This window comes from Ornithorhynchus anatinus, chromosome 10, assembly GCF_004115215.2.
Source record: "Ornithorhynchus anatinus isolate Pmale09 chromosome 10, mOrnAna1.pri.v4, whole genome shotgun sequence".
NCBI classification, from domain to species: domain Eukaryota; kingdom Metazoa; phylum Chordata; class Mammalia; order Monotremata; family Ornithorhynchidae; genus Ornithorhynchus; species Ornithorhynchus anatinus.
In genome coordinates, this window is record NC_041737.1 from 9124808 (window position 1) to 9195506 (window position 70699).

The 70699-nt window shown below is 49.6% G+C and overlaps 2 protein-coding genes across 4 annotated transcripts in view; one reads left to right on the forward strand and one right to left on the reverse strand.

Moving 5' to 3' along the window:
- The first annotated feature begins 12770 nt into the window (after positions 1-12770).
- PRKG2 (protein kinase cGMP-dependent 2) lies at positions 12771-55608 on the forward strand. Of its 3 annotated transcripts, XM_029072961.2 has the most exons (19): positions 12771-12809; positions 25022-25450; positions 29561-29727; positions 32385-32498; positions 33781-33886; positions 34367-34430; positions 38128-38205; positions 38502-38596; positions 40095-40163; positions 40594-40692; positions 42751-42904; positions 45185-45321; positions 46384-46473; positions 47045-47186; positions 50770-50933; positions 53373-53495; positions 53927-53989; positions 54416-54482; positions 55204-55608. In XM_029072961.2, exons 2-19 carry the CDS (start codon positions 25035-25037, stop codon positions 55297-55299), a joined length of 2244 nt encoding a protein of 747 aa, XP_028928794.1. In that variant the 5' UTR covers positions 12771-12809; positions 25022-25034; the 3' UTR covers positions 55300-55608. The 3 variants fall into 3 exon arrangements, with proteins under 3 accessions (XP_028928794.1, XP_028928795.1, XP_028928798.1); XM_029072962.2 differs by lacking the exon at positions 12771-12809 and having other exon boundaries at positions 25005-25450; XM_029072965.1 differs by lacking the exons at positions 12771-12809; positions 25022-25450; positions 29561-29727; ... (5 more) ...; positions 40095-40163; positions 40594-40692 and having other exon boundaries at positions 42796-42881.
- Positions 55609-61499: 5891 nt separating this feature from the next.
- The window catches only part of BMP3 (bone morphogenetic protein 3), a 13794-nt gene continuing 4594 nt past the window's right edge, over positions 61500-70699 (reverse strand). The window contains exons 2-3 of the mRNA XM_029073712.1: positions 66546-67777; positions 61500-61944 (exon numbers count right to left, since the gene is read on the reverse strand). Of these exons, the coding sequence (XP_028929545.1) occupies positions 61753-61944; positions 66546-67777 (1424 nt within the window). The 3' untranslated portion in view covers positions 61500-61752. The remainder of the gene's footprint in view (positions 61945-66545; positions 67778-70699) is intronic.

The window sequence follows — 70699 nt, forward strand, 5'->3', positions numbered from 1 at the left end:
CTGTAAAAACGATGATTAAGACTGCAAGCCCCATGTGGGACAGGACTGCATCTAACCCGATCTGCTGGTATGCACCCCGGTGCTTAGTACAGTATCTGCCACATAGTAAGTGCTTAAATTACCACATGGATCGTGTCCAACCTGATTAGTTTGTATCTACTCCAGTGCTTAGTACAGTGCCTGGCACATAGTAAATTCTTATCAAATACCATTAAAAAAAATTTGCAAAAAGCCCCCTTGCCTGGTGCTTGGGAATAGAGAGTAGAAGTAGAAGACATTCATTCATTCAACTCATTCAATCGTATTTATTGAGCGCTTACCGTGTGCAGAGCACAGACATGGAATTTATGATCTAATGAAGGAGGCAAGCCCACACAGAGAGTATTCAGGCCGTGGGAAAAAGAGAGAAAACAAAGATGTAGCTGTGGACAACAGAAAGCCGAAACACCTTGAATGAGGAAGTCAAACAGATCAACCGATATATCCTCCAGACTGTAAACTCATCTCTAGACTGCAGGCTCGTTAACCATATCTGCTAATTTGGTTGTCCTCTCCCAAGTGCTTAGTATAGTGCTCTGCACATAGCGCCCAATAAATACAATCGATTGATTGATATCTGTATTAACGACGGCTGATGGGATGCTATAACCAGGAGAAGGGACTGATCCGGGAATGCCTCCTGGAGGAAGTGAGCTTTCCCAGAGGCTTTGAAGACGGGAAGGATGAGGTTTAACAAATTTCGGGGTGGGGGGCGGGGGTGCTGGAAGCCCTATTTATTTTGTTAATGAGGTGTATATCTCCTTGATTCTATTTATCTTGATGATGTCTTGTTTTGTTTTGTTCTATTTTACTTTGCTATCTCCCCCATTTAGACTGTGAGCCTGTCATTGGGCAGGGATGGTCTCTATCTGTTGCCAAATTGTACATTCCAGGCGCTTAGTACAGTGCTCTGCACATAGTAAGTGCTCAATAAATACTATTGAATGAATGAATGAATGAATGAATGAATGAATGGAAGGAAAGGTGTGAGCGATGGAATGGAAGCATCCGCAGGTGTTAGCTTGGGAAACTTACAAACTGAGGTGTAGGGGATCTGGTTTTTGCTTCCCTCCCTGGGAGTTTCTAAAGAGGGAACAGTTAATAGTCCTCTGGAGAGGAATTTACTGGCCAGGAATGTTCTCTCCTCTTGACTCAGCTGAAGTCAAACAGGGTTCGATACCTTGTACTTTGGAGCTTGTTAAGCCAAGGCCTCCGCTTCTACTAGGTTGCAGGTCTGCTCTCTCAGGGAGAGGTCAGCAAGCCTGTCGATTGAGAATTGGGCTGCTTGTGTGTCGGGGCGAAAGCTCCCTGCCCTTTGCCTCGGATGATGGTAAGGAAATATGTCAGTGGATTGTACCCTGGCTTCACAGGGCCTGGAGTGGGAGAACCAGGACCCAATCAATCAATTAATCATATTTATTGAGTGCTTGCTGGATGCAGAGCACTGTACTATGTGCTTGGAGAATACAAAATAATAATACTAATGATAATAGTAATGTTGGTATTTGATAAGAGCTTACTATGTGCAGAGCACTGTTCTAAGCGCTGGGGGGTACAAGGTAATCAGGTTGTCCCACGTGAGGCTCACAGTCTTCATCCCCATTTTACAGATGAGGGAACTGAAGCACAGAGAAGTTAAGTGGGGTTGGCATTGAAGTGAGGCTGAGGGAGGGGTGGCCCTGGGGAGAGGGGGCTGGGAAGGCTGAGCCCTTCCTGGTGGCCTGGTCCCATTAAAGAAGTTTTCCTCAGATTGGACACTCAACACAACTTTTTTTAAAAAGAAAAGAAGCATTGAGAAGCAGCGTGGCTCAGTGGAAAGAGCGCGGGCTTTGGAGTCAGAGGTCATGGGTTCAAATCCCGGCTCGGCCACTTGTCAGCTGGGTGACTTTGGGCAAGTCACTTCACTTCTCGGTGCCTCAGTTACCTCATCTGTAAAATGGGGATTAAGACTGTGAGCCCCATGTGGGACAACCTGATTCCCCTGTGTCTACCCCAGCGCTTAGAACAGTGCTCGGCACATAGTAAGCGCTTAACAAATACAAACATTATTATTATTAAGTGACTTGCCCACAGTCACATAGCTAACAAGTGGCAGAGCAGGGATATAACAGAGCTGGTAGACACTTTTTTATGGTGTTCGTGGTGTTTAAACACCATAAAATATGATGCGCCAGGCAATTCTAAGTGCTGGGGTAGATTAATAATAATAATAATAATTATGGTACTTGAAAAACGCTTATTAGTGTCAAGCACTGTTCTAAGTGCTGGGGTGGATACAAGTTAATCAGGTTAGACACAGTCTCTGTCCCAAGTGAGGCTCACAGTCTCAATCCCCACTTTACAGATGAGGTAACTGAGGCCCAGAGAAGTGCAGTGACTTGCTAATGGTCACACAGCAGACAAGTGGCAGAGCCGGAGTTAGAACTCAGGTCCTTCTGACTTCCAGGAGGGTGCTCTGTCCAGTAGGCCACACTACTTCCCACTATGTTTCCTGCCCAGAACGAGCTTAGGGGGGAAGATGGATATTACCACCTTTGGACAACTGGCCTCTCAGAGGCAGGGAAAAAATGGTCTCCATCTCATTCCTTGTGTCATTGTTATCTCACTGACCCTTGTCCAGGATTTGAGGGGTCTGGACCCAGCTGGTCAGGACATTTTTCCTCCCTGCTTGACTGTGATCTCCCTGTGGGACAGGGACAGTGTCCAGCCAGTTGATCTTGAACCTACCCCAGCTCCTATACAGTGGTTGGCAGACAGTTAATGCTTAGCAAACACCATAATTGCTATTTATAATTAAAAGAAGGCCAGTGATGAGGGAAAAGGAGGGGAATGAAGAAGTGGGTAGAAAGAGAGATAGGAGAAAGAGAAAAAGCTTGGCCTAGTGAATAGAGCACGGACCTGGGAGTGAGAAGGACCCGGTTTCTAAATCTGGCCCCGTCAGTTGCCTGCTGTATGACCTTGTGCAAGTCACTTCACTTCTCTGTACCTCAGCTTCCTCACCTATAAAATGAGGATCAAGACATGGAGACTATGTCCAACTTGATTAGCTTGTATCTACCCCAGTGCTTAATACAGTCCCTGGCACCTAGTAAGCTCTCAAAAAATACCTTAAAAAAAAAAGAATTCACCCAGACGTGGGGCTTCCTTTGCTGAGGAGGTCGGGGCTAGAGGGCTAGTAGAGGCCTTGAGAGAGCAAGCCAGGGGCAGGCCTAGATTGGGCAGCAAATGCTGAGAGATTGATGGATGGACAAGACCAGGTGGAGGAGGATGGGCCAGGAACAGCCTGGGAGAGATTGGGCAGCTGTTTCCCAGATAACAGGCATCTACGGGCTCTTTGTGGGCTGGGGACGTGAAGCTTAGCTTTAAAGCAGTCAATCCTCTTGCCCCCTCCTACTCACCTCTCAACTCTCCGACTCCAAACCAGCCTGCACACTCTGCTCCTCTAAAGCTAACCTTCTCACTGTGCCCCCATCTCGCCTATCTCGCTGCCAGCCCCTCGCTCACGTCCTGCCTCTGGCCCGGAACGGCCTTCCTCCTCAAATCTGACAGAAATTACTCTCTCCCCCTTCAAAGCCTTATTGAAGGGACATCTCCTCCAAGAGACCTTCCTTGACTAAGCCCTCCTTTCTTCTTCTCCCACTCCCTTCTGGTGGCCCTGTCTTATTCCCTTTATTCATCCTCCTCCCAAACTCTCATCACTTAAGTACATATCTGTAATTTATTTATTTCAATTAATGTCTGTAAACTCGTTGTGGGCAGGGAATGTGTCTGTTATATTGTTCTATTGTAGTCTCCTATGTGCTTAATAGAGTGCTCTGCACACAGTAAGTTTTCAGTAAATATGATTGAATGAATGAATGAATGAATGCTTAGTGGTTGGGTGGGTCACTCTGACCAGGGCAGGGCTCTACCTACCAGCTTCTCTGTCCATGATGGAACTGGATTGACGGCTGCTCTTCCCGAGTCAGCCCGGTCTTCTGGGGAATTCTCCCGTCAGCTATTTTTCTCCTCTCCGGCTGGATCCATTCTTAGGTTTACAGTCATCTTTCCACTAACGGCCTTTCGGGATTGGGTTGGGTGAGGTAAATTTTACTCTGAGATTCCTCTCTCTACTACCCATCTCGTGTGCCCGTCTAATTTCCCTGAAAGGATCTGAGTTTATTCCTGTAACATGAATGATGTGCCAGCTGAAAGTGTTCGCACATATAGTTCCCTGCTCTCCCCAAGACACTCTGTCTCTTCACGACCAGAGAAAGGATTCCAGGAATCACTACTGGGTAGGGAGGCCCCTGGCTGGTATTACAAGGCTCCAGGCATTTAAAAATGCCATTCAGAAAAGCAAAGTTTTTATCTCTCCCTGGCCTAACAACTACAAGTAAATCTCAGATCTGCTAAGTCCAGAACCCATTTTCTCACCAGCAGGCAAGTCAGAATATTTGTCTTTTTTACACAAAAGTGTTTCCTCAGAGAGGAAAAGATCATTTCAGTGTTTAGATCATGCTCATTTCCCTTTAAACATGTTACAAGCAGCAGGAGTGAGATTCGGTTTGATCCATTTCTGGAATAGAGATGGCATCGAGGGGCCAATTGGGACATTTGTCGAGTGTTTACTCTGGGTCAAGCACTGTACTAAACACTGGGGTCGATACAGTGAAAGCAGAGCAGATACAATCCTGCCCTTGGGGCTTGCAGTCAAAGGAGGAGGAAGCATAGGTATTTTTAAAACAGTCCCCTTTTACCGATGAGAAAGTGGAGTCACAGGGAATTTAATGATTTGCCCAAGATGCCACAGCAGGCCAATGGTGGGCCTGGGATTAGAACCCAGTTCTCCTATCTCTCAGTCCTGTGTTCTTTCCACTAGGTCATACTGCTTCTCAATAATTAGTCAGTGGTATTTATTGAACACCTACTGAGTGCTAAGTACACTACTGAGCACTTGGGAGGGGTTAACAGAGACAAGACTCAGGTTCGCTGAACTCAGGGAGTTTACCATAGATTAATCTGACAATTTAACACAAGCAAAGGTGAAAGGCAAAAATCTGGTCCCTGGGATAGTCTTGGGTTCAGCCCACTTATCGTCTGGTGGACTTGGTTTACAAGGCCAGGATTATCTCTCTTTATTGCTGTACTGTACTTTCCCAAGTGCTTAGGACAGTGCTCTGCACACAGTAAGCACTCAATCAATACGATTGAATGAATGAATGACTTTCCTCTCTCCTAACCCTGCTCTCTAAGTCACCCCCTCTAACTTTTAGTAAGGTGAGGAGGCTTCAGAGTATAGACCAAGAGGAACCCCCTTGCCTAGAAAACAGGCAGCAGTGCCTGGAGCTAAATTTTACTTTCATCCCATTCAATTCATTCATTCAATGGTATTTATTGAGGGCTTACTGTGTACAGAGTCCTGTACTAAGTGCTTGGGAGAGGACAATAGAGCAATAAACTGACGTATTCCCTGCTCACAAAAAGCTTAAAGTGTAGAGGGGGAGACAGACATAAATTAAGGATATAATAACTAAATTACAAATATGTAAATACGTTGCAGCAATTATTAGCCAAGAGTTTAGTCCCTGCAAAGTCAGCCGCATAGCCCTGGGTAAGTCTCCAGGGAGGTTCTGACAGACAGTGATGACTCTCCCCAGCTCATTTCCTCCAAGAGGCCTTCTCTGACTCTTCTCCCACTCCTTCCTTCTGCATCGCCCTGACTTGCTCACTTTTTTCACCCCACTTCCAGCCCCACTGCACTTACGTACATCTTTTTCTTCATCTTCAAATGCTGTCGACCCAAAGCGATTCCATGGACACACCTTGTTCAGAGCATCCCATCTTCTGTCATAAATTCGTTCTGGTACGTGTATCCATAGAGTATTCTTGGCAAAGTACTTATGTACATATCTGTACTGTGTACATATCTCCCCCTCTAGACTGTAAGCTCATTGTGGGCAGAGGATGTGCCTCATACTGTATATAGCACTCTCCCAAGCACTTAGTACAGTACTCCGCACACAGTAAGCACTCAATAAATACAACTGACAGAAAGATCATTGAGAACCTGCCCTCTAACAATCTTTGAAAAGTGGTCATTTTGGCCTCAGTGAAATTCACAAGTACCACCTAATTGTGGTTAAGAAAGCACAGGAAAATAAAATAAATGGGAAAATACCCTGATTGTTCTCCCATTCCTGGTGGGGACCCAGAACTCCAACCTACAAATTTCTGTAGTTTCTGAGGCTCCTGCAGACACTGAGAGCTGGAGAGGTGCTGGGGCAAAAACCAAGGTGGTGGGATTGGAGGCCATCTCTGGGTAGGAAATTGGACTCTGCACATTTGCTAGAACATCTAAAAACAGTCAACTTTTGCTTCTGTTCCTCAGCTTTATAGCTCAGCTTTTTGCCTAGTACTTCCTGTCTTGCTGCTGGAACATTCTAGCTCATAAAAGTGAACCAAATTCTCCAGGATGGAATGAGGCAAGAGTTAATTTTAAAATAGTTTATAATTGTTCCTTTAAGTCTGCAGATCTTCCATTAGACTGGACTCCTCTAGGGCAGGGATTGTGATATTTTTACTTCTTTTGTCTGCTCCCTTAGTACCAAGTACAGTGCTCAGTACACAGTCTGCTCTCAGTACAGTGCTCAGCCTAAAGTAGTTAGCGAACTTTGCGCAGAGTAGGCTCCCAGTTCACTGTTGGTTCTCAATCAATATTTTAGGTGATCAGTTAATCGATGGCATTGTTTGATGGCGTTGACATCCTCTGCCCACAATGACCTTACAGTCTAGAGGGGAAGATATGTACATGTACAGATATGTACATGTAGAGAAGCAGCATGGCTCAGTGGAAAGAGCACGGGCTTTGGAGTCAGGGCTCATGAGTTCGAATCCCAGCTCTGCCACTTGTCGGCTGTGTGACTGTGGGCAAGTCACTTAACTTCTCTGTGCCTCAGTTCCCTCATCTGTAAAATGGGGATTAAGACTGTGAGCCCCACGTGGGACAACCTGATTCCCCTATGTCTACCCCAGTGCTTAGAACAGTGCTCGGCACATAGTAAGCGCTTAACAAATACCAACATTATTATTATTATTACATAAGTACTTTACCAAGAAAACTCTATGATACACATACCAGAACATACGGAACACTATACTAAGCAGTTGGGAAAATACAATATAACAGAGTTAGTGGCATGATCCCTGCCCACAGTAAGTTTGCAGTCTAAAGGGGAAGACAGACATTAATACAAATAAAAAAATAAATTACAGATATGTGCATAAATGCTATGGGACTATAGGAGGGATGAATAAGGGGCGCAAATCCAAGGGCAAAGGCAGACAAAAGGGAGAGGGAGAAGAGGAAAGGAGGGTTTAGTCAGGGAAGGCCCCTTGGAGATGTTTTTAATAAGACTCTGAAGTTGGGGAGAGTGAACATCTGTCAGATATGAAAAGGGAAGGAGTTCCAGGCCAGAGGCAGAATGTGGGCAAGGGGCCAGTGACGAGATAGAAGAGTTCAAGGTACAGTGAGTTGGTTGGCATTAGAGGAGTGAAGTGTGCAGGCCGGGTTGGAGTAGGAAATCAGGAGGTGAGGTAGGAGGGGGCAAGGTGATCTACTGCTTTAAAGCCCAAGGTAAGGAGTTATTCTTTGATGTGGAGGTGGATGGGCAACCCTTGGAAGTTCTTGAGGAGTGGGGAAACAGGGACTGAATGATTCTGTAGAAAAATGATCCCGGCAACAGAGTGAAGAAGCCCGGTGTGGGCAGGGAATGTGTCGGTTTATTGTTCTATTGTACTCACTCAAGTTCTTAGAACAGTGCTCTGCATACAGTAAGTGCTCCACAAATTCCATTGAATGAATGAAAGAGTGACTGAAGTGGGGAGAGGCAGGGAGGCTGAGCAAAAATCAAGGTGGGATAGGATTAGTGCTTGCAGTAATGGGGTAGCAGATTGGATGGAGAGGGAAGGGTGGATTTTAGCGATGTCGTGGAGGTTGAACTGACAGGATTTAGTGACAGACTGAATATGTGGTTTGAATGAGAGAGATGAGTCGAGGATAACGCCAAGGTTAAGGGGTTGTGGGACAGGGAGGATGGCGATGCTGTCTACAGTGACGGAAAAGTTGGCAGGGGCAGGGTTTGGGTAGGAATATGAGGAGTTTTGTTTTGGACATGTTAAGTTCGAGGTGTTGGAGAGACATCCACGTAGAGATGTTCTGAAAGCAGGAGGAAGTATGAGACTACAGAGAAGAAGAGGGATCAAGGTTGGAGACGTAGACTTGGGAATCATGGTAGCTGAAGCCAGGGGAGTGAATGAGTTCTCATCATGTATTGTACCAAGCTCTTGGTAGAGAATAATTGAATTGGTAGATGTGATGATAATGATGATGATGATGTTTGATGATGATCGTGATGACCCGAGAGAGAGGGAAATCTGAGAAGTAAGCAAAAGCTTGATCCAGAAAAGACACACTTTGGGGTGGTGTGAGGCATCCTACCCTTCTCGGGATTGCATCTGGAGAGCCTCCAGTGCTTTACCAATCTCGGCTATGGGAGGGAGAATCAACATAACAGAGTTGGTAGGTACGGTCCCTGCCCACAAAGAGCTTACCGTCTAGAGGTCTGTTTATTTATTTGTTTACTTGTTTACCCAGGCCTCCTGATAAGTCCTAACTAAAGCTGCAGCATAGTATTTATTGAGAGTTTACTGTGTGCAGGGCTGTACTAAGCGCTTGGGAAAGTACGCTATAACAATAAACAATCACCTTCATGCTCTGAGTTGTGGCAGGGTTAGGGCGTGCTATCTCTAGATGCAAAACAGAGGCTAAAGAAATACCATTACTATGATTATGTTTATGATTATTATGATTATTATGGACATTACAATTATTATGAGCTCGCCAGAAGAGTGTAAAGTGAGAAGAATACAGGACCTGGAGCAGAGCTCTGTGGGATACTCACGGTAAGAGGATGAGATGTATAAATTATTTATTTATATTCATGGTGTCTCTCCCTCTAGACTGTAAGCTCGTTATGAGCAGGAAATGCATCTGTTATCTTGTTATATTATACTTTCCCAAGAGCTTAGTAGAGTGCTCTGCACTGAGTAAGTGTTCAATAAATATGAATAGTTGATTCACCCCACCCTCAGCCCCACAGCACTTTGATCCATATCCATAATTTATGTATTTATTTTATTGTCTACCTCCCCCTCTACACTGTAAGTTTGTTGTGGGCAGGGATTGGGTCTGTTTATTGTTATAGTGTACTCTCCCAAGCGCTTAGTACAGTGCTGTGTACACTGTAAGTGCTCACTTGAATGAATGAATGAATGAATGAATGCACAGGGAATGTGTCTACCAATTCGGTTATATTGTACTTTCCCAAGTGCTTAATACAGTGGGCTTCGCACAGTGAGCACTCAATAAATACCATGGATTGATTGATTGAACAAGAAGCCAGAAGTAAACTGAGGTAATATGTCGGCTTATCCCAGGAAAATCCTACATACCTCAAAGAGCCAATCAATCAATCAATCAATCAATTGTACTTATTGAGGACTTACTGGGTGCAGAGCACTGTACTAAGTGCCTAGCACTGAACTAAGTGCTAAGAAAGAACTCATTTGCAATGCAGAATTCTGGTATGGAATTCTGTTACCTAGGTAACACTAAAAAACGATGGGGAACTTACCATGTGCTAAGCGCTGCAGTAGATCCAAGATAATTAGATCGACAAAGTCATGTCCCATACTGTCCTTGGTTACCCCGTTATAATTCCATGGGAGAAACCCATGGAGAATAAGCCTGAGAAGCAGCATGGTCTAGTGGTTAGGGCATGACCCTGGGAGTCAGAAGGCACTCTCCCGCTTGTCTGCCGTATGACCTTGGGCAAGTCACTTTACTTCTCCGTGCCTCAGTTCCCTCATCTGTGAAATGGGGATAAAGACTGTGAGCCCCAAGTGGGACAGGGTCCACGTTCAACATGATTACCTCGTATCTACCCCAGTGCTTAGAACAGTGCCTAGCACATAGTAAGCACTTAACAGATACCATAGGAAAAAAGAGATTGGTAGCTCGTTCAGACTTGGGATAACTGAGACTTGGCTGGATATGTCCTGGGACACAGAGGGATGAAGGTCCGGCTTGGGATTCTCTTCCAGGTCCCAGGAGAGACTGTGAAACCCTTGAGGGCAGGGATAGTGCCCAATGTATTGTAGTAATAATTAATAATAATAATCATGGTATTTGTTAAACGCTTATTATGTGCCAGGCACTGTTCTAAGCCATGGGCTAGATACGAGATAATCGGGTTGGTCACAGTCCCTGTCCTACATAGGGCTTAATCCCCATTTGACAGATGAGGGAACTGAAGCCCAGAGAAGCGAAGTGACTTGCCCAAGTGGTGGAGCCGGGATTAGAATCCATGACCTTCTGACACTAGATCGTGCTGCTATTCTCCCAAGAGCTTAATATAGAGCTCTGCACATGTAAGCGCTCCACAAATACCATTGATTGGTTGAGTAAATAGTTCCATAGAGCCCAGATCTCTAAGCTAAGGGCAAAAGACACCCTGAACGAGAGAAGGGGGATTCCCTTATCCAGAGGCAACTACAGCACAGATTGAGTGGATAAAGTACGTGCTTGGGAAGATCTGGGTTCTAATCCCGAATCTGCCACTTGTCTGCTTTGTGTGACCTTGAGGAAGTCACTTCACTTCTCCGTGCCTCAGTTCCCTCAACTGTAAAATGGGCGTTAAAACCGTGAGCCGTGTATGGGACAGGGACTGGGTCCAACCTGATTAACTTGTTTCTTGGATCTGTGACCTTTGGACATTTGACATTCACCCCACCCCCTTTACCGATCTTTATATATCACAGATCTTTAAATTATACAGAAACAGATATATAGATCTTTAAATGATATATTGTATCATATTAATGTCTGTCTCTCCCTCTAGACTGTAAGCTCGTTACGGACAGAGAACATGTCTGCTAATTCTGCTGTTTTGCACTCACCCAATTCTTAGTACAGTGTTCTGCACGTCTGCACATAGTAAGTGCTCAATAAATGCTATGGATTGATTGACCTATCCCAGAACTTAGTACAGTGTCTCCCATATAGTAAGCACTTAATAAAGATGATAAAAAGGCAGATCAAAAAAAGAAAATGTGAAGGGTGTCCAGCTAATGGTGGGAGAACTGCAGTTGGAAGATGTTGGGTGATGGGGCTGGGGAAGGGCAGAAAATGTGTCTGTAATATTGTACTCTCCCGAGCGCTCAGTACAGTGCTCTGCATGCAGTGAGCGCTCAAAAAATACGATCGAATGAATGAATGAATGCACGGCGGGAGCCGAACCGGATTCCGATAAAGCGGCAGCAGCAATCCCCGAGCCCGGGGAAACTTCGCAAACTCAGCGGAGGCCCTTGATGGAAAGAGCCTCCCACCAGGCAAGGTTGACCGATGAGCAGAGAGGTGACAGCCCGGTCAGGAAGGAAGGGGAGGACGGGCGGGCGGGGCCCAAGGCTGAATGCCGCCCGACGGAGGACGGAGGGTGGAGGTCCCGCTTGCATAGATGGCATCTGTGAGGAGCCACCAAGGTACAAGGGCGAGATTGTCATCGGGCTTGGGTGGAGGCGGCCAGGTGGGCTAAGTGTTTGCAGAAGCGTGGCCGCAGGGGAAAAAATAAACTGGATCGGGGGAGGTTCAGTTAACCCTAGCATACCATTCATTCATTCATTCAATAGTATTTATTGAGAGCTTACTATGTGCAGAGCGCTGTAATAAGCGCTTGGAATGTACAATTCGGCAACAGATAGAGAAAATAGAGACCAGACTGCACAAGGACAGAAATCGCTTTTCAAAGGCCATCTCCTCCTCCTTGGCAGATTGATGACCCCTTTGGGGGGCCAAGGGGACACCTCCTCCTATCTGTAATTTATTGATTTGAATGGATGTCTGTCTTCCCCCGGTCTAGATTCTAAGCTCCTCATGGGCAGGGAATGTGTCTGTTTATTGTTATATTGGACTCTCCCAAGCTCTTAGTACAGTGCTCCGCACACAGTAAGCGCTCCATCAATATGACTGAATGAAAGAATGGAGATGGGATTCAATGAGTCCTTAATGTGTGCAAAGCACTGTATTGAGCGTCTGGGAGAGTACAGTATCGGGACCAGTCGAAGCGGCCCAGGGCCCAGGAAGCAGCTCAGCACCGCAACCAACGTGGTCCATGCTGTGTCCCTGGGCCAGGCCGACCTCCGAAGAGGATAAGTTAGATGATAATAGTAATAATAATTATGGTATTTGTTAAGCGTTTATTTTGTGCCAAGCACTGTTCAAGGCCCTGGGGTAGATACAAGGTAATCAGGTTGGACCCGTCCCCGTCCCACATGGGGCTCACGGTCTTAATCCCCATTTTACAGATGAGGTAATCGAGGCACAGATACTTTTCCAAGGTCACACCGCAGACAAGTGGTGGAGGCTGAGTTTAAGACCCAGGTCCTTCTGACTCCCGGGCCTGGGCTCTACCCATTAGTGCCCCGGTCAGCCCGGAACATCTTCCAGGAACATTGCCCAGCCTGCCCGCCTCTAGTCTTCACCCACAAATCCTGGAGCCGGGGCAGGAACTAAAGCGGTCACCACATACAGGAAAGCTGGCAGTAACTAAGGTGCCCTGGGGTGACTCGCCCAGGGAAAGGAAACTGAAGTTTGGAAGTGCAAACCTTTCCTTTCTGCCCTCCCTGCCTTTCAGAAACTAACCAGGGTCCTGGAGCACTGGATTCAAGTTAAGGTAATTTGGCTTCACGCCCAGAAGTCCCAGACTCCCGTGTGTAGTTAGATGTGTATGGACTTACATGTGTGTGCATGTGTGTGGGTGTGCGTGTGGGGGTGAAAGTGAATGAGCATGGGAAAGTACGGACTGGCATATGTGTAGATGTGTAAGTGCGTAAGCGTGTGAATCCCGGCTCTGCCATTTGTCAGCTGTGTGACTGTGGGCAAGTCACTTCACTTCTCTGTGCCTCGGTTCCCTCATCTGTAAAATGGGGATTACGACTGTGAGCCTCAAGTGGGACAACCTGATGACCCTATATCTACCCCAGCGCTTAGAACAGTGCTCTGCACATAGTAAGCGCTTAACAAATACTAACATTATTATTATTAATGTTGGGGTGAGTGTGAAGGTAGTTTAGGCTTGATTGCACATGTGGGTTTGTGCACGGGGGAGCACGTATGAGTTTGTGCAGAGACGTGAGGGTTGACGTTCGGAGGTGGGAATAAGGGGGAACTTGAGGATGGGTGTGAGTTCAGGGTAGTGTGTGTGTGTGAGAGAGGAAGGGCCACATGTGTACGTAAATGTGATTGGGAGCGTATGTACAGATTAGTACCCTGCTGTGTGAGTTTGGGTCTGAAGTTATGTGTCCATGAGCGGGTGGTGCATATTGATTTGGGTTTGAATGTAGGGGTGTGTCTGAACAAGGGTAATGCATCTGGGTACATGTATGGGAGAGTGTGTGGGTGAGGGTTGATAAGTAGGGGTGTGTGTGTGTGTGTGTGTGTGTGTGTGTGTGTGTGTGTGTGTGTGTGTGTGTGTGTGTGTGTATGCGGGCCACTGTGTGAGCAGGTACGGGTATGGCTGTGAGTGCGGGTGTGACCATCTCCCTCCTCATCTCCCTCTTTCCTCCGTCCTCTGGTCCGGCGTCTCACCGGGCAGGACAGATCAGAGGCAGACGGACGCCACAGGTTGGGGGGCAGACCGGACGACAGATAAGGGACAGGCAGGGGAAAGAAGGGGGGACAGACCGGGGAAAGACCAGGGGACAGATGAGGGACGGGGGGGGACAGACCCAGGAAAGGTGGGAGACAGAGAGGGGACAGATGGGAGGATAGGTAGGGGGACAAACAGGGGGACAGAGAGGGGACAGACGGGGGACAGACAGGGGTTAGAGAGAGGACACCCCCGAGAAAGATGTGGGACAGAGAGGGGACAGACCGGGGGACAGATGAGGGGAAAGATGGGGGAAGAGTAGGGGACAGATGAGGGACAGACAGGGGAGAGACCCGAGAAAGATGGGGAGAGAGGAGACAGGAGGATAGGCAGGGGGACAGATACAGAGGGGACAGAGAGGAGGACAGATGAGGGTATAGACAGGGGGACAGACCGGAGGACAGAGAGGGAAAGGACAGGGGGACAGAGAGGGGAAAGACCAGGGGACAGATGAGGAACCGACAGGGAACGGACCCGGGAAAGACAGGGGGACGGAGAGGAGACAGATGGTAGGATAGGCAGGGGGAAAGACAGGGGGACAGAGAAAGGACAGACAGGGAGACAGATCGGGGGCCGGAGAGGGGACAGACCAGGGAGAGATGTGGAACAGAGAAGGGGGCAGATGGGAGAATAGGAAGAGGGACAGACAGGGGGAAAGACAGGGGGACAGATGGGGGGGACAGATCAGGGGACAGATGGGGGACAGAGAGGGGACAGATGGGGAGCAGACGGGGGACAGACAGGGGGACCGATGGGGGACAGATGAGGGGACAGGCCGGGGGTCAGAGAGGGGACATTCAGGGGGACAGATCAGGGAAAGACATGGGCGCAGATGGGGGGCAGATGGGGGGACAGACGGGGGACAGACGGGGGGACAGACAGGGGGACAGAGAGGGGACAGACAGGGGGACAGATCAGGGGATAGGCCGGGGGTCAGAGAGGGGACAGAGGGGCAGAGAGGGGACAGACGGGGGGCAGATGGGGGGACAGACAGGGGGACAGATCAGGGGATAGGCCGGGGGTCAGAGAGGGGACAGACAGAGGGGCAGAGAGGGGAACAGACGGGGGGGGGCAGACGGGGAGGACAGGTCAGGGGACAGAGAGCGGTGGGAGGGGGGAAAAGCAGGGCGGGGTCGGCGCCGGACAGATGGTGGACAGCGGGCCAGGCGGGGGGCGGGGCGGCGGGCCCAGGGGCCGCTCCGGCTGCGGCCACACAAACTTTTCTAGCGGAGGAGGAGGAGGAGGAGGAGGAGGAGGAGGAGGAGGAGGAAGACGAGAAGGAGGAAGAAGAAGAGGAGGAGGAGGAGGCGGCGGGGTAAGGGGCGGGAGGGGTGGGGGAATGCGGATGGAGGGCGGAGGGCCCGCACGCCGCTCGGCAGGACCGGCCGGAGGACCGCAGCCCCAATTTCAGAGGCCATCTCTGCCCCTGCATTCATTTGCTCTCCCTGCTTCTCATTTGATCGATGAGATTTCATTTCATTTAATTGCATTTATTTCCATCGACGCCGGCGATCTCACCGATGACCTCTGGAACTGCGTTGCTTTATATCGACGCCGGCGATCTCATCGATGACCTCTGTCATTTCATTCATCTATATCGAGGCCCGCAATTTTATCGATGACCTCTGTCATTTCATCGACTGAACGGCGAGGCCGCTCGTCTTCTCGATGATCTCTGTGATCTCATTTAGTTACATCGATCCCCGTAATTTTCTCGGTGATCTCCGTGATTTCATTTATTTACATCGATGCCGGTGATGATCGACGATCTCCGTAATTTCATTCGTTTAGATCGATACCGGCAATTTTATCGATGATGTCTGAAATTTCATCTGTTTACATCGATACCGGTAATTTGATATCCGTAATTTCATTCATTTACATCGATACCGGTAGTTTTATCGATGAGAGCTGAGATTTCCTCTATTTACATCGATACCGGTGATTTGATATCCGTAATTTCATTTTATTTACATCGATACCGGTAATTTTATCGATGATCCCTGTGATTTCATTTACTGACATCGATGCCGGTGATTTTCTCGATGATCTGTGATTTCATTTCTTTACATCGATGCCCGTAATTTTCTCGATGATCTCCGTGATTTCATTTATTTATATCGATGCCGGTAACTTTAGCGACCATCCCTGTGATTTCATTTATTTATATCGACGCCGGTAATTTGATCGACAATATCTGTAATTTCATCTATTCATATCGACACCGGCATTTTATCGGTAATGTCTGTAATTTCATTTAGTTACATCGATACCGGTAAATTTTTCCATGATCTCCTTAATTGAATTTATTTATATCGATACCGGTAATTTTAGCGATGATCTCTGTAATTTCATTTATTTACATCGATTCCGGTCATTTCAGCGATGATCTCTGTAGTTTAATTTATTTATATGATGCCTGTTTACTTGTATTGATGTCTGTCTTCCCCCTCCCGGACTATGAGCTCGTTGCGGGCAAGGATGGTCTCTGTTGCTGTAGTGTCCTTTCCCTAGTGCTTAGTACAGTGCTCTGCACACAGGGAGTGCTAAAGAAATATGATTGAATGAATGAATGAATGAATGAATGAATGAATGACTGGTGGGCTGAGGATGTGGGGGTGTGTGTGTGTGGTCAGTTCTGGGTCCTGGGGAGGTGGACAGTGGGGTCCTGGTGGACACCAGGGTGCAGGGATTCCCCAATCAGGTCCAGTTGGGCCATGGAGTGTCTAGAACACAGTCCTGGGAGTCAGAAAGTCCTGGGTTCCAATCCGGACTCCGCCACTTGTCGGCTGTGTGATCTTGGGCAAGTCACTTCACTTCCCTGGGCCTCAGTTACCTCATCTGGAAAATGGGGATCGAGACTGTGAGCCCCACGTGGGACAGGGACTGTGTCCAGTCTGATTTGCTTGTGTCCATCCCAGCGCTTAGTACAGTGCCTGGCACACGATAAGTGCCTGACAAATACCATCATGATGATTACTAATTATTATTGTTATGTGTGTGTGCCCTTAGTAGAAGCACGTGTGAAACAGGTGAAAAAAAAGCAGAATCGATAATGGAATATGTTTAAGGGGTGGCTGTCACGGTGACCCATCTTGGAGTTTTGGGAATTAATCTAGGAATTGATCAATCCTCTAGATAGTAAGCTCCTTGTGGGCCAGGCAACGTGTCTACCAAGTCCGGTGTACTGTCCTCTCCTAAGCTCTTTAGTACACTGCTCTGCACACATTAACCACTCCATTCAGTCATTCAATCTTGTTTATTGAGTGCTGACTGTGTGCAGAACACTGTACTGAACGCATGGGAGAGTACAGTACGGCAATAAAGACAATCCCAGCCCACAACAAGCTAATAGTCTAGAGGGGGAGAATAACACCATCGATGGATTGATCTGTAATTTATTATGATTATCTATATTAGTGTCTGTCACCCCCTTAGACTTTAAGCTCTTTGTGGGTAGGGAGCATATCCACCAGGTCTGTTATATGGTACTCTCCCAAGCGCTTAGGACAGTGCTCTGTACACAGTAAGTGCTTGATAAATATGTTTGATTGAGTGATTGGAAGGCTTCCCAGTGGAAGCAGGATTTCAGGAAAGCTTTGAAAATGGAGAAAGTTGTGGTCTGGTGAGTTTGAAGGAGGAAGGAGTTCCAGGAAGGGAGAATTGCACAAACAAGGGATCCGTAGGTGGGAGAGCCCAGAGTGGGGTCCAGAAAGAAGGTAATTTGGAGCAAGCTGGGGAGTGAAGAGAGTGGAAAGGGAAGAAAGAGGAGAAAGCTAGTGGAGACTCTTGGAGCCAATGTCCAGGGATTTTTCTTTGGTGTGAGAGAAAGTAGGTTTCCAGTGGAGGTTTTTAAGGGGTGGAGAGGCGGGTGCCGAATGTTGTATCATTATTGATCATTGTACTTGTTAATAAGAATAATGTTGGTATTTGTTAAGCGCTCACTACGTGCAGAGCACTGTTCTAAGCGCTGGGGTAGATACAGGGTAATCAGGTTGTCCCACATGAGGCTCACAGTCTTCATCCCCATTTTACAGATGAGGTAACTGAGGCCCAGAGAAGTGAAGTGACTTGCCCAAAGTCACACAGCTGACAAGTGGCAGAGCTGGGATTTGAACCCATGACCTCTGACTCCCAAGCCTGTCTTCTTTCCACTGAGCCATGCTGCTTCTTACTATGTGTCAAGCACTGTTCGGAGGGTTGAGGTAGACACAAACTAACCAGGTTGGACACAGTAAAGGAAACTGAGGCCCAGGGAAGTTAAGTGACTTGCCCAAGGTCTCACTGCAAGCAGTTGGCAAAGCTGGGATTAGAACCCAGGTCCTCTGACTCCCAGGCCCGTGCTCTTTCCACTAGGCTATGCTGGGCATTAGAGTCTAGTATTCATTCATTCATTCAATCGTATTTATTGAGCACATACTGTGTGCAGAGCACTGTACTAAGCGCTTGGAAAGTACAGTTCGGCAATAGATAGAGACAATCCCTACCCAACAAGGGGCAATGGTCCCTTCTTTTGGGTCTCAAGACTGGCAGCGCTTTTCTAGTTTTAAGAAACGGTTCACGGTCCCGTCTTCTTGAGTGTGTGCACTTTCAGATGCACTTTGAGTGTGTGCATCATCATCAATGGTATTTAGAGAGCGCTTACTGTGTGCAGAGCATTGTACTAAGCATTTAGGATAGGACAATACAACAGAGTTATATTCTGCCCTTAACTAGCTTACTGTCTATAGCTACAATCAATGTGGAGGAGCTTTTCTAGGAGTTATCAATCGATGGCTTTTGTTGAGTCCTTACCCTGTGCAAAGCATTGAATTTAGAGCTTGGGAGAGTACAAAAAGGTAGACCCGAAATTCCTGCCCTCAAGGAGCTTACAGTTCTGCAGAGCGCCATACTAAGCATTTGGGAGAGTCCAGTACAACAGAGTTGGTAGGCACGTTCCTAGAAGAACAGTTACCGGGTAATAATCTTAGGATCTTGATAAACTATTCAAGGCAATCAAACTTTTTAGTAGTTATCAGATTCCCGGTCTACTGATGGCATCAAATGTTTTGGAAAGAGCTACATGGAGTAGGGGATAGATCCCCGCCTGGGAGTCAGAAGGCCATGGGTTCTAATCCTGGATCCGCCACTTGTCTGCTGTGTGGTCTTGGGTAAGTCACTTCATTTCTCTGAACTTCACCTCACTTGAAAATGGGAATTAAGCCTATGAGCCCCTTGAGGGACGGACTGTGTCCAACCCGATTTGCTCGTATGCACCCCAGCACTTACTACAGTCCCTGGCACGTAGTAAGTGCTTAACAAATACCATAATTATTATTAATTATTATTAAATCTCTTTGTAGGGACGGATTTTGGTAGCATTGGGTACTTTTCTTTTGCACTAAGTAGCACTCGTGTCTGCTTCTCGCTCACTGTGGCCAGAAGCTAAATTGCAAACATACGATTCCAGACGTTTTCCCCTTGCCAAACCAAGAAGAGAAGCAGCATGTCCTGGTGGATAGAGCACAGGCCTTCAGAAGGACCTGGGTTCTAATCCTGACTTTGCCACTTGTCTGCTGTGTGACCTTGTGCGAATCACTTAACTTCTCTAGACTTCAGTTACCTCATCTGTAAAATGGGGATTAAGATCATGTGGGATGGGGCCTGTATCCAACCCGATTATCTTGTATCTACCCCTGTGCTTCCTACAGTTCCTGGGACGTAGTAAGTGGTTAACGAATACCATAAAAAAAAGAAGGAGCCTGGCTGGAATTCTTTGAAATGGTGACAGATTTCTCACTAGGATTCACTGGAATCATTTGATGACTACAACTCTAACTGAGGCATGGAGAAATGAAGTGACTAGCCCAAGGTCACACAGCAGACAAGTGGCAGAGCCGGGATTAGAACCCAGGTCTTTCTGACTCCCAGGCCCTTGCTCTAGCTACTACACCACACTGCTTCTTCAAGGAATGAGGCTCCAGTCTTTCCCTCACTGCAACCTATACTACAAACTGCTGCAGTTAGTCAGTAGTATTTACTGAGCGCTTTTTGTGTGCAGAGCACTGTACTAAGCACTTGGGAGAGTACAGTGTAATAATAAACAGATACATTCCCTGCCCACAACGAATCGGATCATCTTCTTGAAGCCCGGCACCGCCGACACCTCTCCTCTACTCAAATCCCTCCATGGCTTCCTGTGCTTCTTTGCGTCAATCGATCAATTGAGCGATTACTGTGTGCAGAGCGCTGTTATAAGAGCTTGGGAGAGTACAATAGAACAGAATTGGTAGGCAGTTTCCCTGCCCACAACGAGTTTACAGTCTAGAGGGAGAGACAGCCAGCAGTATAAATGTGCAAATTACGGATATGTATAGAAAAGAAGCAGTGTGGTCTAGTGGATAGAGCACGGGCCTGGGAATCATAAAGACTTGGGTCCCCTAGACTCTAAGCTCACTGTGGGCAGGGAATGTGTCTGTTCTACTGTTCTGTTGTAATAATAATAATTATGGTATTTATTAAGTGCTTACTATGTGCCAGGCACTGTACTGAGCTCTGGGTTGGATACAAGCAAATCCAGTCCCTGTCCCGCATAGAGCTCACAGTCTTAACCCCCATTTTACAGAAGAGGTAACTGAGACCAAGAGAAGTGAAGTGACTTGCCCCAGACCGAGCAACAGACAAGTGGCTCTATCTGTTGCTGAACTGTACATTCCAAGCGCTTAGTACAGTGTTCTGCACATAGTAAGCGCTCAATAAATACTATTGAATGAATGAATGAAGTGGAACCGGGCTTAGAACCCATGGCCTTCCGACTCCCAGGCCCGTGCTCTCTCCACTAGACCGTGCTACCTCTCCCAAGCGCTTAGTAGAGTGCTCTGCACAGAGTAAGCGCTCAATAAATATGACCGACTGACTGATCCCGGCCTCTGCAAGACCAAATCAGTCCTGGAAGGGGTTTCGGCCAGGGGCAGGGGAGGTGGTTTCGGCGGGAACAGAATGACCACCCAAGTGGTTCTTGGGCCGAGGCTGGAAGCGACAGACCGCACCGGGCTCTCTGCCCTGGGTCGGGGCAATTCTTAGACTGTGGCTTCCCGCAGCCGCTCCAGACGTACAATTACCTAGGGACAGCCCGAAGTCAAAGGAAAAAATCACAGGCTCTGACCTGAGGAGGAAAAGGAAAATGTCTGCATTGATTCCCGATTGGATGGATCAGGGCTCTGTGGGAGAACTCGGGCGATTTCACCATTCATTCTGTAAATTCTGTAAAGTCACTTTGCTTCTCCGTGCCTCAGTTCCCTCACCTATAAAATGGGGATGAAGACTGTGAACCCCAAGTGGGACAGGGACCGTGCTCAACCTGCTTTGCTTAAATTCACCGCAGCGCTTAGTACAGTACCTGGCACCTAATAAGCGCTTAACAAATAACCACAATTATTATTCAGTCATTCATTCGAATTTATTGAGTGCTAATAATAATAATGTTGGTATTTGTTAAGCGCTTACTATGTGCCGAGCACTGTTCTAAGCGCTGGGGTAGACACAGGGGAATCAGGTTGTCCCACGTGGGGCTCACAGTCTTAATGTGCAGAGCACTGTACTAAGCACTTGGGAGAGTACAATAAAACAATAAAGAGACACGTTTCCTGCCTACAATGAGCTTATAGTCTGGATTTGGAGAGACAGACATTAATAGCAGTAAGTAAATTACAGATATGGACTGTATCTGTGGGGCTGGGAGGAGGGAAGAACATCCAGGTGACTTTTATAGAGTTTACATTGTGAGCAGACTCTGCTTTATCACCCCCACTCAATTCTCCTACCCCACTCATTCGTGCAGTCATATTTATTGAGTGCTTACTGTGTGCAGTTCACTGTACTTAGTGCTTAGGAGAGTCCAATACAACAATAAGCAGTGATATTCCCTGCCCCCAATAAGCACCTTCACCCACCTGGCCCCAAGCCTCTCTTTGGTGGGTAAGGTCCTTTAAGTTACTAACATCAATATTCATTATATTAATGATAATTAATATAAATGATATTAATGGATACTATATTATGAAGTGCTGATTGGGTGCCAAGCACTATAATAATAATAATGTTGGCATTTGTTAAGTGCTTACTATGTGCAGAGCACTGTTCTAAGTGCTGGGGTAGATACAGGGTAATCAGGTTGTCCCATGTGAGGCTCACAGTTAAACCCCATTTTACAGATGAGGTAACTGAGGCACAGAGAAGTTAAGTGACTTGCCCACAGTCACACAGCTGACCAGTGGCAGAGCCGGGAGTCGAACCCATGCCCTCTGACTCCGAAGCCCAACCTCTTTCCACTGAGCCACGCTGCTGGGTTAGACACAAGATCAACAGTTCAGACACAGTCCCTGTCCCACATGAGGCTCACAGTCTAAGTAAGATTTTACATATTTTATAGATAAGATAATCAAGGCACAGAAAAATTAAGTGACTGTCCAAGGTTCCTCAGCAGGTAGGTGGCAGAGCCAGGATTAGAACCCAGCTCCTCTGACTCCCAGGCCTGTGCACTTTCCACTAGGCCACATAGCTGCCCTACGTTAAATGCAGCTACCCCACTGTTGGCTCTCTGTTGTCCTTCTCTGTTTGCGCGTTGATTTGGAGTCGGTTCGGGTTAGGGTAGGGGTAAGAATTAAGATGGCAGGAATGGATTCAGGAGGAGTCACGGGAGTAGCTCATTTTCTTATACTTACCCCAGTGCTTAGAGCAGTGTTTGACACCTAGTAAGAGCTTAACAAGTACCATAAAAAAGTATATATTTATTATGATAACTCAGGCCTGCCCAGTGCCTCTGTCCTGCCACTGTGGCCTGCCTGCTTGGGAGATGGAATCCTGGCTAGAATCCTATCTAGTATCTGAGACTGATGGGAAAAAATAATAATAATAGTGATAATAATTATGGTATTTGTACAGTGCTTACTATGTGCTTAACACTGTTTTAAGTGCTGGGGTGGATACAAGCAAATTGGTTTGGACACAGTCTCTGTCCCACATGGGGCTAACAATCTTTATCCCCACTTTTCAGGTGAGGTAACTGAGGCACAGAAAAGTGAAGTGACTTGACAAGGCCTCACAGCAGAGCAGCGGCAGAGACAGAATTAGAACCCACATCCTTCTGACTGCCAGGCCCGGGCGCTGACCACTAAGCCATGCTGGGAAAAGCCCGGACACAAGGACAGTTCAGGTTTGGGAAGGTAGAGGGGACGGAGGCTCCCGGCTGGGTTTAACCTGAGGAAACCCTGACCTCCGGGGGCCCAGCTTTCTGGGAGACGAGGAGGAGCCGGCGGAGGCGAAGGCGTCTCTGACCTTATCCACAATGCAATGAGTCGAACTCGTTCTTACCGAGGTTGCGGCTGCCCAGGGCCAAACCAGCGTTTGCTGAAAAACCCCAAACAAACAACACAGGAGGCTGAACAGGGCCACTTTGTTCCAGCCAACGAGAGGGGCTGGAGTTCTGGGTTCTGGTTTATATGGAAAAGTGGAATCTCTTCCACTCCGAAATATGGATGTAGAAAGAGTCAGACAGGAGACCACCCCACTGGCCCTCCCTGCTGGGTCACCTAAGCACTTGGGTCTGTTCCCCTGAAGCCCTATGATACCCCACCCCTAGCCTCACGGCACGTATGTACGGCTCCTTATACTCTGTGGCTTTCCCTATTTGTAACTTAATTTAATGTCTGCCTCCCCCTCTAAACGGTGAGCTCCCTGTGGTCAGGGACTGCTCTGACCACAATTCAATTCTACTGCATGTGCTCTTCCAAGAGCCTAGTATATTGCCCAGCAGACAATAAATGCTTAATTAATAACCACGGATTGATTGATTACTTCCAACTGACACTCTTTACCATTGGTTTTAAAGCAATCAATCTGCTCTCCCCCACTACCTTGCCTCATCGATTTCCTATTACAGCCCAGCCGGCACGCTTGGATCCTCTAATTCCAGTTTACTCACTGTGCCCCGATCTCACCTATCTCGCCGTCCACCCCTTTCCCTCATCCTCCCTCTAGCTTGGAACTCCATCCTCCTCCATTTATGCCAGACCACCGTTTCCTCCATCTTCAAAGCCTTATTAAGGTCACAACTCCTCCAGTCGCTTCACTTCTCCGTGCCTCAGTTCCCTCATCTGTAAATAGGGGATTAAGACTGTGAGCCCCTTGTGGGACGGGCGATGGGTCGGACTTCGTGAGCTTGTATCTACCCTTGAGCTTAGTACAGAGGCTGGCATTTAATAAGTGCTTAACAAATACCAAAAGAAAAAAAAAGTCGGGTCCAGGAGATTTTCCATTTTTCATTGTTTCCATGGTGGCAGTTCCTCCCTCGAAACTCAGGGCTTAGATGGTGTCTTCTGACTGGCTGATTTGGAGGGTTCAAAGACCCTCTTACAGGGTGGGAGGTGGGTGAGGGTCACCGCGAAGATGCCCTGCCATCAGAGTAGGCTTCCCTCTTTGACTGGGATGAGAGTGGATGTGGATCAGTGGGTCTGTTTGGGGGTCTGGAGTGCAGGGTATCTCTGTCAAGTTGTCCCACCGACCCATTTACACTGGGCATCTCTGCCAGACTGCTCGCTGGTCTCCTTGCGTAGGGTTGGCAGTGTGTGTGAAAGGCCCCGCCAGAGGCCTGGGCCACCCTGCTGGGTTCGAAGGGACAAAGCAGCACATACTCCATTTCCCCTTCCCTGAGGGCCAGTGAAAATCTATGTGTGCCAGTGCTGGGAATGGGCCCCCTGGGAGGGTGGAAAAGCCTGGGGGGAAATCGATCCGGGGTGGGGGTGGGGAAGTGGGAGGAAATGGTTTTGGGAATCAGTCCCTCGGAGCGTGAAAAATGCCCTGCGAATCGAACCCTGGCAGCGTGGAAAAGGTCACAAGAATCGACACCCGGCAGCGTGAAAAAGGCCCTGAGACTTGATCCCAGGGAGAAGGGAAAAGGCCCCGAGAACTGACACCTGAGGACATGGAAAGGACTCCAAAAAATCGACCACCAAGAGAGTGGGAAGACTTTAAAATAGATTAATTCATTCATTCAAATGTATTTATTACGCACTGACTGTGTGCAGAACACCGTACTAAGTGCTTGGGTGAGGACAATATAACGCAGGCACATTCTCTGCCCACGGCGAGCTCACAGTCTAGAGGAGGAGGCAGACATGAATAGAAATAAATGACAAAAGTGGACGTAAATGCCGATTCCCCCACCAGCTCCCCCCAGTCCATCTCGTCTCGTCCCGCAGGTGACCGGGCGACATGGGAAACGGGTCGATGAAGCTGAAGGTGGGAAAGCACGCGTCCGGCGCCGCGTCCGGCCGACCCGAAGGCCCGCGGCGGCGAGTGTCCGAGCTGGAGCGGGCGCTGCAGGCGCAGGGCGAGGTGCTGCGGGAGCGGGAGCGCCAGGTGCGGGAGCTGCAGGAGCAGCTGGCCCACCAGACCCGGGCCGTGGCCCGCCTCACCGAGCAGCTCCACGCCAAGTGCGTCCGGTTGAACCGGCTGCAGGCCGTGGCCCCCGCCCCCGGCCCGGGACCCCCCGGCCACGCCGCCGCCGCGTGCAAGAGCCGCCGGGGGGCCAGGGAGGGGGTGTCCGCCGAGCCCACCGCCGCGACCTCTGACCCGGGCCGGCCGGCCGAGTTTTCCTTCGAGAAGGCAAGGGTCAGGAAGGCCTCCAGGTAAGCGCGCCTCGCTCCGACTCTCGGGCTTCCCGGCCTCTTCTGCTTCCCCTCTCCACCCCAGTCTCCGGTCATGGCCCCTGCCCCCTTGCTCCCCACCCACCTGCATTGCCCCGGGCCTGCCTTCCCCCACCCTCCTGTCCCTTCTTTTCTTATGGCATTTGCTAAACGCGTACTAAGCAGCCTGGCCTTAATGGACAGAGCATGGGCCTGGGACTCAGAAGGACCTGGGTTCCAATCCCAGTCCCGCCACTTGTCTGCTGTGTGACCTTGGGTAAATCATTTCACTTCTCTGAGCCTCTGTTCCCTCTTCTGTAAAATGGGGATGAAGACTGTGAGGCCCCTATGGGACAGGGACTATTTCCAGTGGAAAGAGCCCGGGCTTGGGAGTCAGAGGTCATGGTTCTAATCCTGGCTCCACCGCTTGTCAGGTGTGTGACTTTGGGCAAGTCATTTAACTTCTCTGGGCCTCAGTTACCTCATCTGTCAAATGGGGATGAAGACTGTGAGCCCCACAACCTGATCACTTTGTATCCCCCCAGTGTTTTGCACATAGTAAGCGCTTAACATATACCAACATTATTAACTACCTTAGCACTTAGTACAGTGCCTGGCAAGTAGTAGGTGCTTAACAAATACCATTATTATTATTATTACTACGTGCCAGGCACTGTGCTAAACACTGGGGTAGATACAAGCTAATCAGCCCACATGGGGCTCACATTTTTTTAATCCCCATTTTACAGATGAGGTCACTGAGGCACTGAGGAAGTGAAAGTGACATGCCCAAGGTCACACAGCAGACAAGTGCAAGAGCGTGCAGAAGCAGGGTTGGCTTAGTGGAAAAAGCCCAGGCCTGGGAGTCAAAGGATGTGAGTCCTAATCCCGACTCCTCCACTTGTCTGCTGTGTGACCTTGGGCAAGCCACATAACTTCTCTATGCCTCAGTTACCTCATCTGCAAAATGGGGATTAAAAGTGTGAGCCCCACATGGGACAACCTGATGACCTTATATCTACCCCAGTGCTTACAACAGTGCTTGGTGCATTGTAAGCGCTTAATGAGTACCATAATTATTAAGTGGTGGAGCCAGTATTAGAACCCAGGTCCTTTCATTCAGTTGTATTTATTGAGCACATACTGTGTGCAGAGCACTGTGCTAAGTGCTTGGGAGAGTACAATATAACAGTAGACAGATACAATCACTGTGTAAAACGAGCTTACGGTCTACAGGAGGAGATGGACATTAACACAGTCCTGGATTCTGTTCTCTAGGTCACACTGCTTCTCATTTGCTTTCCCCCCACCCCACCTGCCTCCCTTTATTGCCTGCCAAAAAAGGAAAAGCGCTGAGGCTCATTATCTTCGGTCGAGGTCTCAGGGGCCCCCTGGGCAACCGTGAGCTTCCACTCCGCTTCAGCGGGGCTCATGTGCCAGCTCCAGCTCTGCGGCCGACACAGGCCGGCTGCTTGTCACCGGGGCCCTGAGCTCACTGCAGGCGGCTTCCCCTCTGACCGTCACGCAGGGCGAGTGCCCACCAGAGCCCGGGTCCTCCAGCTGGGCTCGTCTCGCGGCCTGAGGGATGGGAGAGGGGCCGGGGGTCCGGGCTGTGACCCAGAACCGAAGCAGCAGGCCTGCCAAGCGGCAGCCGGGCGGGCAGGTCGTATGGCATGATGGGGAGCTGGAAGCGGGACCGATAATTAGCTCTGTGCAGCAAGGCATGAAATTCCGAGGCACTCGGGTAATTGAAATTCCTCCCAAAATTAGCAGGAGCACAAGCCTGGTATAGTCACACGCTCCGGTCAGTCTGGGGTGTAGGGGCCCTGGACCCCCTAAACAGGGCAGACGTCAGTTGAGGTGCACCGCAATCACTAGATATTTCAGAGTCCAGAAACTTGTGATCAATCGATGGTATTTATTTTAGCATGGCATACTGGATAGAGCATGGACCTGGAAGTCAGAAGGTCATGGATTCTAATCTCAGTTCTGCCACTTGTTTGCTCTGTGACCTGGGGCAAGTCACTTCACTTCTCTGTGAGTCATTTACCTCATCTGTAAAATGGGGATTGACTGTGAGCCCCACATAGGTCAGGGACTGTGTCCAACCCAATTTGCTCGTATCCATCCCGGTGCTTGGTACAGTGCCTGGCACATAGTAGACACTAACAAATGCCACAATTATTTTTATTATTGAGCACTTTCTGTGTGCAGAGCACTCTACTAAGCACTTGGGAGAGTCCAATACAACAGAGTTGTAGATTCAGTCCCTGCCTACAGGAGCTTACAGTCTTCTGGGGGAGACAGACATTAATATAAATGAATTTCATCCAAATCAATTATTGGGAAGTACATCCAAAGGTCCACTTGGCTAATATGGTCCCAGAAACTCCACGCAGCAGCTTGGAATTACGGGAATGAGAACAAGGCTGCGAATTTGCCCCTGCCCCAGGTTTTGGGGGTTGTAGATTTGCAGGCAGCCACTGAGGCATGTTTAGTGTTTCGGGACTTAGTAAAGAAGCCAGGTGGCTCATGGACCAGAGGGGCCTAGCAGGAGTAGCCTGAGCTCACAGAGACTCTGGCTGATGACACCTGAGTGAGTGGAATCAGCTGTAGTGGTTTTTTTTTTTTTTTTTTTGAGGGCAGGGTTAGGGTAGGAAGGAGTTGGGACATGTGGGAGGGTAGGGGCTGTGGTAAGTTCCTACAGGATTAATTATGGTAAATATAAGCAGCAAAAAGGGCCAGGTAGGCTTGGTCCTATGTGCCTTCTTCTTACCCACTCCAGGTCCCTGTTCTCTCTCCCTTTGCCTGTGATTCCTCCACTAATCAATGGCATTAATTGAGCTGCTAGCCAGTTTGCGAAAGGCCTGAGAGAATACAGCTGCAGACATATTCTCCTTGTCCATAAAGAGCTCAAACCCAAATTGGGGAGACTGACAAAAAGTATTTGAATTCTCCTATCACCTCTGCCTTCCCCCTCAAGGTCCTTAACTCTTTCTCCATTTCCTTGACTCCGTTCTAATTTATCCCCTCTCTGACTTTGCCATCTTCTGGGGTCCTTCCTCACTTATGCTCTCTTCTCTTTTTCCTCTGTGGCTCGCTATTCTCAGAGACTGGGATTGATTGTCCCGGGAAAGGGTGGCGACAATCGAGGCTGGTGACAGGAAGTAGGGGCGGAACTCCCCCCACCCATCCCGGATCCTCTGGGGGCCACCATGGCTTCTCTTCAATTGACGCTCAGGAGGTTGAGTTTGACGGCTTAACCGAATATCTGTCTTCTGTCTTTCCTGCCTATGGGATGCTGTTGGGGAACCAAATTTGGAGAAAAGCAATTGAGAAGGGGCAGGAGTTCCAGTAGTGAGTGAGCAGTGATCAGTACTAATGTGGAGGAGCTGAAGCTTCCTGAGGAGGATTCTGGGATGGTCCTACAGGCCCTGCCCAACAGCTCCCCAAGGAGATTTGGCTGATGGCGGCTGTGTGAAAGAGAGCTAAGGGAATAATAATAATATCATCATTGATGGTATTTATCGAGTGCTTACTGTGTGCAGAGCACTGTATTACACACTTGGGAGAGCAAAATGCAAGAGTTGGCAGACAACTTCCAGGCTGCATTGAATTTACAATCTAGAAGATGAATAGTAATGATAATAATCTGTGGTATAATAATAATAATTTGTGCTATTTGTCAGACACCTGCTATGTGCTAATCTCTGTACCAAGCACTCAGGTGGATAGTTATATAATCAGATCAGACCCAATCCCTATCCCACATGGGACTCCCTATCTAAGTAGGAGGGAAAACAGGTATTTAATCCCCACTTTACAGAAGAGGAAACTGAGGCCCAGAGAGATTGATTTGCCCATTTTAAGCAGCAGGTAAGGGGGAGAATTGGGATCAGAACTCATGTCTCTATGGGTTGCTCGTATCCACCCCAGTGCTTAGTGCCTGGCACATGGTAAGCACTTAACAAATACCATCATCATCATTATTACTATGTCTCTTGTCTCCTGGACCCGTGCTCTCTCTACTAGGTCGACACGTGATCGGGACAGGGCCGGGATGGCTTTCTCGGCCCTTCCTTGGCCGATAACTTTTCTCCTCCTCGCTCCCAGGGAAAAGCAGCTCATCACAGACGCCCTGAACAAGAATCAGTTTCTGAAGAGACTGGAGCCCCAGCAGCTGAGGGACATGGTGGAGTGCATGCAAAGGAGAGATTACCCAGAAGGCAGTTATATTCTCAAGCAAGGGGAGCCGGGAAACCACATCTTTGTCCTGGCAGGTACGTCTGGCTGCCGTTTGCGGAGGAGGCGGTTGCAAACGCCCAGGTTCTCACAAGTCCGCTGTGTTTGGGGACTTGCAGAAATAGCCCCTCAGACAGTTCTGGGCAGAGCGGGATTATCCCTTGGGAGACTCCACCCAGTTCTCCTTCTCCCCAGCCGTCTCCGCATGGAGCCGCCGTCTGGGGGTAAGCAGGAGTGGGGACGGCGACGAGGGCCACCACTGGCCACCCTGAAGCCGGCCCGGCCGTCGCACCAGGCCAGTGTGTCTGGAAAGAGAGTCAGTCAGTCATATTTATTGAGCTCTTATTGTGTGCTTTGGGTCAGAAACAGAGTAATGTGCATTTATTGGGATTTTTCTGATATTTGTTAAGTGCATACTATGTGGAAGACACCGTATTAAGCGCTGGAATAGATAGGAGGTTGTCTGGTTGGACACGGTCCCTGTCCCACATGACACTCACAGTCTGAATAACCATTTTACAGATGAGGTCACTGAGGCGCTTGGGAGAATACAGTATAACAGATACATTTCCTGCCTACAACAAGTCTATAGTCTAAAGGGTCCACAGTTTAATTAGGAGGGAGTAGGATTTATTCCCCATTTTACAAATGAAGAAACTGAGGCACAGAGAAGTGAAGTGACTTGCCCAAGATTACACAGCACCAAATGGCAGAGCGGAATTAGAACTCTGTTTCTCTGACTCGGAAACCCGGGCTCTTTGCACTAGGCCTTGCTGCTTCTCGGGGTCCCGAGGCACTCCAGGGGAACAGCAGGTTTTATCTTTTCAGTTCAGGGCTTGAAGGGCAATGGAGCCCTCGGAAAGGCCCTTTGTAAATCAGAAGGATGTGGTATCTAACCCCGACTCTGCCATTTGATTGCTGTGTGACCTTGGGCCAGTCACTTCACTTCTCTGGGCCTCAGTGACCTCACCTGGAAAATGGTTATTAAGATTGTCTCCTGTGGGACAGGGACCGTGTCCAACCTGACAATCTCGTATCTATTCCAGCGCTTAGTACGGTGTCGGCCACATAGTATGCACTTACAAATATCCGAAAAATCCCAATAAACGCACATGACTCAGTTTCTGACCCAAAGCACAACGCTCAGTTCACGTGGTGGTTCAGCCACCGCTCTGTTGCCCTCTGGTGACAGAGATTGGCAGCACAGCTGCGATGAACAGTCGTTTCCCGCTTCATTCATTCATTCCATTTAAGCCCTTACTGTGTGCAGAGCACTGTACTAAGCGCTTGGGAATCCGCAACGCAAAAAGTCCTCAAATCCACCAGACTCTCCCTGCTTTCAAAGCCTTACTGAAAGCACATCTCCTCCAAGAAGCCTTCCCAGACTAAGCCCCACTTTTCCCTCATCACCCACTCCCTTCTGCATCGCCCTGGCTTGCTCCCTCTGCTCTTCCCCCTCCTCCCAACCCCACAGCACCTATCCGTCATTTTATTTATTCATTCAATCGTATTTATTGAATGCTTACTGTGTGCAGAGCACTGTACTAAGCGCTTGGGAATCCACAACACAAAAAGTCCTCAGATCCACCAGACTCTCCCTGCTTTCAAAGCCTTACTGAAAGCACATCTCCTCCAAGAAGCCTTCCCAGACTAAGCCCCACTTTTCCCTCATCACCCACTCCCTTCTGTGTCACCCTGGCTTGCTCCCTCTGCTCTTCCCCCTGCTCCCAGCCCTTGTCTGTCATTTTATTTATTCATTCAATCGTATTTACTGAGCGCTTACTGTGTGCAGAGCACTGTACTAAGCGCTTGGAAAGTACAATTTGGTAACACATAGAGACAATCCCTGTTTATTTGTATTGATGTCTCTCCTCTAGACTGTGAGCTTGTTGTGGGCAGGCACTGTCACTCTTTACTGTTGTACTTTACTTTCCCAAGCGCATAATACAGTGCTGTGCACACAGTAAGTGCTTAATAAATATGATTGAATGAATGAACAGTAATATTCATCAGACACAGTCAGTTACTCGCCCCCAACGCCCTCCAGCCTTTTGGGTCTTGAACCATGAAGCTCCAACTGGGGGTCCCTTAGGGAGTCCCGGCTTAGCATTAGCTCCAGTGGGCTCATGGGGCCAGGGTTGAGCCCTTGATTGGATTCAGCTCCTTTAGCTTGGGATAGCGATTATCAATAGTATTTATTGAGCACTTAGTGTCTGCGAAGTGCTTACTGTGTGCAGAGCACTGTACTAAGCGTTTGGGAGGGTACAATACAATAAAATTGGTAGGCCCGATCCCCATGAGAGGGCTGCAGTCAATCAATCCATGGAATTTATTAAGTGCTTAACTGTGCGCGGAGCACTGTACAAAATGCTCGGGAGGTACAATATAACAAAGTCGTTAGACATGTTCCCAGCCCACAAGGAGCTTACAGTCTAGCGAGGGAGAGGCTGGGGGGGCGGCTTCTCCCCCTGCCCCACCCCAGAATTGGGGGAGCCGAGCCTTGTGTTTTAGGTTGTGTTTCGTGCTGGGTCCCACAGAGGTCCCTCTCTGTCTGATATGGCCTATGGGTACCATCTGCTTATTGTGTGCAGAGCATTGTACTAAGCACTTGGGAGAGTACGATATAACGATAAACTGAAACATTCCCACCCACAGTCAAATTTAGTCCCCGACGTTCTTTGTTGGTCTTTGCCAGAGGGCAGCGTGGAGGTGTTTCAGGGGAACATGCTGCTCACCTCGATCCCCGAGTGGACGACGTTTGGAGAACTCGCCATCCTGTACAACTGCACCAGGACGGCCTCTGTGAAAGGTGGGGGTCGGCGTGGCCGGGTTGCCTCCCGGTTATAATAATAATGATGATGGTATTAAATGCTTACTATGGGCCAGGCACTGTTCTAAGCGCTGGGGTAGATACAGGGTTATCAGATTGGCCCACTTGGGGCTCCCTGTCTTAATCCCTATTTTACAGATGAGGTAACTGAGGCACAGAGAAGTTAAGTGACTTGCCCAAACTCACAAAACTGACAAGTGGCGGAGCCGGGATTAGAACCCACGACCTCTGACTCCCAAGCCCATGCTCTTTCCAGTAAGCCACACTGCTTCTCCTGGAATAGGAAGTTGGCCTTGAGCTTGAGAGGTTTCGAACACTGAGAAACAGCATGTCTGTGTTCAATCTGATTGGCTTGTATCTACACCAGTGCTTAGTACTGTGCCTGGCACATAGTGAGTGCTAAAATGCCATTTAAAAAAAACAAAACCAGAAAGCATTTTCTAGCCAGCCCTACTTTTCTAGGGGTGACTTCCTTTGTACTCTGAAGTGCTCCTCTTCTAATAATAATAATAATAATTACGATACTTGTTAAGCTGTTACTCCATGCAATGCACTACCCTAACAAATATCCTAACAACCTCCGTACAAAAAACAAATGGAATCTGTTTGCTGGATTCCATTCTTGCTACTTGTGTCACCTGCAGGAAACTGTGGTAATGAAAAACCACAAACTGGCTCTGGACCCCATTGTCAGGGAACCAAAATGGTCCCTCAGAATACAGTTGCAGGAAAAACTCCACCATGCCTTTGTCAGGTCCTTTAGTTCACCTCGTTTCTGTGAAAGGACTTTCCCCATCGGCAGTTCTGGGATAGAGGAAGAGATCCATTAAGGTCTTTCTCCTTTTGGGGTCGGCAATCTCATGGTGGGGATGGAGGAGCAGTGTGATCTAGCGGATAGAGCACAGACTGTGAGTCAGAAGGACCCGGGTTCTAATCTTGGCTCCTCCACTTGTCTGCTGTGGGACCATGGGACCAGTCACTTCACTTTCCTGGGCCTCAGTCCCTCATCTGTAAAATGGGAATTAAGATTGTGAGCCCCAGGTGGGACATGGACTGTGTACAACTTGATTACCTTGTATCTGCCTCAGTGCTTTAGTACAGCACCTGGCACATAGTAAGTGCTTAACCAAAGCCGTTTAAAAAAGAGTTGGGAAACATCTCTCCCAGCAGATCCCTGGGATGAATAAGGGACACTCAGCTTTGAGATGTTTGGATTTTACGAGATTCAAATTGTAGTAATTTCTTTTCTCTATGGCTGAAGCTGTCACCGACACGAAGACCTGGGCCCTGGAGAGAGAGGTTTTCCAGAATATCATGCGCAAGGCGGCCCAGGCCAGAGACGAACAGTACAGAAACTTCCTCAGAAGGTAAAAACACCATCCTCACGTAGAGAGAATCAATCAATCAATAATCAGTCATATTTTCTGAGCGCTTACTATGTGCTTAGCACTGTACTAAGAGCTTGAGAGAGTACAATACCACAAAATTAGCAGACACATTGCCTGCCCATTTATCTGCTGTGTGACTTTGGGCAAATCACTTCACTTCTCTGTGCCTCAGTTCCCTCATCTGTAAAATGGGGATGAAGACTGTGAGCCCCATGTGGGACACTCACTGTGTCCAGCCTGATTAGTTTATTTCTACCCCAGTGCTTAGTATAGTGTCTGGCATGTAGTAAACACTTAGAAAATGCCATTAAAAAAAAGTGTTGGCTTTGCTTTCTAGATATGAAATTTGAAAAGTAAAATGACATCCTTGGAAAGGTATATGACCCACACATACCTTATGCAAAGTAATGGCTCAAATATACTTTATGCATATTAATGGTTTTATTTTTACCTTTGAAGCGTCTCCTTGTTGAAGAATTTACCTGAAGATAAATTAACCAAGATCATAGACTGTTTGGAAGTGGTAAGATATTTTACAGTAAGATTAATACACCCATCCAATGCCTATTTTAAGGTCTCTGAGTCATAAGACAAATTCACAGGCACAAAGGGTTTGAGTGAAGGTTCATTCGGCTGAAGAGAGTTTTCTCATTTCAATGCACTTCACTTACCGCTCTTGTTTTTCAATCCTTCAAATCTTAACCTTTTTCATCAGTGCCTTAATTTGGTGGTGCATATATAAAGCATGGAGTTTACCCACAGAAGAGGGACTTTTTCTACTTTCCAGATGTTTATAATGAATGAAAAAATCTTTTATTGAATAAATATTACACTTTTAAAATTGTTTTTGCCGGGAGGTGAAGAAGGTTGTGACTATTTGAGTGGTGAAAAAGGAATGGAGAACTTTGTGACACACTGAAAGTGAGGATTAAAAGATAATGAAAAATTTTTTAGTACTATTTGTTAAGAACGTACTATATGCCAGGAACCGTACTAAACACTGGGGTAGATACAAGTCAATCCGGTTGGACCCATCCATGTCCCACATGAGACTCACAATCTTAATCCCCATTTTACAGATAACTGAGCGACAGAGAAGTGAAGTGATTTGCCCAAGGTCACACTGCAAACAGTGGAGGCAGGATTAGAACCCAGGTCTTCTGACTCCAACGCCTATGCTCTTTCCTCTAGACCAAGCCGTTTCCCAAGTTTTGTAGATCATCTTAGAACACCATTCGAAGCATATCATTTCTCCTCAAAATCCTCCCCATTTCTTCAAAGCTTGTCTTTTGTTGAGACAAAAGCTCCAAGCTTATGGATTTAAGGCCCTCTGCTAGGAGTCTCTCTGTCTGTCTTTCTTTTTATCTCCCATTTCTCCACTCCTAAGTTCCTTACTTCTTCAAACCTCCTTCACTGTGTCTCTTTTGGGACTCTCCTATCTCCGATCTATTGCACCCACTTGTCCTATGGCATAGAACTCTACTTTATTCATATAAATGGTTTTATTTATCCCAGATCCAGATCCCTCCCCACCTTCAGAGCCTTCCTGAAAAGCCACCTGCTCTATGAGCATTCCTCAATTCCCTTCTTGCTCTTGGTATCCCATTCCCACACCTTAGCACCCATGTGTATATGGATCTGTTTAATATTCTAACAGCCAGTCACTCAGCGACATTTATCGAGTGCTTACTGAGTACAGAGTACTGTACTAAACCCTTGGGAGAGTACAGCACAATAGAGTTGTAAGCTCCCAAAGGAGTTTATACTGTAAAAGGGGAAACGAACATTAAATAAATTTTGGCTATGTATATAAGTGCTGTGGGGCTGAGAGTGAGGTGAATATCAAATACTAAAAAGGGTACAGATCCAAATGCCCAGGTGATGTAGAAGGGAGAGAGAGTAGGGGACAAGGGGGCTTAACTGGGGAAGGCCTCTTGGAGGAGATGTGATTTTAATATTTGCATTTTGCAGTATTAAATTAAGTATTTAGGCACCTATTCTGGGCATCCACTGTGAGCAGAGTACTGTACTCTGCTCAGAGTGGACTCCCAGAATATAACTTTCATTCATTCAATAGTATTTATTGAGCGCTTACTATGTGCAGAGCACTGTACTAAGCGCTTGGGATGAACAAGTCGGCAACAGATAGAGACGGTCCCTGCCATTTGACGGGCTTACGGTCTAATCGGGGGAGACGGACGGACGAGAACAATGGCAATAAATAGAGTCAAGGGGAAGAACATCTCATAAAAACAATGGCAACTAAATAGAGTCAAGGCGATGTACAATTCATTAACAAAATAGGGTAACGAAAAATATATACAGTTGAGCGGACGAGTACGGTGCCGTGGGGATGGGAAGGAGAGGTGGAGGAGCAGAGGGAAAAGGGGAAAAAGAGGGTTAAGCTGCGGAGAGGTAAAGGGGGGATGGCAGAGGGAGAAGAGGGAGAAGAGGAGCTCAGTCTGGGAACGCCTCTTGGAGGAGGTGATTTTTAAGTAGGGTTTTGAAGAGGGAAAGAGAATCAGTTTGGCGGAGGTGAGGAGGGAGGGCGTTCCGGGACCGCGGGAGGACGTGACCCGGGGGTCGACGGCGGGATAGGCGAGACCGAGGGACGGCGAGGAGGTGGGCGGCGGAGGAGCGGAGCGTGCGGGGTGGGTGGTAGAAAGAGAGAAGGGAGGAGACGTAGGAAGGGGCGAGGTGATGGAGAGCCTCGAAGCCTAGAGTGAGGAGTTTTTGTTTGGAGTGGAGGTCGATAGGCAACCACTGGAGGTGTTTAAGAAGTGGAGTGACATGCCCAGAGCGTTTCTGCGGGAAGATGAGCCGGGCAGCGGAGTGAAGAATAGACCGGAGCGGGGCGAGAGAGGAGGAAGGGAGGTCAGAGAGAAGGCTGACACAGTAGTCTAGCCGGGATATAACGAGAGCCCGTAACAGTAACTGAACACAGTAACCATTTAGTCTAGTGCCTGCCCACTATAGGAGCATACAATAGGTGTCTAGTAATAATGATGGTATTTAAGTGTTTACTATGTGCCATGCACTGTTCTAAAGCGCTGGGGTAGATACAAAGTTATCAGGTTGTACCATGTGGGGCTCACAGTCTTAATCCCCATTTTATAGATGAGGTAACTGAAGCCCAGAGAAGTTAAATAACTTGCCGAAAGTCACAAAGCTAAGTGGTGGAGCCAGGATTCGAACCCACGACCCCTGACTCCCAAGCCCATGCTCTTTCCACTAAGCCACGCTGCTTCTAGTCTAGTACGGGCCATTGCACATGGAGGGGTCCGGTACAGTGCTCTACCACATAATATGGGCAGAGTTCAGAGCTTTGCCTACAGTAGGTACTCAGTACAGTGCTCTGAGTTATGGGGGGTGATGATGATGGCTGATGTTTTGGTTTTGTCTCCTGTGGGCCTTTCGTCTGTGGTTGGAACTTAGTTTCAAGGACGTTTTCGACACCGGATGCCCAGAGGACAGGGTGACTGACCATTCCTTTCCTAGAGACCCTGTAGACTGTAAGCTCGTCATGGGCAGGGGATGTGTCTGTTATATTATTGTGCTGTACTCTCCCGAGGGCTTAGTACAGTGTCCCGCACACAGTAAGCACGTGGTAAAGTGATTGATTGACCCCAGGGATAAGAAACACAGGGACCTAGAATTGTGAGAATCAACAGGGCCTGATGGAAAGAGTATGGGCCTGGGATCCAGAAGGACCTGGGTTCTAATCCCGGCTCCACCACTTCTGTGCTGTGTGACCATGGACAAGTCACTCTAATAATAATAATGGTGTATTTGTTAAGCGCTTACTATGTGCAAAGCACTGTTCTAAGCCCTGGGGGGGGATACAAGGTGATCAGGTTGTCCCACATGAGGCCCACACTATTAATCCCCATTTTACTGATGAGGGAACTGAGGCACAGAGAAGTGAAGTGACTTGCCCAAAGTCACACAGCTGGCAAGCGGCAGAGCCGGGATTGGAACCCATGACCTCTGACTCCCAAGCCCGGGCTCTTGCCACTGAGCCACACTGCTCTGCGCCTTGGTTACCTCATGGGTAAAATGGGGATTAAGACTGTGAGCCCCATTTCACAGACACAGGGACTGTGTCCAACCCGATTTATCTTGTACCTACCCCAGTGCTTAGTACGGTGCTTGGCGTATAATAAGCGCTTAACAAATACCATTAAAAAAGTAAAATAAAATTGCATATCCTTCTCCCCCAGGAATTCTATGACCGAGGGGACTTCATCATCCGAGAGGGGGAGGAAGGAAATACCTTTTTCGTCTTGGCCAAAGGAAAGGTAAAATGGAAAACTGCCAGCTTGACCGTAGTCTGGATTCTGTGACACTGGTTACTTCCCCAACGTGCAGGTGGGTGGGACGCCAGGTCTGGGTGAGCTGGCGGTTTTTGGGTGCCCAACTATACTGCCGTCTACTTCCTCCACACCCACACCAGCTTGGCTCAGGCCACGGGTCACTCCCTCCCCCCAGGCTCCGGTCACCCCGTTACTCTGTGGGCTGTTCTTGAGGGGGCAGCTTGACCTGCGCCCTAGTTGGGTCGGGGTTTGGGGTTTTTCTGTGTTTTCGCACCTCTCAGGTGAAAGTCACTCAGAGTATGGAAGACCACGATCAGCCGCAAGTGATTAAGGTGTTGCAGAAGGGCGATTACTTTGGGGAGAAAGCTCTCATCAGGTCAGTTTGACGTTTCGGGATTCCGGGTTCAAATGCGGGTCGGCTTTTTAACAGCCAGGTGACCACAATGTCCCGATGTGGGCGGGACACTGACGCTCTTTGGGGTGCCCTAAAATACTTCAGATGGAACCCACGAGGCCTGACCGGAACGCTTGGGCCGTGGGAGTACTCTAGACTGTGAGTTCATTGTGGGCAGGGCATGTGTCTACCGACTCATACTGTACTCTCCCAAGTGCTTAGTATAGAGCCCTGTACACAGTAATCGCTAATAAATACCAACGATTATGTACATATCTGTCATCTAATGTATATTATCTGCCTCCCACTCTAGACTAAGCTCATTGTGGGCAGGGCTTGTGTTTACCAGCTCTGTTCTATTGTACTCTCCCAAGCACTTAGTAGAGTGCTCTGCCAATATGATTGTTTGCTTGTGGAGATGGTGATGGCTGGCTAAGCTTTCTCCTCTTTCTCTTTATCCTGCTCCTCCTCTCTCTCCTCCTCCTCTTCTTTCTCCTCTTTTTTCTCCTCCTCCTCCTCCTCCTCCTTTCTTCTCCTCCTCCCTTTTCTTCCTCCTCCTTTCTCCTCCTCCTTTATCCTCTTCCTCCTCTTTCTCTTTCCTTTTTCTTCCTCTTCTCACTCCTCCTCCACTCTTTCTCCTTTTCCACCTCATCCTGCTCCTCCTCCTTCTTACCCTCTTCTGCAGCCTAGCATTTTGGAATGGGCATCTAGGAAGGAGGCACAGACGTTGATGGTTTTCACCTCTGCCCTGTGTGGTCGCCATGAACTTAAGCGGGTTATTAGAGATACAGTGGGGCAACTGAGAGGAGGGGTAGGCCCCATGGCCTTGTGGATAGAGCACAGGCCTGGGAGTCAGGAGATATGGGTTCTAATTCAGCTCCATCCCTTGCCTCCTTTATGACCTTAGGCAGATCACTTAAATTCTCAGTGCCTCAGTTTCCTCATTTGTGAAATGGGCATTAAACACATAAGACACTGTAAGTCCCAGGAGGGAAGGGGACTGTGTCCGATCCAATCATGTTGTGGCTACCCATGTGCTTAGGACAGTGCTTGGCACATAGTAAGTATTTTTCAGGGGCCATGAGAGAAGAAACATGGCCAAGTGGATAGAGCACAGGCTTGGGAGTCAGAAGGTCTCGAGTTCTAATGCTGGCTCTGCTACTTGACTGCTGTGTGACCTCGGGCAAGTCACTTCTCTGGGTCTCACCTCATCTGCAAAACGGGGGTTAAGGCTGTGATCCCCGTATGGGAGAGGGACCGTGTCATGTCCAACCTGATTTGCTTGTATCCACCCAGAAGTCTAGTACAGTATCTGGCACATAGTAAACATTTAATAAATACCACAGCTATTATTATTATTTTTGCCGCAAGGTTTTAGGTGGCCATTTGACAGGTTTTGAAGAGATTTCAAGTCTCACCCTTTAGGAATGGGAGTCCTTGCATAGGAGATTTTTTATTTTTTGTCCGTTTGTATCCTCAGCGATGATGTCCGGTCGGCTAACATCATTGCGGAAGAAAATGGTGTGGCGTGCCTGGTCATAGACCGAGAGTAAGTACCAGAGCCTCGTTTTAGCATGGGTCTGGGAGTCAGAAGGATGTAGGTTCTAACCCTGGCTCTGCCACTTTTCTGCTGTGTGACCTCGGGCAAGTCCCTTCACTTCTCTGTGCCTGTTACCTCATCTGTAAAATAAGGATTGAGACTGTGAGTCCCACATGGGACAGGGACTGTGTCCAACTCGAGTCACCTATATCCACCCCGGCGATTAGTACAGTGCCTGGCACACAATCAGGGCTTAACAAATGCCACAATTATTATTGCAGTGCCTAGGATATAGCACTTTAGAAATCCCATTATTATTATCATTGTTGTTATATCTACCCCAGTGCCAGTCACATAGTAAGGGATTAAGAAATACTATTTTTATTTGTATGTATATGTATACTATGTCATTGAAAGTATGGATTGATTTTTTTTTCAGGACATTCAGTCAGACAGTGGGCACCTTGGAGGAGCTCCAGAAGTACCTGGAAGGGTATGTAGCCGATCTGGACCGGGATGACGAGAAAAGACACGCCAAGTAAGTTGGGTCACAGTCTCCCATTCAGTCTTCCTTGTCTGTTGGCTGCTCATCTAGGAGAAAGTCAGAAATCGGAATTACGGTGTTACAGTTAATAATCTAAATAACTGTGGTATTTGTTGAGTGCTTACTATTCATTCAGTCATTCATTCAATCCTATTTACTGAGTGCTTACTGTGTGCAGAGCACTGCATTGAGTGCTGGAGTGGATACAAGATTTCCAGGTCCTACGTGGGGCTCACGGCCTAAGTAATATTAATAATAATTGTGATATTTGTTAGCGCTTGCTATGTGTCAAGCACTGTACTGAGCGCTGGAGTGGACACAAGATGGTCAGGTCCCACATGGGGCTTATAGTCTAAGTAGGAGGGAGAACAGGAATCCCCATTTTGCAGGTGAGGGAACTGAGGCACAGAGAAATGGAGTGACTTCCCCAAGGTCACACAGCAGGTATGTGGTGGAGCCAGAATTAGAACCCATCTCCTCTGGCTCCCAAGCCCGGGCTCTTTCTACCCTTCCATGCTGCTTCTCTACTGCATCGTGCTACTCTCTTCTCTACAGATTGATCATGCACTGCGGGGCTGGATTTTAGCAGCAGTGTCAGATTCAAACAAATAATTTTATCCTGACATCAGAGTTCCATGAGAGTCTAAAAATGGACTTGGTGATCATGGCATTCTGAATTCAGACAGTGTTTAAAAAACGGTTGGAATTTTCACCCGTTTTGTTTTACACCATCGAAGGCAGAATTTATCAATCACTGGTATTTATAGAGCGCTTACTGTGTGCTTGGGAGAGGGCAATGTAATAGTTGGTAGATATGTTCCGGAAGAGGCCGAGGTTGTGTGCCTTTCAGAAAACCTCCCGGAAAACAGAAGTGCAATGATCCAAACATGGCATCTTAACTGAGCCAAGTCATTGAGCTCAGCCTTTGGGTTGGAGGGAAGAAAATAAGGACAGTGGGATTCTGAAGCAGTGGGGACTAGTGGATAGAGCACAGGCCTGGGAGTCAGAGGACGTGGGTTCTAATTCTGATTCCTCCACATGTCTGCTGTGTGATCTTGGGCAAATCACTTCATTTCTCTGTGCCTTAGTTTCCTTATCGGTAACATGGGGATTAAGACTGTGAGGACCATGTCGGACAGGGAATGTGTCAAACCCAATTATCTTGTATTTACCTGGTGTTTAGAACAGTGCTTGGCCCTAATAAGCTCTTAACGAATACCCCAATTATTATTATTTTTCTGAAAATAGGCACGGCTTTTCCCAAGCAGATAGGTAGGTCCCTGTCCTTCCTTAAATATTCTACAAATTTAGTGATGGGGCGGAGGCTTGGGGGGCAAGGGGTTGTCTCTGTAGCCCTTACCCAAGGAGAGAAAAGGGAGGGTTAAGTGGAATGGGATAGGGAATTTAGGGAAACGGCGTGGCTCAGTGAAAAGAGCCTGGGCTTCGGAGTCAGAGGTCATGGGTTCGACTCCCGGCTCTGCCACTTGTCAGCTGTGTGACTGTGGGCAAGTCACTTCACTTCTCTGGGCCTCAGTTACCTCATCTGTAAAATGGGCATTAACTGTGAGCCTCACGTGGGACGACCTGATTACCCTGTATCTCCCCCAGCGCTTAGAACAGTGCTCTGCACATAGTAAGCGCTCAACAAATATCAACATTATTACTAGAAAGAGCATGGCACTGTGGGGTGAGGACAACCAAGTTCTAATCCCAGTTCTACCACTGATTTGCTGTGTGACCTTGGGTCAGTCACTTCACCTCTCTGGGCCTCAGTGTTGTAGACAGCGCTGGGTCACAGGGCTTTCAGGGTGACAGTCCCCTAACGAACGAGGGGAAGTTTCCTTCCAGGAACCCTTAACTCCGGCTCTCTTGTCCCGAACTGGGCTGTTTGTCTTTTCCACGCTCCGGGTGCTGGGAGAGGGGAGAACTTGGTGGGTGTTGACTGTGCCTGGTCAGCCCAGAGATCTCCAGAGCCGTCTGGGGAGTGACGGGGTGACCCTTGTCCCCCCGGGCCTCCGAGGATGGCGGGGTAGTCACGGCTTCTTTCTGCAGGAGGTCCATGGGAGGCTGTTCGCTGGCCCAGGCCCTGTCCCTGGAGATGATCGAGCTGAAGGAGAAAGTGGCTCACTTCTCCTCCTCGGCCCCGTTCCAGCACCTGGAGATCGTCACCACACTGGGCGTTGGTGGGTTCGGAAGAGTCGAGCTCGTAAGGGGTTTTACGTTTCAAACATTCCAGAAAAGCCTTTTGAGATTAATGCTTGCTGGGCCTCGGCCCTGGTGTAAGAATGGTCGTTCCTTTTTCTGGTATGGGTGTGTTGGGCGTGGGTGTACCCATGGTGTGTGATGCACACGTATGTGTATAAGTGGGGTGTGTGCATGTGTTTAGACTGTGAGCCTATTGTGGGGCAGGGATTGTCTCTATCTGTTGCCGAATTGTACATTCCAAGTGCTTAGTACAGTGCTCTGCACACAGTAAGCGCTCAATAAGTATGATTGAATGAATGAATGTGTGTGTGATGCACATGTACATGTATATTTGGGGGGGGGTGTGTACGTGAGTGCACTGTGGAGGAGGAGTGGGGTGTGTGCATGTGGTGTGTGTGTGTATGTAATTGGGCGTGTGCATAAATGCATGTGCTCATGTGGGATGTGTGTTATATGTGTGATTGTGTGGGGGATGTGCATAGACTGTAAGCTTGTCACTGTTAGTGACTTACTAGGACCTGGGTTCTAATCCCGGATCTGCCACTTGTCTGCTGGGTATCCTTGGGTAAGTCACTTCTCTGGGCCTCGGTTACCTCAACTGTAAAAGGGGGATTAAGACTGTGAGCCCCATGGGACTGGGTCCAGACTGATTAGCTCGTGTCTCCACAAGGATACCTAGGCATCCAGCGGAGTGCTCTGCACCGTGGGAATGTGTTGGTTTATTGCTACAATGTATTCTCCCAAGCACTTAATACAGTGCTTGGCACACGGTAAGCCCTCTGTAATTAATGATCGAATGAATACATTTATGAATGCATGTGGGACGTGAATGTATGTGACTGAATGGGTGGAAGGGTAGTGGGGTATACGCGTGTGTTGTATATGTATGAGTGTGTGTGCGTGTGAGGTATGTGATATGTGTGCACATGTAGGGATGTGCATCTATGTGTGAGTCGTGAGCGTATTTGCATGTGAGTTTGTACGTGTGTGGGAGGTGTAGTTGGGTGTATGCCTTTATGGTGTGTCTGTGTGTGCATATGTGGGATGTGTATTGGGTAATAATGATGGCATTTGTTAAACGCTTACTATGTGCAAAGCCCTGTTCTAAACGCTGGGGGGGATACAAGATGATCAGGTTGTCCCACGTGGGGCTCACAGATCTTCATCCCCATTTTACAGATGAGGTCACTGAGGCACCGAGAAGTTAAGTGACTTGCCCAAAGTCACACAGTTGACAAGCGGCAGGGCTGGGATTTGAACCTCTGACCTCTGACTTGGCAGCCTGAGTTCTTTCCATTGAGCCAACTGCATGTGTGCATTTGGGGGGGATGAGCAAGTGGAGTGTGAGGGTAGTTGGATGTGAGTGTATGCTTGTGAAGATGTAGCTGAGTGTGTGCATATCTATCTATCTATCTATCTATCTATCTATCTATCTATCTATCTATCTATCTATGAATGTGTATGTACATGCATGTCTGTACATGTGGGATGGGGCCGTGTGGGGAATATGCTTTCTATGTATGCATGTGAGGTGTAAGTGAATGTGTGTGTATATATGGAAAGTGTGTTCATGTGTGGTGTGTGTGTGTGAGTGAATGACTGTGACCATGCTATCCAATAAAGGTGTGGATTTTGGACGTTGAAAAAATATCTATTTCAGGGACTGATCTTCTATTTTTAACATTTGGGTAAATATAAGGTTTTGCATTCTTAAATGGTCAGGTTTCGTTTCTAGCTTTCATTTTAATGACCCTACCCCAGCAATGGCTTCTTGCTTGTACTGCTCCTATTCTGATCTTCGCCAATGGCTAAGTGGAAGCTCGTTGCTCTGGCGCCTTGGTGCTCTTAGCCTTCCCTGTGGGCTGGGGGGGTCCCCCAGGGAAACTGAGGAGCAGCCCAGGCTTGAGAGTCAGGGGGACCTGGGTTCTAATCCCGGATCTGCCACTTGTCTGCTGGGTATCCTTGGGTAAGTCACTTCTCTGGGCCTCGGTTACCTCAACTGTAAAAGGGGGATTAAGACTGTGAGCCCCATGGGACTGGGTCCAGACTGATTAGCTCGTGTCTCCACAAGGATACCTAGGCATCCAGCGGAGTGCTCTGCAACCCGGCTAATGGATTGGTGTGAATGTCTCTTGCAGTGAATGGGAAGGGATTTTTGCTCCCCTCGAGGGTTTGGCTCGTTGTGCGCCCGGCGGTCGAGCTGGCCTCGTCCATCCGACTAGTGTTTTCTAACCCTTAAGTAGGGGCAGAAGTCGAATTTCCTTCTCTTTTCTCTTCGAAGGTGAAGGTCAAGAATGAGAATGTTGCTTTTGCCATGAAGTGCGTGAAGAAGAAGCACATCGTGGACATGAAGCAGCAGGAGCACATCTACTCGGAAAAGCGGATTCTGGAAGAGGCGAGCTCTCCGTTTGTTGTGAAGTAAGTGGGACCGGGGCTACCAAAGGCTCCGGAAATTGATTTATTTATTAAATAGTTTTTCTTAGTGCGCACTGTGTCGGGCACTGTCCTAAGCGCTGGGGTAGTTATGAGATTAATCAGGTTGGACACAATATCCTGCTTGGGGCTCAGAGTCTTGATCCCTGTTTTATAGATGAGGGAACTGAGGGGCAGAGAAGCAAAGTGACTTGCCCGAGGTCACACGGCAGACAAGTGCCGGAGCTGGGATTAGAACCCACGCCCTCTGACTCCCAGGTCTGGGCTCTTACCACTAGGCCAGGCTGCTTCCCTGATTGATCCACTCTGAATCAGGATCCTGGTCCGTTTGCATCCAGAACTTAGAGGGATCAGGTGATCCTTCCCACTCCACTCCATGCTACACTCTGCTGCCGGATCATTTTTCTACAAAAACGTTCAGGCCGTGTTTCCCCAGTCCTCAAGAAACTCCAGTGGTTGCCCATCCACCTCCGCATCAAATTCCTCTCCATTGGCTCAAAGCGGTCCATCACCTTACCCCTTCCTACCTCTCCTTGCTACTCGTCTATTACAGCCCAGCCCGGACGCTTCGCTCTTCTAGTGCTCACCTTCCCACTGTGCCTGTCTCGCCCTGACCCCTCATCCACCTTCTGCCTCTGGCCCGGACCACCCCCCATCCTCTAATCTGACAATGACTCTCCCCCACTTCAGAGCCTTATTGAGCCTCCTCTCCTCTTCTCTCACGCCCTTCTGCGTCTCCCTGACTTGCTCCCTATACTCACCCTATCCATCCCAGCCCCACAGCACTTATGCCCATACCTGTAATATATTAATTTATATTAATGTCTCTCCCTCTAGACTGTAAACTCGTGGTGGAGAGGGAATGTGTCTATTATTGTATCGTACTGTTCCCAGGGCTTAGTACAGTGCTGTGCACACGGTAAGTGCTCAGTAAATATGATTGATTCAGGCCAGGACCCCCAAAGCAAGCCTGTCTTGGCTGAATTGGGACTCCTGGACCCCTGAATCAGGCAGTTCTAATGTTCCCGTTGGCCTCTGTCTCCCCAGATTGTATCGGACCTTCAAGGACAATAAGTACGTGTACATGCTTCTGGAAGCCTGCTTGGGTGGAGAGCTTTGGAGTATCCTCAGGGACAGGTATCATTAAATAGCCAATAAACAGCAGCTGGCCTCATTAAGGTATTTGTTGAGCGCTAATTATGTGCCAAGCACTATCCTAAGCGCTGGGGTAGTAAATCAGATTGGACCCAGTCCTTATCCCAAATGGGGCTCACAGTCTTAATCTACATTTTACAGGTGAAGGAACTGAGGCACAGAGAAATGATGTTCCGCCACTTGTCTGCTGTGTGGCCTTGGGCAAATCCCTTCACTTCCCTCTGCCTCAGTTCCCTCATCTGTAAAATGCGGATTAATACCGTGAGCCCCACGCAGGACAGGGACTATGTCCATCCCGATTTGCTCGTGTCCACCCCAGTGCTTAGTACAGTGCCTGGCCCATAGTAAGCGCTTAACAAATGCCACTATGATTACTATTATTATTATTAGTCTGAGGATTCATACCCAGCCGAGACCATCAATTCTCTGTGGGCAAGGAACGTGTCTGCTTATTGTTGTACTCTCCCAAGGGCTTAGTACAGTGCTCTGCACACTAGGCGCTCAATCGATACGCTCGAACGACTGAATGGATGAAAACCTTTTGCCTTTGCAGAGGTAGCTTTGATGAACCCACCTCCAAGTTCTGTGTCGCCTGCGTGACAGAGGCGTTGGATTATCTGCATCAGATGGGAGTTATCTACAGGGATCTGAAACCAGAGAATTTGATTTTGGACAGCGCGGGGTATCTGAAGTTGGTAAGGTGAACACGGTCCCCTGGGTGAAGCCAGATCAAGGGTGGTGATAGTAAGTAGTCGTGTTTGTTGGGTGCCTGCTTCATTCATTCATTCACTCGTATTTATTGAGCGCTTACTGTGTAGAGAGCACTGTATGAAGCAGTTGGGAGAGGACACTAAAACAACAGACACATTCCCTGCCCACAAGGAGCTCACAGTCTAGAGGGGCCCACTTGGTGCGGTGCACTGTACTAGATGCTTGGGAGGTGCAGAATAACAAAGCGACAGTCAGTCAGTCAATCGTATTTATTGAGCGCTTACCGTGTGCAGGACACTGTACGAAGCGCTCGAGGACAGTATAACAATATAACAGACACATTCTCTTGCCCACAACGAGCTGGAGCGTTGAGTGACACCTCCATTCGTTCATTCAATCATATTTATTGAGCACTTTCTGTGTGCGAAGTACTGCACTAAGTGCTTGGGAGAGTACAATAGAAAAGCAGACACATTTCCTGCCCACAATGAGCTCACAATGTTCCTTGCATACGCGGGGATCGTATCTACCTACTCTACTGTACTCTCTCAAGTATTTAATCATAGCTCAGCACAGAATAAGTGCTCAACAGACATCATCAATCGATTGCTGTATACTGATTCTATTATTCTCCCAAGCATTTCGGTACAGTGCCGTGCTTGTTTTAAGTACCCAGTGAATGCTGTTGATTTCTTGATTCACTGAGAGCCTTTCCCAGGCCTAGCCTTCATATTGCTTCCATGAAGAGCAGCGTGGCTTAATGGAGCACTGGCCTGGAAGTCTGAGGACCTGTGTTCTAATCCTGACACCGCCACTTGTCTGCTGTATGGCCTCGAGCAGAGTCACTTAACTTTTCTGTGCCTCAGGTCCTCCACCTGTAAAATGAGGATTAAAAATGTGAGCCCTATGTGGTTCAGGGACTGATTCCCTTTTATCCACCCCAGCACTTAGTACAATGCCTGGCACATAGTAAACACTTAACAAATACCATTATTTGCCAAAAAGATCCTTTCCGGTCAGTCGTACTTTCCTTGGGGTGACTCTCTTTCCTTTCTAAATGGCTCCTTTTCCAACAGCTGCCAGCCTCTGGGCAGTGTCCGCCTCTCTTCTACCCTCCACGCTAGCTCATTGGCTTTGGTTTTTGTTTCTACCTAGAAGCCTCTGGGAAACCTGAGAGTGTGTTGGAAAGCCAGGCCAAAACTGCAATTCGGGTCTCGGTCCAGTTTCCTCACAAGGTGGCAGCAAAGCCTCTGCTTGCAATTCTACCAGTCTCTTAAAAAATCAAAGAAAATAAAGCGCTCTTCCGGGCTTTTGAGTCAGCAGAGAGCCCTCCTTCCTCAGAAATAATAATAAAGATCATAACGCCAATAATAATAAAGATAAAAATCGTTGCCCGTAAGTGCTTACTATAGGCCAGGCAGTGTACTAAGCGCTGTGGTAGACCAAGCTAATCAGGTTGGATACTGTCCCTGTCCCACATAGGGCTCACTGTCTTAATCCCCATTTTACAGATGAGGGAACTGAGGCTCAGAGACTTGCCCAACGCCCAGTTTTAAATGAAAAGAGGAGCAGTGTGCCCAGGCTTGGGAGTTCATTCAATAGTATTTACTGAGCGCTTACTATGGGCAGAGCACTGTACTAAGCGCTTGGAATGTACAAATTGGCAACAGATAGAGACAGTCCCTGCCCAGTGATGGGTTTACAGTCTAATCAGAGGACCTGGGGATTAGAAACCCCACTCCGCCACTTGTCTGCTGTGCGACTTTGGGCAAGTCACTTTACTTTTCCCTGCTTCTGTTCTCTCATCTGCAAAATGCGGAGTCAATATCCATTCTCTCTCCTACTTAGACTCTAAGTCCCATGTGGGACCTGATTATCTTGTATCTTCCGCAGCATTTAGTACAGTGCTTGGCACATAGTAAGCAGCTTAGCAAATACCACAGTTATTATTATTACCGTCAGGACAAACTTGAGGAGGGTCAATTCAGAATGAATGTAAGGAAACACTACGTCACCCACCAAGTAGGGAATAGAGAGAAGTTAAGGAGGCTGATTTGTCTGTAGTATATTCAGTGCACACTATTTCTACCACAGCAAAAACAATGATGGGATGTAGTAAACGACAATTCCACGTTTGTCTTGCACACCTCCTTTAATGATTTTAGAAATTTCAATCATGTCCCATCTCAGCCTCGGTTTCTCAAGTTGCAAGAGCCCTGACCATTCCATCCTCAGGTTAAGCAGTCAGTCAGTGGTATTTATTGGGCACCTACTGGGCAGAGAGCACTGACTTAAGACTTGGGTGAGTAAAGTACAATAGAGTTGGTCAACACAATCTCAGGCAACGTGGCTCAGTGGCGAGAACATGGACTTGGGAGTCAGAAGACATGGGTTCTAATCCCGGCTCTGCCACTTTTCTGCTGTGTGACCTTGGGCAAGCCACTTAGCTTCTCTGTGCCTCAGCTGCCTCATCTGTAAAATGGGGATTAAGGCTGTGAGCCCCACAAGGGACAACCTGATTACCTTTTAACTACCTCAGTGCTGAGAACAGTGCTTCTATTGTTAATAATAGAATAATAATTACTAATTATTATTATTAAGGAGCTTACATTCTGAGTGGAAGGCAGACATTAAAATAAAATTACAAAGAGGGGAAGCCGCAGAGTATAAGGAGATATACATAAGTGCTGTGGGGCTGGGAGGGGGGCATTGGAATCGGAGTGTTTAAGGAGTAAAGCATGGCCTAGCGGCAAGAGCAGGGGCTTGGGAGTCAGAGGACGTGGGTTCTAATCCCAGCTCCTCCACTTGTCTTCTGTGTCATGTTGGGAAAGTCGCATCACTTCTGTGTGCCTCAGTTACCTCACCTGTAAAATGGTGATTAAGACTGTGAGCCCAATGTGGGTCAGGGTCTGGATCCAACCTGACTAGCTTGTATCTAGCCCAGTGCTTAGAACAATGTCTGGCACATAGTAAGCACTTACCAAATACCATTATTATTATTATAATTATCATTACAGACCCAAGTGTATAACAAAGCAGAAGGGAAGGCAAGTAGGGTGGAGAAGCAGTGGAGCCTATAGAAAATAGCTCAGTGGGGAAGGAAATTTTTTTGGACAGAAACAGAGCACATTCTCTCCTCACAGTGGCAAATGTGTCTGTTTATTGTTATATTGTACTCTTCCAACTGCGTAGTACAGTGCTCTGCACACAGTAAGCGCTCAAAAAATGATTAATTGATCTGGAAGATGGAGCCCCTCTAGACGGTAAATTCGTTAAGGGCTGGGAAAGTGTCTGCTGTCTCCCCTGCTAGAGTGTATGCTCGTTGTGGGCAGGGAATATGTCTGTTATTTTATTGTATTCTCCCTAGTGCTTAGTACGGAGCTCTACACTCAGTAAGCACTAAATATATACGGTTGACTTACTGACTATTGTACTCTCTCAAACACTTAGTACAGTGCTCTGCACATAGTAAGCACTTAATACCATGGATTGATCAATTGTTCTCTGTGACTGTGTGGGTCTGGGGCATAAGGGATCTCTCTAAACCACCCACCCGTTCCTCGGCAGGTGGATTTTGGATTTGCCAAGAAGATCGGATCTGGACAAAAAACATGGACATTCTGTGGGACTCCCGAATACGTGGCTCCTGAGGTGATCCTCAACAAAGGCCACGACTGCAGTGTGGACTTCTGGTCCCTGGGCGTCCTGGTGTATGAACTTCTCGCTGGCAAGTAAGGACCTGCCGCTGGCTACGGGCTGACAGGGACTGGGAGGAGAGTAATACTGTAACAGTAATAATAATAATAATGATAATAATGTGGTGTTAAGCACTTACTCTGTGCCAGGCACTGTACTAAGCACTGGGGTGAATACAAGCAAATCAGGACAATCACAGTCCCTGTCCCACATGGGGAATCAAGGTTTTAGCAGGGATCTTGTCTGTTTCTTGTTCCATTGCACTCTCCCAAGCACTTGGTATGGCCCTCTGCACACAGTAAGCACTCAATAAATACGATCAACTGACTGATTAAACCCCATTTTACAGATGAGGTAACTGAGGCATAGAGGTCCTGTGACTTGCCCAGAGTCACACAGCAGACAAGTGGTGGAGCCAGGATTAGGAACCAGGTCCTTCTGACTCCCAGGCCTGTATGCTCTCCATTAGGCCACCCTGAATGAAATGGTGCAGACAAGAAGAGCTGACAGGTGGCCAACTCCTGCTGTCCTTGGCCAACTGTCCCCTCTAGACTGTAATAATAATAACTGTGGCAGTTGTTAAGCGCTTACTATGTGCCAGGCACTGTACTAAGTGCTGGGATGGATACAAGCAAATCGGGTTGGATACAGTCTCTGTCCCATGGGGGGCTCACAGTCTCAATGCCCATTTTACAGGTGAGGTAACTGAGGCCCAGAGAAGTGGCTTACCCAAGGCCACACAGCAGACAAGGGGCGGAACCGGGATTAAAACCCATGACCTTCCGACTCTCAGGCCAGGGCTCTATCCACAACGCTATGTGGCTTCTCTTTGTAAGCTCATTGTGGGCAGGAATGTGTCTGTTTGTTGTTATACTGTACTCTCCCAAGCGCTTAGTACAGTACTCTGCACACGATAAGCACTCAATAAATACGATTGATTTATTGGCTGATCTCCCTGCCGTCTCCTCGGTTGGCAGCAGACTTCGCTGAGGTAGGTTGAACCAGACGTTCATTCATTCAGTTGTATTTATTGAGCGCTTACCATATGCAAAGCACTGTACCGAGCACTTGGGAGTGTACAATTCAAAACAGATCTATTCCCTGACCACAGTGACCTCAAAGGCGTATTGGTCTTTCATTTATTCATTCAGTGGTATTTATTGAGTGCTTACCTTGTTCTTTTCTTTCCCACACACCGCTAGCACAAGCATGATACCCCCATCTGCGTCTCCTCTCTGCCCTTACAATATAACAGAGTTGTTAAAAACGTTCTCTGCCCACAAGGGGAGGCAGACATTAATATGAATAAATAAATGACCAATATTATTATTCATCATATATATTGAGTGTTTACTGTGTGCAAAGCACTGTACTAAGTGCTTGGGAGAGTATATAAGTGCTGTGGGGCTGAGGGAGAGGTGAATACAGGGTGCAAATCTAAGGGCAAGAGTGACAGACGGGAGAGGGAGAAGAGGAAATGAGGGCTTAATCAGGGAAGGCCTCTTGGAGGAGATGTGCTTTTAATAAGGTTTTAAAAGTGGGGAGAGTGATCATCTGCTGGCTATGAAGAGGGAGGGTGCTCCAGTCCAGAGGCGGGATGTGGGCGAGAGGTCGGCAGTGAGATAGACGAAATGGAGGTACGGTGAGTAGGTTGGCATTAGAGGAGCAAAGTGTGTGGGCTACGTTGGAGTAGGAAATCAGGGGGTAAGGTAAGAGGGGGCAAGGTGATCGAGTACTTTAAAGCTGACAGTAAGGAGTTTCTGTTTAAAGTGGAGGTGGATGGGCAACCACTGGAGGGTCTCAAGGAACGGGGGAACATGGACTGAAAGGTTTAGTAGAAAAATAATCTGGACAGCAGAGTGAAGAATAGACGAGTGGGGAGAGTCAGGAGGCAGGGAGGTCAGCGAGGAGGCTGATGCACTAATCAAGGCATTATTATTATATATCATGCCGAGATTTCCCTTCCTCGGTTAGCAGGCTGCCAAAGAGCTGTGGAATAAGCCCCCTTGTTCATCCGTCTCTTCTCTCAAGGAAGAGAAGCAGCATGGTCTAGTGAATAAAGCGCGGGCTGGAAGTCAGTGGACCTGGGTTTTAATCCCAGCTCTGCCACTTGTCTGCTATGTGACCTCGGGCAAGTCACTTCACTTTTCCGTGCCTCAGTTACTTCATCTATAAAATGGAGATTAAGATTGTGAGCCCTATGTGGGACATGGACTGTGACCAACTTGATTAGCTTGTATCTACCCCAGGATTTAGGACAGTGCCTGGCACATAGTAAGAGCTTAACAAATACTTAAAAAAAAACAAACAACAAACCCCCTAGCATCACTTCTCCCTTGAGCAGCCCCAGCTAGCATCCGGTATGGGTGGTATCCTCATCCCTGGGAGAAGGGGGCCGGGGGGGGGTCCTGATTCCCACTCGTGCCCTTATCCTGCCGCTTTCTGAACGTGTCCTGTCTTGGATGTCTTCCCAGCCCCCCATTCTGTGGGACTGACCAGATGATGACCTACAATTTGATTCTCAAAGGGATCGAAAAAATGGATTTTCCTAAAAATATTAGCCGTCGCTCGGAAGATTTGATCCGCAGGCTTTGCAAGTAAGAGGTCGCGGGGTGGGACGGTGAACCGGGTCTTGGCATCAAACGGATGGTTCGGGGGTCCGGCTTGCCCCGGTGCCCAGTTGGTGACGGAGGAGAGGGAAGGTCGCGACCTCGGGAATGCTGAGCTGCAGGTTGGCACAGGCCACCCAACTGGGGCCAGGGCGCCTGCCTGTACCCGCTTTGCCACCTCAGCCTAACACGGTGAATGAAGCCTACTCTCACAGCCTCACAGTCCCTCCCTGGACCCACAAAATGAGCTTAAACCCTAGCTGCCAAGTGCCTAAACCTCTTACTTCCCCCTGCTCAGTCTGGGCAGGCTCCCACCCCAGCTCACCTCTCGTTGCCCCCATGGAATCTCAGAAAGCACTTAACGTGAGCAGCGGGAGGTGAAAATGACCCTTGTGTGTGAACTGTTCTGTGTTTTCTAGACAGAGCCCCACAGAAAGGCTGGGGAACCTGAAGAATGGAATTTCCGGCATTAAAAAGCACAGGTATCAGTCCTTTTTCTCTTTGTCCCTCCCTCTCTGTCTTTCTCTCCCTAGAAAAGTCAAGATTTGGGGAAATTTGGATAAATACACCTCAGCTCACCCTGAGCCTTCAATGCATGGGTCAAAGGTTACTTTGTGGCCTCCGGGGATTTCCTACTGGTTCTTATCTCTGCTGCTGGTAGAGGGCAATAGTTGTGAGGGTCAGAGACTGACGCTTAATTCTGCCATGATGCTATGTCCTCTAGACTCTAAGCTCCTTATGGACAGGAAATGTCTGTTTATTGTTCTATTGTACTCTCCCAGTCGCTTAGTATAGTGCTCTGCACACAGTAAGTGTTCAATAAATACAATTGAATGAATGAATGAATGAAAAGTGGAAACTTGGATGCTGGAGGAAAGGAAGCTAACAGTGGAATCTTGCTTTTTCAGGTGGCTGAATAGTTTTAACTGGGAAGGACTCAAGGCAAGGAGCCTTCGGTCGCCTTTGAAGAGGGAGGTAGGTTTTGTGCCCCCGACCCCGAACCCCGAGCTAGGAAGCAGCCTCCTCTCTGCAGCCTCTGGTTGCTTACCCAAGGGCCACGCACACACATCCTTGGAGTCCTTGGGGCAGGGAAAGAAATTTTCCTGGATTGGACACTATTCTCTCTGTCCAGGTCCCCTAGAGAAGCATCTCCACCATCAATTAATGCTACTACTAATAATAATTATAGTACTTGTTAAGCATTTACTATGTGCAAAGCACTTTTCTAAGTGCTGGAGTAGATACAAGGTAATCAGGTTGGACACCATCCCTGTCCCATATGGGGCTCACACTCTTAATCCCCATTTTACAGATGAGGTAATTGAGGCACAGAGAAGTGAAGTGATTTGCCCAAGATCACCCAGCAGATATGGGCCAGAGCTGGGATTGGAACCCACATCGTCTTATTCCCAAGCCTGTGCTCTTTCCACTAGGCCACGTTGTTTAGCATGGTGCCTGGCACATAGTAAATGCTCAGCAAGTACCCATCATTATTATTATTATTATTATTATTATTATTATACATTGAGGGATGTGGGGGAGGTGAGTTCTGGGGGAGGTGGGTCCTGGGGTGGGGCCAGGGAGAAGCACTGGATACCCTTCATCGCTCCCAACCCTGAGCACGTGCAGGCCATGGAGTGGGATGTGGATCGGGCCATCAGCGTTTCTGTGCCGTGATTGCATCGCTCTGTGCTAGCTCAGCGGACCCACGGATCACAGCTACTTCGACAGCTACCCTCCTGACAAGGGCACTCCTCCCGATGAACTTTCCGGCTGGGATCGTGACTTCTGAGGGAACAAGGCATGCCCCGTCCTCCGGTTCCCCGAGGAGGAGGAGGGGAGGGCAGACCAGATGTGCCCTGAAAGGATCTGTGGACCCGTGGACCTGTTCCACCCATGACAGCCCCCGGCAAAGCCTTCTGGTCTTGGAAGGAGGGAGAGATGGTGAAACTGGAAGGCCGTGAGGAAACCCTTCCCTAGGCCTGGTAGAACTGCGGACTCCACCGGACAGTCCACCTCAGCCTTTAGGCGTCTCAATCATATTTATGGAGCGCTTACTGTGTGCAGAGCACTGTACTAAGCACTTGGGAGAGTACGATATTCAGAAGGAATGTGGCTTAGTGGATGGAGCATGGGTCTGGGAGTCAGAAGGACCTGGGTTCTAATCCCGGCCCCACCACGTGTCTTCTGGGTGACCTTGGGCAAATCTCTTCACTTCTCTGGGCTTCAGTTACCTCAACTGTAAAAAAAAATGGGGAGTAAGATAGTCTCAATCCCTATTTTATAGATGAGGTAACTGAGACCCAGAGCAGTAAAGTGACTTTCCCAAGGTCACACAGCAGAGATGTGGTGGATCCGGGTTTAGAATCCAGGTCCTTCTGACTCTCAGACCTGTAGTCTCTATCCAGTAGGCCTTGCTGCTTCCTGCTGCCTCACTGTCTTTGGCCTCAGCCCCGGCCGGGATAGGTGGGCCAAGAATTTGAACCTTTTTCTGTTGAGGCCCGTTAGCAGGCAGGAGCAAAGGGAGGTGAGGGGCCTTGACCCAGCCCAGCCCCTTCCTTGGACATTAGCCATAGCCCAGTTGAGTTCTCTCAGGGACAAGCTAGGACACCCAGACAGATTTAGAGAATGATACCAAAGAGATGACCTTTTTCTTTAATTTCTTCCCAAGGCTGGGCTCTCTCAGCCCCCTAGAGCAACTGTCAAGTGGAAACATGGGGAAGGAAACAGGGAAGGCCAGGACAGAGGAGGGGAGACTTGAAGTTAGCCTAGGCCCGAGACTCAGGGAGTTTGTGGCCAGGTGGTCTTCACTCTGGCCCGTCAAGCAGAGGGAGGTGAGGGAAGAACAGCACAGATGGTGCAGGATCAACAGGCCAAGGAGTGGAAATAGGGCTCTGGGTACTGAGGTGGGAAAAATAATCCGGTTCAACGACGGCTTCCAGAAGGGCCGGCCGGACCGAGTCGACTTTCCCCTCTGTGTCACCCTGGGAGGGAACCACAAAGGTGCATGCCTTCTAAAGCAGTGCCTGATGGGGGGCAGCAAATCGGGGGGCTGGTGAGTGAAGCATGTGGCATCAGCCCTCGCTGCTCGCCCCGGGACTTGGGAGCCAAAGCCATCAACCTCAAGATTGGAGCCGTGCTGCCCGGTGGCAGGTCTTCGGAACTCTGTATCTACTCGGACAGACCCCAGATGTGGGGGTCTGTGTGCAGTGAGGGAACCGTGGCAGACCCAGGAGGTGCCTTGCTCCTGACTGTGCCACACCTCCAGCCCCAGCACCTCACCCCACAGCTGCCCACAGGTCTTCTCCTGGCTGGCAGAGTGTGCCAGGCTGGGAAGTCTCAGGGATGGGAGCCTTGGGTACTGCCCCTTCCAACCCACCATTTGGGGTCTAGTGGAGAAAGAAAGGGGCCACAGGTAAGCTAGAAGCGGCTCCTGGGGGGGGGTGTGGAACTGGGCAGAACAGCTGGGCAGGGAGAGGGCAAAGTTGAGAATCAACAAGACCTCTGCCAGTCAAGCTCTCTTTGGCCAGGAACACTGTCAACTGGCATCAAACAAGGACTGCTCTAAGACCCTTCAGACTACTTCCCTTTCTTCCCTCAGCAAGGCTGAATTGTTTTCTTCTCATCCAATTAATTAATCAATGGTATTTATTGATAATAATTGTGGTATTTGTTAAGCACTATGTGCCAAGCACTGTACTAAGCACTGGGGTAGATACAAGATGACTGGGTAATTTCTCGGGCTTGCAGATTGGGGTACAGGAATTTCCTCTTTACTCCAAAGACAGCCAGTTACTGGCTAATTACCGACATCTAATCATCATCCCCATAATCAGAATTATTCAAAAGTATTAGGTAACCATGTGGCACAGCTCTTTGTAAGCAGGGATCATGTCTACCAACTAACTCTATTATATTGTACTTTCCCAGCGCTTGGTACAGTGCTCTGCACACACTAAGTGCTCAATAAATACCGCTGCTTGATTGACACGGTCCCTGTCCTTCATGGGGTTCACAGTCTTAATCCCCATTTTACAGATGAGGTAACTGAGGCACAGAGAAGTGAAGTGTCTTGTCCAAAGTCACACAGCAGACAAGTGGCAGAGCAGGGATTAGAATCTAGGTCCTCTGACTCCCAGGCTCACACTCTTTCCCTTTAGGCCATCCTACTTCTTTGCTTAATGAGTGTTTACGATATGCAGAGCACTGTATTAAGCATTTGGGGGAGTTCAGTACAACCAGGAACCATCTCTTTATGGCTCAGTCTGCAGCTCTCCAGCACCCCAAAAGGAGTGGGCCAGGCCGGGCCTCGGGAGCAGTGTTTAACCTGGAATAAAACAGGCGCCAGAGTTTGAGGAAATTTTTAATCTGTGTAATAGTTGGGATGTTATTATCAAAGAGAACAGGGCTGTCACCCATTCGGCCTCAAAAAATTTATTTGAAAGAGCAGCTTGTACACTATTAAAATGCTAGATATTTACATATAAATACACAATGTCCTTCTTATTGAAACAAGATGCCTCTGACATTGAATTCCACCTAGGGGTAAAAGGGCCAAGGTGGCCCCAAAATCTTAACCTCCCCAAACACACCTAGTTTTGTGTTGTATATGCGCGGTTCACAGCCCCTTGTTGCCATTTTTGCTTTGGTCTCCATGTCATGATCCTCTCAGAGTCTCTGCTTTAAAAAAAGGTTGCTCTTTTCTGGGTTGCAATGCGTCATATTGGTCTGTCTGCCACAGCTGCCTCCCAGTTCTGATTTACTGCAGCCTTAAAATATTTTCTCGGTTCCCCTATTTTTTGGATTCTCAATTTTAGCTCATCCTACAGCAGCTGTTTGGGTATCCTGCTGTCATTCACTCTCCTCAGGTGCCCTGTCTAGAGTAGCTGTTCTGCGCTGAGCACGACTTTATGGTGAGGATCTCATTATTTGGAATCCTGTCTGGCCGTTTGAGGTATGGCCTGTAAATGATGTTGATGGAAAGACTCAAAGAATTGATTAGCGGTGTCTGGGGGGAATTCAGGTCTTGCAAATATAGAGAAGGCTGGTGACTCTCTAGCTCTGTAGTCCTTGATTTGGGTCACTGGAGACTTAAGATCACACAGCTGCCATACTCTTGATAGTCTCCCAAAGGATGTCGTGGTCTTCTTGATCTGGTTCTCTGCTTCCTTGCCCATCATTGCTTTGTTGGCCAGTGTGCTGCTTTGGTAACAGAATTCACACCGCTGCCAAACTGTGACAGTCTCCCAAAGGCTGTGCAGGTTTCTTGATCGGGTTCTCTACTTCCTTGTCCATCGTTGCATCGTCGGTCAGCGTGCTGCCTTGGTAACAGAGTTCTGGGATGGCAAAACGCACCTTGCCGGCCCTGAAATGGAGACCCCCCCCTCCCCAGAGGCAGGGGTCGAGGCAGAGAGACTGCCCCTTCTCATATATTGACGCCCAGCAGAAGTGGTGGAGGCACCGGTTGACCCCTTGCTGGGGAGGAGGAGGAGGCCGCAGGTCCATCGGGATCTGTCTGGTCACATCTCCAGTGGTGGGACTGGCGGCCAGTGGATACCCAGGTGCACAATGGGACGGTCAAGCCCATGAGGAGAATGGAGTGGGCTGAGCCAGGCCAGTCTGCTCAGGATTGCACTATTCAGCTGGGACTGGAGGAGGGAGGGGAGCTTCTCTGCCTCTAATGATGGTATTTGTTAAGCGCTTACTATGTGTCAAGCGCTGTTCTAAGCGCTGGGGTAGACACAAGTTAATCAGATTGGACCCAATCCCTATCCCGTATGGGTCTCCCAGTCTTCATCCCCATTTCACAGATGAGGTAACTGAGGCATGAAGAAGTGAAGTGACTTGTCCGAGGTCACTCAGCAGACAAGACTCCTGGGCCCGGGCTCTATCACTCCAGGGGGGCCGCTCTCCCCTCTAGCTGATGCTTGGTTTGGCCACGGTTGGAGCGTGGTAGATGTGGTGATGGGGGAATCCTCGCAGACAGCTGGAATTTCTGGAGCTGGCAGGTGGGTGCAGAAGTTTCCCGGTGGGACCCCGGAGGAGATGTGCTTCAGGTAGTGGAAGGGAAACGGGGACATAATCTGTTCAGCTTCTTGGTCTAAAACGGACAGCTCGGGGTGGCAGGTGGGCAGACAGGAAGGGGCTGTTTGAATCAGGAAAGATTGGCGTTAAAGACAAAATAGAAGAGAGAAAACTGAAAACTGGGCCCTAGAAGTCACTCAGAGTCCTGTGTCTCCACTTCCCAGCTCTTGGGTGTCATGTCCTTTCAGGGGCGCGAAGCTGAGGGCCCACTATCAGCAGGCAGCTTCACCCCTATTCCCCAACAATTAATAATAATAATAATAATAATAATGTTGGTATTTAAGTGCTTACTACATGCAGAGCACTGTTCTAAGTGCTGGGGTAGATATAGGGGAATGAGGTTGTCCCACGTGAGGCTCACAGTCTTCATTCCCATTTTACAGATGAGGGAACTGAGGCACCGAGAAGTGAAGTGACTTGCCCACAGTCACATAGCTGTGGCAGAGCTGGGATTCGAACCCATAACCTCTGACTCTCAAGCCCAGGCTCTTTCCACCGAGCTTAAGGAGCCCGGTTGTCCCTAGAGGTCCCAAGGCCCTGCATTGGTCTGACCCAACTAGGCCCTCAGAAAACATCTGGGAACACAGATACTGTTATTGTATTTGTTAAGCACTTGCTGTGTGTCAAGCACTGTTCTAAGCGCTGGGGTACATACAGATTAATCAAGTCCGATAGAGTTCCTGTCTCACAAAGGGCTCACAGTCTAAGTAGAAGGGAGAACAGGTTTTGAATCCCCAGCATACAGATGAAGAAACTTGTTGGCTGAATGGCTGAAGGCATTCCACGTGGGTCTCCCTAGTCTTCAGGCAGGGGTGCACAGCTTTCTCCTCTCATGGGAACAGCCTGTCAATGGGACAGTCATCTCCTCCACCCCCTCTTCTATTTCCTGAACCCTAGGCTCGGGTTTAGAGGTGACACGCCAAGCAAACAGGGCCAAACGGACAACCACCAGGGACAACAATAATCTCTTGAAAGTGCCCAGCTCTGTCAACCTCCGAAATGCTTTCCCAGCAATGACCTCATTTCATCCTCTCCACGTTCAAGGAGGAAGCGGTTTTTGTTCCCATTTTACGGATAAGGAAACTGAGACACAGAGAGGTCATGAAACTTGCCTGAGGTCACCCAGCGGGGCAGGGGCACAGCTGGAGTCTCCTGGCTCCAGCAATTAGGCCAGGCTACATCCTCATCGGTTCAGTGCTTGGGGGGTTTGAACCCTTTTAAGCAGGAGACTTCTCTAAGAGAGTCACCACCCCAAGCCAGCGAAGGGTTAGGGTCTGGTTACCCGAGTCAGGATTCGTTTATCTGTAGTTATTGAATACTTACTGTGTACAGAGCACTGTACTAAGCACTTAAGCGGGATGCAGTGGCCTTCTGGTGATCGCTGAGTTTGCAGCCTCAGGCCCAAACCCCATCCTGGACCCCAGGAGCAGAGGAACCAGAAAGGGGTTTATTGGCTTGAGAGGGATTGTTTGATTCTGATGTGGCACTGGCAAGTTCTCTAGAACATCAGGAAACATGGGAAGGAGGCTCTTGGCCTTCTGAAGCCCGGGTCAACTGTTCTTTTTTGGAGACGCAAGTGTCTGCTGGGTTCCACCCGAAGCAGAAACTGCAGGCAGGTGGACAGAAAGACTTAGGGGACCAGGTCAAAGTCTCCCTAAGATGTCCAAGAGCCAGCCCCACTCACAAATAAACCCTCCCTTCCACACTTGCTGCCGAATCTCTCCCACCCAGCCCATCCACCTATTCAAAAAGAAGGCGGAGGAAGGCTCTTAAAGGCTTTCTTAAGGCTTTTAGGGGAAGTCCTGATTCGATCCCTTGACGGTTTCAGTAACCTAAAGAACACACTATGAGTGGATGCACAGAGTGGAAACCCCCCTCCCCATCAATCACTAGAGGCAGAGAGACAAATCAACAGTGACGGCTGGTTTATGAGTGGACTTCAAAGCCCTGTACAAAAATAGATCACCGTGTCCCCCCAACGGTTCTAAGGAATCTCTGGGGCGGGCGAGGCCGCCGCCCCCGAAAGGAATAATCCATCTTGTCTCAGGCCCTTCCTGGGACAAGCGCAAAGCAGATTCCTCGGCTGGATGCCGCCAGTCTTCTGGGTTGATAAACGCGGGCAGGGTGATAGTATCCTCAGAGAGCCCGGCCAGATCCATGGCTATCTGCAAGCACAGGACTCCACTGTCATGTTAGGGTAGAGCTTGAGCACCACGTTCCTGTTTTCGTCGAAGAAGAGGATGCTGAGGGGAGACATCCTCTCCGGCACGCAGCAGGGCTCGGGAATGCCGGGGACCACGCCAACGGCCCTCACGATGCTCTGGATGGTGGCGTGGTTGGAAGGTTTTAGGGCCTAGTGGAGAGGAGGAGGGGAAGGAGGAGGATGAGGAGAGGAGACAGAAACCGTTAGTTAGGTGGGATCTTGCTTTTGTGGGACTCAAGAGAAGGCCAGGTCGTTTTACCGATTCAAAGCGGAAGGAGGCCAAGCCCTCGGAACATTCCAGCAGGGATGTTGGGAACTGTCTCTGGGGCAGACGGATAATCCATTCCTAGGCCTGAACCCTCAGGTTCAGGGTTAAAAAAGAAGTCAAGCGAGAAGGAAAATGAGTACTCCAGCCATGGCCAAGAGCGATTTCTAGTTTTTCTGGTATTTGTTAAATACTTACAATGCATCAAATGCCATACTAACCACCGAGGTAAATACAGAATAAGCAGAATAGATACAGTCCCTACCCAGGTGGGGCTCATATAGGAGGGAAGGAAAACAGTTATTTTATCCTCTTTTTTATGGAAGAGGAAACTGAGGCACAGATGATTTTTAAGTGATCGCACCAGGTCATTAAGCAAATGGCAGAGCTGGGATTAGAATCCCGGTCTCCTGGCTCTCAGGCCCAGGCTTTTCCCCACTCAGTCATGTTGTTCCTTTGAAAACGAGGAATTGAGAGATGTCTGGGGCAGTTGCTGTTCTGAAAGCGGTGTCTCCGTCCCCCTGTCTCCCTGCCCCTGTGGGACGATGATGATGATGATGTTGCCATTTGGTAAGCGCTTACTATGCCAAGCACTGTTCTAAGTGCTGATGTAGATACAAGGTAATCAGCTCGTTCCACGTGGGGCTCACAGTCTTCATCCCCATTTTACAGATGAGGGAACTGAGGCACAGAGAAGTTAAGTGACTTGCCCAAAGTCACACAGTTTACAAGTGGCGGAGGTGGGATTAGGACCCATGACCTCTGACTGCCATGGTGGACAGAGGTAGGGCAGTTTCTGTTCTGAGAGGAGTATTCCTGTCTCCCTGCCCCTGTGTCCATAGCGGATGGAGGCAGGGCAGCTTCTGGGTCCTGGGGAATGACATGCTGTCGGAGGGAGACCTCTAGCTGGGTCTCTTCTTAAGCTATTCTGAGGCTCTCCAGCCACTCTTTGGTTACGTGTTTTACAAAATCCAGGCGTCTGAAAAACCTGGCCTCCTGCTTCTCTGCAGCAGAGCTCGGCTACACTCAGCCACAGGCTCACCGCTAGCCCAGGGGCTGAAGTGGAGGCCCCTGTGGCCTCCATCTCCCCCAGAAGAGATGAAGGACATCTCCCAGGCTGGCCAGCCATTCCGCCCACCTCCAGGCCCAGGATCGTTACAGCCCCCGGGCCCGGGAACGACTTCAGGTTTAACCTTTGGTCCTCCATTAACACTGGGAAAGGTGGCCCCATTGAATGGTGTTGGTAAGAAGCCGCCATCTGGCATGGCCCACCCACTTCAGCAAGGCCTTGGCCCCTCAGCACTGAGGTGTGGGGTCCCCAGAGAGGAGAAAAGCAGCGTTGCCTAGCGGATAGAGCCCGGGCCTGGGAGTCGGAAGGACCTGGGTTGTAAACCTGGCTCCGCCTCTTGTCTGCTGGACACCTTGGGGAGTCGCTTCACTTCTCTGGGCCTCAATTACCTCGCCTGTCAAATAGGGATTAAGAGTGTGAGCCCCGTGTAGGACAGGGACTGGGTCCAACCCCACCGGCCTGTATCGATCCCAGCGCTCAGTACAGTGCCTGGCACCTAGTAAGCACTTAACAAATACCACCATTATATTATCATTTGGAGATGTGGCATTTCCTCGCTTGGACTCGGGCTCACTGGTGTAGAGTCAAAAAACCCTCACGGTCCCTGTGTTCCCACCCATCCTGGATACATCTCCAGGGCCTTCTGAGCCATTGCCCACCCAGGCTCTGAATCACGAGCGGTTTGCAGCTTTCCCTCCCTGTGGTTTCCTCTGGTCTGGAGCTGACGCCACCAGGAGGATTTCCGGCCCACAGAAGGGTCATCTGGGGTCCAGCTTGGGTAATGGCGCTGAGACTTCAGCGGAGTAGCCTTAGGGGGCACTGGGGCTTAGCTTCCTTTGGCCAGGGCTTCGCTCAGGGTCCCCAGTGGACCCACACCGACGACCACTCTAGGCCCTTGTTCTGCTCTTCCCCAGTTCGCCGGGTCTGACATCACCAGCATCCTGGACCAGTCCCACCCGGGGGCCACTGCTGAAGCCTCTCCCTCCTGCCCCCCCCCCCCCCCCCCGCCAGCCAGGGACACAGGAGGGGTTGAGGTTCGGGAGCTAGGCTGCCCAAGACCGGGGTCAGGGGTCAGACAAGGGTAGAGGCCTCCAGCAGGGAAAAGAGCCGGGAGAAAGGCTGTTGAAATAGACCAGAAACCCCCCTGCTTCTAAATCATATAAATTACTCATTTTCTCCTATTAATGTTAGTCTCCCCCTTTAGACTGTAAGGTCGTTATGGGTACGGAACGTGTCTGCGTACTCTCCCAGGTGCTTAGTACAGTGCCCTGCACATAGTAAGCGCTCAATAAACATCTTTGATTGATGACCTCTGCCCCAAGAGATGCCACGGATCAGGCCTTAGGCGTCCTGACCCCGCCGACAGCCTCCCAGCCTCCTGTGTCTCTGTCTCCTTCAGGGCAGGGGGGCAGACAGGTCCAGAACCCGGGGGGAGAGGTGACCGTGGGGGGCAGGCTGATCAGCCAGTTGATTTCCTGGGGTCCCGGGGGATGGATTGAGGGATGGGGAGGCTGGTGACTGTCCATGTAATGCATGTGCTGTCCCAGTCCAGTTGGCCAGCCAGTGGGGTGCTGACTAAACTGGGGGGGATAGTGGGAGATGTGTTTGTGTGTGTGAGAACTCTGAGCTTCCTCTCCTGGCCTATGCTGGGAATGGGGTTTGTGGCTTCTGGCCCTGCAGGGTTCAGCCAGGCTGCACAACATTCTTTAACTGATGTCTTCTAGACTGTGAGCCCATTGTTGGGGAGGGATTGTCCCTATTTGTTGCCGAATTGCATTTTCCAAGTGCTTAGTACAGGGCTCTGCACACAGTAAGCGCTCAGTAAATATGACTAAATGAATATCAGTGTGAGGACCAGAGCTGGTGCTGGTTTTGAAGGCAGGGCAAGGGAAAATAGAGCGGGAGGAGGTGGGCAAGGCAGCGTGGGGACCTGATCCCTTAGCTTGGCGCTGGCCCTCTCTCCTCTCGTTATCACTAAACTAGCCACCGATTGCTATCGCTTTTCACAACAACAACGATGATGATGGTATTTGTTAAGGGCTTACTGTGGGCCAAGCGCTGTTCTAAGCTTTGGGGTAGATACAAGGTGGGTTGGCCCACTTGGGGCTCACAGTCTTCATCCCCATTTTACAGATGAGGTAACTGAAGCTCAGAGAGGTGAAGTGACTTGCCCAAAGCCACACAGCTGACAAGTGGTGGAGCCGGGATTAGAACCCATGCCCCCTGACTCCCAAGCCCGTGCTCCTTCCACTAAGCCATGCCGTTTCAGATATAAAGACTGAATTTTTGCTCTGCCCCACACCACTGACTATAGCAATACGAATGATGGCCTTTATTAAGCGCTTCTTCTGGGTCAGGCATTGTCCTAAGTGCTGATTCCTCTGCTTCAGAGCTCCTCAGGGGAGCGGGTTTGAGGGCTCGGAGGTGGGGGGATTTGGGGATGTAAGGCAGAGCACTAGGGGCAGGGCACGAGGAGAAACAGAGAGGGACAGGAGGGTGCACAACGAAATCCCTGGAGTCAGGGTCGCTTTGGCACAGAAGCTGAGGATGACGGTGGATGCCGTTTCTGGAGGGAGCTGGCTTCATGTTCTAGGGCTCTGACCCCCATATGGGACAGGGACTGTGTCCAACTCGATTTGCTTGAATAATAATAATGTCGGTATTTGTTAAGCGCTTACCATGTGCCAAGCACTGTTCTAAGCGCTGGGGGAGATACAGGGGAATCACGTTGTCCCACGTGAGGCTCACAGTTAATCCTCATTTTACAGATGAAGTAACTGAGGCACAGAGAAGTGAAGTGAATCTACCCCAGCGCTTAGTACAGTGCCTGGCACATAGTAAGTGCTTAACAAATGCCATCAACATCATCACGCGCCAATCCGATTCTGTGTGCGCACGTGTGCGTGAGCTTGTGTTTGTGTATGTGCATGCAAGCTCACTTCCAAACGGGCTTACTATTTCGTCTGCATTTTCGGGGATGGGGGCCAGCCGGCTCGTTTCCAACGCAGGACTATCATCCCGTTTTGAGAGCGACAGTTCTGTATTCCTTAGGGTTGGGAAGGGAGTAGGGGCAAAGGTCCAGGGTCCCATTGGGTTTTAAATCTCAGTAAGCCCCGGCCAGCCTACCCAGTGAAACCGGACCTAGGTCAGGGCGGTGGGCCCTGATCCTGGGCCTCTCCTTGCCCCCTCTTTCCTCCCACACTTCCACGCCCTTGAGTAGGCCCCAACCCTGACCTCATCGGAGGTCAGGCTGCGAGCCAAACACCGCCAGAAACCGGCCTCCGTCCCCGGGAGCTCCCGCAGCCCCCATCCCGGAGAGGAGCAACGGGCGGCGATGGCATCTGAGCGCAGCGCGCCGCGCTGAACGCTCGGGGAGACCACTCCGGCAGCCGAGACTCGTTCAGCCGCAGGTCGTACCTTCGGCATGGGGAACTGACAGGCCCCGGCGCAGTAGAAGGCGTCGAAGGACTTGGGGGAGATAATCCACTCGCTCCAGCCGATGTCCGCAAAATCCACCTTGAGATAGCGCCGGGCGCAGTTCCGCGGCTCGCCCCACTGCTTCCTCCGCGCCTGCGTTAGGGTCCGTTCGTCGAACTGCAGGATCTGGCTCTTCTCCTCCTGCTTCTTCCTCTGCTTCTTCCTGCTCTTCCCGGGCTGGGCCTCCAGGGTCAGGTAGGGCTGCTTCTGCCCCCCGGCCCAGCCTCCGGCCCAGCCTCCGCCGCCCCGGACCTCGGTCCCCGGGAGCTCGTTGTCCTGCAGGGGTCGGCCGGGGCCGGCGGAGCGTCTGCGACGTCGAGGCCCCGGGAGGGGCGCCTGGAAGGGTGCGTGGCGCTCGGGCCCGGGGAGGTGCCGGTGCGGCGGGTCGTGGCGCTCGGGCCCGGAGAGGGATGCAACGTGGCGCTCGGGCCCGGGGAGGAGCGCAACGTGGCGTTCGGGCCCGGAGAGGGATGCAACGTGGCGCTCGGGCCCGGAGGGGGATGCAACGTGGGGCTCGCGCCCGGGGAGGGGCGCGTGCGGCGGGTCGTGGCGCTCGGGCCCGGGGAGCGTGACGTGTGGCGGGTCGTGGCGCTCGGGCCCGGGGCGGGGCAGGTGCGAGGGGCGCCGCCTCCCGCGGGCCGGCCACGGCGCGGCGCCCCCTAGCGGCGCCGAGAGGGCGGTGTCGTTGGCGAACACGAGGATGTAGGGCGGCTGCGCGGGCGGGCGGCGGGCGGCGCCGCTGCGCCCTCTGGCGGCGATGGTGACGGCCACGAGGCGCCGGCCGCCGGCCGTGGCGGCGCGCAGCGCCCGCGTGATGTCCTGGGCCCGCCAGGCCGGCCGGCCCCGCGCAGCCGCAGTCGGGGCGCCCAGGGAGAAGACGCGGCTCGCCAGCGGCCTCTGGCGGCCGGGCCGGCCCCGCGCAGCCGCAGTCGGGGCGCCGAGGGGGCGGCCGCCGCTCGCCAGCGGCCTCTGGCGGCCGGGCCGGGCCGCTCCCCAGGCCCACAGGCCGAGGCGGAGGCGGGCGGGCCGGGCGCAGGTCGAGGCTACCCCGCAGCGCCCCTGCCTCCCCTCCTGCTCCCCCAGGTAGTAATGCAGGCTGGCCGACAAGATGCTTTCCGACTTGGTGAGGGAGCTCAGGTTAAAAACGTGCAGCTCCGGCCCGCCCGGCTTCCCTGCAAGGCAAAGACCCTCTTAGGAGGCAGGAGGACCTGGGTTCTGATCCCGCCCCCTGCGCCCCTTGTCTGCTCGGAAACGTCGCCCCTCCTCCCGGCCGCTCCTCGGGTTGGCAGGCTCGGGGAGAGCAGCGGGGGCCTGGGAGGCAGGAGGGCCTGGATTCTAAAGAGCCCGGGGTCGTGGGTTCCAGTCCCGGCTCGGCCGCTTGGCAGCTGGGTGACTCTGGGCAAGTCACTTCACTTCTCTGGGCCTCAGTTCCCCCATCTGTAAAATGGGGAGTAGGACCCACGAGGGACCACCCGATCACCTTGTATCCTCCCTAGCGCTTAGAACGGTGCTTTGCACGTAGTAAGCGCTTAACAGATGCCATCATAATAATCCCGCCTGAGATGGGGGACTTGGGGCAACGTGGCTCAGTGGAAAGAGCACAGGCTGGGGAGACGGAGGTCATGGGTTCTAATCCCGGCTCCGCGGCGTGTCAGCTGGGTGACTGTGGGCAAGTCACTTCACTTCTCTGGGCCTCAGTGACCTCGTCTGTAAAATGGGGACGGAGACCGTGAGCCCGAACAGTGCGTTGCACATAGTAAGCGCTTAACAAATGCCATCATTACTTCACTTCTCCGGGCCTCAGTTGCCTCAACTGTAAAATGGGCATTAAGACTGTGAGCCCCACGTGGGACCACCCGAGCACCTCGTATCCTCCCAGCGCTTAGAACGGTGCTTTGCACACAGTGGGCGCTTAACAAATGCCACCGTTATCATTAATCCCGGCTCCGCCACTTGTCTGCTGGGTGACCTTGGCAAGTGGCCTCACTTCTCTGGGCCGCAGTGACCTCATCTGTAAAATGGGGACTGAGACTGTGAGCGCCGCGTGGGACAGGGACTGTGTCCAACCCTATTGGTTTATATCCGCCCCAGCGCTTAGTACAGTGCCTGGCATATAGTAAGCACTTTAACGAATACCATAATAATAATAAACCATAAACGGGCCAGGAGCTGCAAACAGTACCTATCAACATAGGCAAGGACAGGCTTTGGATGTGCCCGAAGTGTTGGGGTCAATCTGTCTCCCACTAAGTCGCCTTTCTGGTCATCTCTGTGCCCTTGGACAGGATCCCCCGGAATTTATTTTAACGGCCGTCTCCCAGCTAGATTGTAAGCTCCCGGAGAGACGGAACCATGTGTTCTAACTCTACTGTACTCTCCCCAGCACTTAGTACAGTGCTCTGCACCAAGTAAGCACTCGAATACCACTGATTGATTGGCATTCGTTCATTCCATGCTATTTAATGAACACTGTACTAAGCGCTTGGAAAGTACGATTCGGCAACACAAAATTGGCATCGCCTCGGCCTCCGAAAGGGCAGCCAGATGAAGCCAAGGGATATTCTTCAGCTCGTTGTGGGTGGGGAATGTCACTGTTTATCGTGGTATTTTACTTTCCCAAGCACTCAGAACAGTGCTTTGCACACGATAAAGGGCTCAAAAAATACGATCGAATGGATGGATGAAGGAATTAAATCTCCAAAATGGGATGACCAGTGGATGGTGCTGTTCTCTTTCAGTTCTGCAGACTCAACCCAGGTTTAAAACAAGGGGGATTCGGAACTCAGCACCGTGGGTGAGGTTTTGTCTTCCTCTGACAGGTGCTGGGGTGTGAAGCCCCTCTCTCCACCCCATCCGAATGGCCTGGCTCATCCTCCTCAAAAATGACAGTCCAAGCCCCCGGCCTTCAGGCTCCCAAGGGCCGGAAAGATGCCGGTAGGTGAGAGGAGAGAGTGAGAAGCTGCCGGGAAAGGAAAAGGTTTGGCCTGGCACCACCCTTCAGCTCAATCAATCAGTCGATCAATGCTTACCGTGTGCAGAGCCCTGTACTAAGCGCTTGGGAGGGTATAATACAACAGAATTGGCCGAAACGGCCCCTTGTCCATCATTACTGCCTTAGAGGCCTGGAGCGATGGTAGCTGAAGAAGAAAGTTGCAGCCAAAACTCTTATCGGGCCCAGCCTCCGCTGGGATCAGGCAATTAGGTTTTATGATTTGTTATCCCCCCTGTCACTTATGTACATATCCTTAATTGACATATAAATTATTTCTTTATATTAGTGTCTGTCTCCCCCTCTAGACTGTAAGCTCACTGTGAGCTGGAAAGATGTCTGCTTGTCCTCTCCCAAGCGCTTAGTATAGTGCTGCGCTCATAGCAAGCGCTCAGTAAATACGATTGATTGACTGATTATATCTTCCCCAGAAAAAAGGAGTCCAATAGGGAACCGCTACGGCTCAGCAAGCTGGGGAGTGACTTGGACTGGCGGGGGGGGGGGAGGTCGGTTCCTGAAGCCAAGAGTCTGGCCAGTTGAAATCCCCAAGTTTGATCAGAGAGGGTGACCAAGGGTGGGTGGCCCGTGGCCTAGTGGATAGGGCAGGGGCCTGGGAGTCAGAAGGACTGGGTTCGAATCCCAGCTCTGCCACTTGTCTGCTGTGTGACCTTGGGCAAATCACTTAAATTCTCTAGCCTCAGTTCCTTCATCTATAAAAGAGGGATTAAGACTGTGAACCCTATCCGGGACCCCCAGAGTAAGCACTTAATGAATACTATTATCATTATTATTATTATCGTTGTTACCAAGCGTGCCCTGGGGTGGGCTTTGCGGAAGAAGGGAAGTTTTGCAGTGGCTGGGAGGCAGGTTTCTCCCGGGAAGCCCCAAGCTATCCCTGGAGTACTGCACCACTGCACCTGCCCTGCAGTGCAATCCTCCTCCTCCCGGTCTCCCTTCCTCCCTCCCTCGCTCCCAGGGGAGTTGGGGAGGGAGGATCTTGGTCCTGAATAATAATAATGTTGGTATTTGTTAAGCGCTTACTATTTGCAGGGCACTGTTCTAAGCGCTGGCAGAGATACAGGGTGATCAGGTGGTCCCTCGTGGG

What these genes read in the sequence shown, in the direction of transcription:
- PRKG2 (XM_029072961.2), top strand. Translation starts at nt 25,035, where the DNA reads ATGGGAAACGGGTCGATGAAGCTGAAGGTGGGAAAGCACGCGTCCGGC. An exon ending in TCGTCTTGGCCAAAGGAAAG is followed by an intron (nt 38,206 to 38,501) that starts GTAAAATGGAAA and finishes CGCACCTCTCAG; the next exon opens with GTGAAAGTCACTCAGAGTAT. An exon ending in GCGCGGGGTATCTGAAGTTG is followed by an intron (nt 47,187 to 50,769) that starts GTAAGGTGAACA and finishes GTTCCTCGGCAG; the next exon opens with GTGGATTTTGGATTTGCCAA.